Source organism: Cupressus sempervirens, chromosome 10 (assembly GCF_028749045.1).
Source record: "Cupressus sempervirens isolate cs-2001-9-10 chromosome 10, ASM2874904v1, whole genome shotgun sequence".
NCBI classification, from domain to species: domain Eukaryota; kingdom Viridiplantae; phylum Streptophyta; class Pinopsida; order Cupressales; family Cupressaceae; genus Cupressus; species Cupressus sempervirens.
This window is the reverse complement of record NC_143127.1, coordinates 174,553,490-174,625,578: the sequence shown is the minus strand read 5'-3', so window position 1 is coordinate 174,625,578 and position 72,089 is coordinate 174,553,490. Positions and strand designations below refer to the sequence as shown.

General features: G+C 34.3%; 1 protein-coding gene across 2 annotated transcripts; it reads left to right on the top strand.

Annotated features, from left to right (window-relative positions):
* The first annotated feature begins 23,279 nt into the window (after positions 1-23,279).
* LOC149533199 (copper-transporting ATPase HMA4-like) lies at positions 23,280-62,370 on the top strand. Of its 2 annotated transcripts, XM_089805147.1 has the most exons (8): positions 23,280-23,450; positions 23,636-23,819; positions 23,920-24,220; positions 24,773-26,158; positions 26,265-26,519; positions 28,686-28,808; positions 29,053-29,538; positions 61,532-62,370. In XM_089805147.1, exons 3-8 carry the CDS (start codon positions 23,945-23,947, stop codon positions 61,958-61,960), a joined length of 2,955 nt encoding a protein of 984 aa, XP_089661273.1. In that variant the 5' UTR covers positions 23,280-23,450; positions 23,636-23,819; positions 23,920-23,944; the 3' UTR covers positions 61,961-62,370. The 2 variants fall into 2 exon arrangements, with proteins under 2 accessions (XP_089661273.1, XP_089661275.1); XM_089805149.1 differs by lacking the exons at positions 23,280-23,450; positions 23,636-23,819 and having other exon boundaries at positions 23,887-24,220.
* Positions 62,371-72,089: the final 9,719 nt, after the last annotated feature.

Here is a 72,089-nt window from a genome sequence, read left to right as displayed (position 1 = left end):
TTCACATAATCTTACTAACTAAATTTCTTGTTCTCTTTTCAATTTCCTAACTTCTTCTTGAAGTGAACCATTCTTTTCTAATAGTTCTTTGATTGCTTCATTAGCTTTATCTAAATTTCTTTATGAATGAATGTCTTCAATTCTTTCTTCAATGTAGAGTTGATCATTCATCTGTACTACAAGATCTTTTCTTATTTTTAAGGATTGAAAGAGTTGCTCCTTTGCTTTCTTGAGTTGTCCAATACCCAATTTCAAATCTAGCTTTTCATTGTCAATAGCCTTGTTAATTCTAAAAACCTCCATAGCCTCTGATCTTTTCTTAAGCTGTTAAACTTTTCTCTGAGAACCATAAAGCTCTAATACCAATTGTTGGAAATATATATGATAGGATAAGTTATTGAGAGATGAGGAGTGAATCAGTAATCAATAAAACTTAATCCTTTATTACCAATTAATCGTTCATGTGTATTCAAATTTAATTGCATGCATGAAAAATTGAAAACATTAAAACATTCATAACACTTTGACACACAATATGCTGACCCAAAAACCTTCCAAGTAGAAAGTAAAATTGGGGTGGGGATGATACCCACAAGTTTTAGTATTGAAGTATAAAGTTGGTCTATCAAGGCTTACAATGATCACTTTTGATGATATTCCATGTTAGGCAAAAAGATTTACAAATATACAATAAGTATGCACTCAGTAAATAGATTTATAAAAGACTGTTAAGTCTACCTTATGAAAGGATTTAATTGATCCACCTGTTAGGATGAAATAGAGGCTGATCTCTGATCTACAACTTGGTTTGTTGAATGAGATTCCTTTGAGTGTAATGATCACCTTACTGTGATAGATAAATCTTTACTATAATGAAAAATGAATCAAAAGACAAACATCTACCCCTAGAACCCCTCCACAAAATGGAATTGCTAAAAGAAGGAACAAATCTATAATGGACTATGTTGGAAAACTAATGATGGAGAAAAACATTGCTTTGAAATACTAGAGAGAAGCTATAAGTATAGCTGTTTATACTTTGAATCATGTACAAGTCAAGAAAGGTATCATTCAACACCTTTTGAATTATGGTATGGATACTCACCCAATGTAAAATACTTTAAGGTATTTGGAAGCAAATGTTACATTCTTAAAGACCTTAGGAATGGTAAACTAGATGCAAAAAGTGAAGAAGGTATATTCTTAAGATATTCCATAAGAAGTAAAGCTTATAAGTGTTTAAATACTAACACTAACAAAGTTGTGGAAAGTGCAAATGTGAATTTTGATGAATATACAGAAGTATATGAGGCTGAACCTATAAAAAAATAGAAGAATACAAATCATTTGTATACTCTTATGAAGGTATTCTTATTGAAGAAGATGCTACAAGTCAAGCTACAAACTAGTAGCAAGTTTCAGTGACTGTCGAGTCACGGACTATGAATGTCGAGTTGCATTCAAGAATTGAGTTACTCTCAAATGCTGAGTTACAAAATGAAGTTGAAGCACATTCTGATTTTGAGAATTGTAGAGATGCTGAGTTACCTAACAAAGATGTACAAAATGATTCTGAAAGTGAAAGATCAAATGAAGAAACAATAGTTGAACCAAGATTGTCCAAATATGTCAAAAGGCATCATCCTACTACACAAATTATTAGAGATAAAGAGGTTAGATCAGTGACAAGAAACAAATTGAGAAATGATACATGTTTGCTAAGTATAAAAGAACCTAAATCAGTGAGAGATGCATTAGAAGATGTGGATTGGAGTAAAACCATGGAAGAAGAGATTGAACAAATTGAGAAAAAAAAAACATGGACTGTAGTTCCTAGACTAGAAGACAAAAATGTGATTGGCACCAAGTGGGTATTTAGAAAAAAAGCTAGATGAAAATGGTGAAGTCACAAGGAACAAGGCAAGATTAGTTGCCCCTATTGCTAGATTGGAAGGAGTAAGTACATTACTCACTTATTCTGCATACAAAGATTTGAAAGTTTATAAAATGAATGTTAAATCTACATTTTTGAATGGCATATTAGAGGAAGAAGTTTACATATAACAACCAGAAGGTTTTGTTAATGTTAACAATAAGAACATGGTATGTAGATTACACAAAGCTCTATTTGGTTTGAAACAAGCACCAAAAGCATGGTATGAGAGACTTTCTAAGTATCTTGTGAAGATTGGATTTGAAAGGACTGATGATAACAACAATCTATACATAAAGACAAAAAAAGGCAAGGGTGTTTTGTTATCTGAAATTTTTGTTGATGATATCATATTTAGAGGACAAGATGCTTTATGTAAGGCTTTTGCAAATGAAATGAAGAAAGAATTTGAAATGTCTATGTTTGGAGAAATCAAATTCTTTGTGGGTTTACACGTATATCAGATGAAATATGGTATATACATCACTCAGTCAAAATATGTCAAAGAAATACTGAAAACTTTTCAATTGGAGGATTCCAAACTAGTAATTACACCTATGGTGACATGACACAAGTTGTCAAAGAATGATGATTTAGTCGAGGTGAATCAAACATTGTACAGGTCTATGAATTGGTAAATTACAATATGTAGTACATAGCAAACCTGGCATTGCATTATCTGTAGGGATAGTTAAAAGATTCTTTGATAATCCTAGGGAGAATCATTTGATGCCTGTAAATAGAATAATGAGATATCTGAAAGGAACAAAGGAGTATGGTCTATACTATAAGAAAAAATAAAAAATTGAATTAAGAGCTTACACTTATGCTAATTGGGATGGAAACATTGATGATAGAAAGAGCACCAGTGGAGGAGCATTTTTCTTAGGCAAGAGGCTGGTAACATGGACTAGTAAGAAACAAAACTGCACTTCACAATCTACTACTAAAGCTAAATATGTTGTTGTTGCTGTAAATTATACATTGTATGGATCAAACATCTACTCAAAGGAATGAAGGAAGAGATCACGGAACCAATAACACTTTATTGTGATAATACAAGTGCTATTAATATATAAAAGAATCCTGTGATGCACACAAAGACTAAGCACATTGCAATCAGCTATCATTACTTCAGAGAATTAGTTCAAGATAAAGAGGTGAAGATGGAATATGTTAATACAAAGGAACAAATTGCTGATATCTTCACAAAAGCATTACCTAAGGATGCTCATGAGTATCTAAGAGGTAAACTAGGGGTGATACCCCTATCAAAGACTATCTAAGTAACAAAAGGAGTGTCGTTACTTTTCAATACTACAAATTGATGTAGAGGATCTTACTTTAGGAGCTTCCTAAAGTAAGAAAAGAGCTGAAACATCAAAATCAATCACAAGTAAGGTGACAAAGGGAGAAAATGAAGAACTTCATATCTACATGTTAAGATGACAAGTCTTTGGCATTATTGTCAAAGAGGGAGATAATTACTGATCAAGGGAAATACAAGAAAGAGGGAGATGGTTACTAATCAAGGGGATGATCAAGGAAGTAATTGCTAAAAGAGATAGTTATTGATCAGGAGAAAAAAAAAGGAGAAATCCTAATATCTTCTTAGTAAGAGGGAGATATAGTAAGAGGGAGATATGGCAAGAAGAAATTCAGAGGGAGTTATAATGAAGAATTTTGTAACCTACTCAGAAGATGGAAGTTGTTGATAAAGGGAGATATTTCAATACAAGGAATTATTGTCTTTTTGGTATTGTCTTATTGCTTTAACCTAGTCAGTTTGGTTGATCAGTTTGGTTTTCCATCAATGCCAAAGAGGGACATTGTTGAAAATAGATTGAAGAAGATTTTTAAAGAGGGAGATTGTTGAGAATAGATTGATACAAGTATGAGCAATATGCTTGAATCATTTTTTTTCCATTGATGTCAAACCTGCTATTTTTTGGTAAGACAATTGGCTATATTATTTAAGTACTATCACTTATTTGATTGATGAAGATGATTTAATCAAAAGATGTAACAATAGCACCTAGAGGAAAGGTTGAGTTATGATTTTGTAAAGGAGTACAAGAATCAGTTAAGACAGTGATAACATGATGCATTGATAATCTACTTAAGGTTACAAAGGATGGTTACACTAATTAAGTTTAAAAGAACAAGTTACAAAAAGTTTTTCTACCAAGCTTGAATGAGTGGATAGTAGGTGCTAAGCAAAGTCAATGCAAGCCGAGAAAAAAATTAGTTGGAGACGAGTAAAAGTTTATTCTAGTGTATGCCAAACAAAATAGTGGATGTTGAGTAAAGTTTAGTTGATGTCGAGCACCAATAAACTTTATTTTGTGCCAACTAATTTTATAGAGGATGCCAAGCAACATAGTATGTGTCGAGCATCAGAAGCTAGATAATTCCAAGTGGCTAAATTATTTTAAAGATCATGAATTTGATGGATCTGAGTCAAAAAGTTTGTTTTCTTGGAATGTGTGAACCAGGTGGAAGATGAGGTAGATGAGCTGGTGGCACATAATTCAAGGTAAACCATTTTTAGGCAAATTAAAAGAGGATTCAAGGAGAAGTTTCTAGAAGATATTGTTGGAAATATTCAGGACTAGCTAGGTTACTAAGAGGGGAGGGGTGAATTAGTAACCTCAAAACTTTTAAACAAATTCAGAACTTAATTGCATTAATATTAATAAATATGATCTATTGCATGCATGAGAAATTGATAAACATAAGACACCATGAACACAATATTTGGTGACCCAGAAACCTTCCAAATAGAAAATAAAATTGGGGTGGGGATGATACCCACAAAACTTCAATAATGTAGCATAAAGTTGGCCAGTTAAGGCTTACATTGATCACTTCTGATGATCTGACCTATTAGGAGCAATTACAACTACTAGGTCCACCTTGTTAGAGGTTTTATAAACATACAATGAAGTATGCACTCAGTAAAGAGATTCAAGAAAAGATTGTTAAGTCTACCTTGCGAAAGGATTTGAAGTTGATTCACTTGTTAGAATGAAACAATAGATCTCTGACTTACAACTGAATTGCTGATTGAGGTCCTTTGAAGTACTGATCACCTCTACATGATAGATATAACTCTGTTGCTCCTAATATGGCCTTAAATACACTTACTCTGCTATTGATTCACATTCGTGTGCTTACATTCCATTCACATTATTTCATATATGTCATCTAAGGAAATGATATTATATATATATATATATATCCAATTACAAAGTCGACCATTACACAAGTTAACACCAATATTACAAAGTCAGTCCAAATGTAGATACTCGGGTTCTAAGAATTGACTTGGTGAAGTTCTGATACATGGTGTCCACTATCATTACTTGGCATCGTCATGCACTCGGTAGAAGTAGAAGCTCAGTCCATAGTAATCACTTCAACGTAGTTTCAAACTCGGTATTCACTAGTGACTCAGTAGATACTATGTAACTCAGTATAAACTACATTCCTTGTTTACCATGACTGTACTCAGTAGACACTATTCTCCATTCAACTAAATTAATGCTAGCTTCACTTGACTTAAGTTGTTAACTCGGTAGAAACTATAAAGCTTGGCAAACACTGAACTGCTTGGATTGAACTGTAGTGCTTGGAAAACATTGTATACAGAATCTGAATAAGTGTCATCACTAATAAAAAACTTGATTGAATGTCAACAATCTCCCCCTTTGGCATTAGTGACAAAAACACTTATCAACCAAAACTTATGTACAACATAGTGTGATACTTAGCTTGGTATGGCATGCTAATTTTTGAGATTTTTCAAAATTTGTCTTTGTAATTCTGATATATATACTTTTTCTTTGCATGATTCTCCCCCATACGATGTACATATCATGTTAGGCATATTGACATACTAAGTGTATCTCCTAGTATGGTATCTTTCTCTCTTGGTATTTACAAATATCTCTCCCCCTTAATTATATATAAATATCTCTCCCCCTTTTTTGACAATAATGCCAAAGATTTATACACAATCTATTTACATGGAGACACCAAAATGTGAGAGAAAATTAGATGTGCCTTAAGAATGAGAGTTAAGGTCTTATCCTAGTTGTCTTGCAAAACTTTGCATATTTGTAGAGAAACTTGCACTTCTGCAGAGAGTTTGATCATGTGATCTGCAATTGAGAAATTATTGTCATAGATCAATGTTTTGGAATAGGCAATGTGCTTTTGCATTGTATCCATGACGGGAAGGATCATATTCAAAATATCTATGAGTGTAGACAAGATCCTTGCTTCCTCTCTCAATAATTCTACCTGCATATTTGATAAGAATATGATCTTCATATGATGAGCAGAGCTTGAACTGGGATCAAGTTGCACCTACTTTGCACTAGCCATCAGATCTTCATCAATTTTATTCAATTTTCTCTTTATTTCCTTATTATATTCGGTAATATCACATAACTTTGCAAAAAGTGATGTTGCATTTGTGCAAGAGGTTTCAAGACTTGTCAAAATTGAAGAAATCTCTACCTGTTGGATAGCTATTTGCTGAGCAATGTGCTCAAGCACTTTGTTATCAAATTTATTTTCTGCTTTCTCAACCAATTTATCTTGACCACTGGAATCTTCATTGAATTTACTGACTGCCTCTTCTAATTGTAACAAAATGTGTTGAGAAGTATCAACTTCAATACCTATAGCTTTAGTCAAAATGTTCTTTGCATCCTTAATAATCTTATATTCTCTATCTCTCTCTTCTTTGAGTTTCGTTTGCTTTGCCTTCTTTTGGAGAAGATGACCAGCTATATGCATTTGATCCACAGTGATATTAACAAAGTCCCATTTGGGAATTTCAATTTCCTCATCCAGATCTATATCTTCATCTATTTCCTTTCCACTAATCAAAAGTCTTGGTTGAATCTTTCGGTCAATTGTCTTTGAAGTTAATGCTTTAGAATCTGTAATAGAAATAATAGTGGAAATAGTAGGACTAGTAGTGAAAATTTGTATAGTGCCTACTGGTGGAATACTAACTGGAATACTTACAAAATCCAAAACTGATGTTTTTACTAAACTTTCCAAAATTGAAATATTTGCAAGTGAAGTACTGACATAAGTATTTACAGCTGAAGCACTTACAGGAGTATGTACAACTGAGGTACTTATAGGAGCATGAACAACTAAGATTTCCAAAACTATAGAATCCAAAACTGTACTTACTACTAAGGAGCTTAAAATTGTAGAACATTATGTATCCATTGTTGATGTTGACTTAGTAACTGAAGGATGTTGCAGTTGAGTAGATGAAGTGGTAGACACTTCTATCAGTGATGTGCTGAGCTAAGAGGTAGTAGGGAGTGATTGGACATTTGATGTATCAATGGTTGTTACAATCAAATCTATTGAAGCTGTCTCCGAGCTTGATGATGTTGCAAGTTTTGCTGGAGAGTGAGGAAGTGAGGTCATGATAGCCACAACTATCTTGACTAGGTCAATCTCTTCTTCTTCTTCTTGCTTGGATTCTTTTGTAGCTTCTTCCTCTTTTTCTTCTTCATCATCCTTCATTAGCTCTTCATATTCATCTGTATCAATTGTGAAAAATTGAGTAGAGTCTTCATCATTGTCTTCATCCTTGTCATTGTCATCACCATCATCTTTGATTTCAATAGGATATTCACTCAGTTTGTGAAGATGGAATAAATTTCTCCATAGGATTGTAGCATTCTCCACAACATACTCTATATCTTTCATCAAAACGTTGAACTTTAAAGTCATTTTATTCTCATTGTCTTTTAATGCCTTATTTACCTCTGCATTAGTCAAGTTGGGTACCAACTGTTTTAATGTTTTTGCAAAAATTTCTTTGACAGTCTACTTGGTGTTCTCCCATCTAACCTTGATCTTATCTAACAAAACTATAGGGACCTGTGATGCTAGCTAGTCTGGAGAGAATTTCCATCTACCCATCTTGTCTATGACCAGATCTTCAACTTCTTTCTGCTCTGCTGGAGTCCTTGTCTCATACTTGAGTGCTTTAAAATTGTGCACTCTAGCACCTTCTCTTATTATCTTTAGCCTCTCTTGAAATGTAAGAGGAGGTGAATTGAAGATTACATCACTGCCTTTTTTTCTTGCTTTCTTCCTGGATCTCCTTGTAAACACTATTGTGGATGGCTTTGGTGGCTTGGTGATGATCACCTTGCCTTTCTTCCTTATTGGCTCTTCTTCCTTTTTTGATTCCTCTTCATCCTCTGATTCTTCCACATCTTCTCCTTTACCTTTGGTTAACATAAGAGGGGTGCTTGTTGTTCTCAATTTTTTTATCCTCCTCTTGCCTTTGTTTACCACCTGTGGAAGCTTGATTTCAAGTTCAATTCTTGCTTTTGCCTCTTCATAAGTTTCAAAGTAAGGTGCCTTTCGATCTACATGCTCATTTACCAAGGCTTCAATGATGTCCTTAGCCTCATCAATGTTAACCTCATATAGAAATGTTAACCTCATATAGAAGAGGTTTTACCCACACAACTTTGGGCCTTACTACCTAGATGCAAATTCTGTCACTATCTACCATAAAGAAAACATCATCCTTATAGTCTTCAACTAACTTCTTTGGTATCCTGAATCTATTATTCATCTTTTCTTTGAAGGCTTCAAAATAGTTATCCATGATATTGACAAAATTTTCACCCATTTCAGTGATATATTCATTAATCTGATATAAAACTGGCACATCTTTTCCCCATAAAATCATGCCTTTAGAAGGGAAAAACTTTTGAACATAGAAAAGCAAACATGTCAACAATGAACCAAATTTGCATGGGTTATTCTTTGAAGTTCTAATGCTTTCCATGTTTTTTTTCAACTGCTTAAACAACAAATTTGCTAAGTCATATGATAGATTATTCTTCACGACCTTAAAAGCTAAGTCAATTGCTTCGCATGACACACTATTGAGTCAGCTCGAACTATAAATCTTGTGTGCTATCACATGGATGCCAAATTTTAGTTCTGTATCAGTTACATTACTGATTTTCATTCCTTTTTCATCCCATTTGGCTAGGGTTTTCTTTTGTAACTCATCTCGACCTAGGGTTTTAATGGTTTTAGCTTTGGTGAACATGGGGAGACTAGTAATGCGATGTATCATTTTCTTGGTGATCAAAACTAGTTGCTCTAACCACAATATTGACTGTTATGAACTCAACTTAGGATATATCCATTTGATTTGAAATCTCTGAGGTAGGTGAGGAATATGAGTTAAACCTTTCTCTTCCAAATGTTTGTGCTTAGGTTTGAGAATTTTGTTCACACAAAGTTCACTTAGGTCATTATCCATTTCAAGGGTTCCTATCTCCTGAACTGTACATTTAAAATGAGTTTGGATATCATTTATGAGAAGTACCTTAGGTGGGATTTGTGACTAGGCTCCATTCGGGTCGAGGGTTTTGGTGATCATTGGCACAAGTTTGAAGTTAGGGGCTTTCCATTCAACACCTCACAACAACATTTCAAAACCTGTCTTTGCCTTGCTACTGCTACTGGATGCCATAATAACTCGGTAAGTTGAGAATTTTTTTGAAAAAACTTTTTTGCAAATTCTATCAAAGTCACTTGGATGCACTACAAATTGCTCTATTCGCAATATTTGAATTCTCGATAAAAATGAAGTTGATTTCTTGCCTTTTTGATAAAACTTCCCATTAATGCTCGGTATGGTAGGAGCCATGATGACATCATGTGTGACAACCTATCATCCACTATTTGTACATATTTCTAGGTGAAAGCTTGTAACTTAGCAACCAAACATAACCATGTTACTCCTGACTTCACTCGGTAGAGTCTATGACCCAACCTTGCTCAATAGAGAAGTCAATTCGGTGATAACTATTACTGATCTTACTGACGATCCTTCTATATCTTGAATACCAATATGAATCTTTACTTCCTTTCAATTGGAACTATTTAAGATGTGACCTTGAAAATGCAGTTCTAGTTCTTCCTTAAGAACTTAATTAGAAATGGTGGAGTCACCCACTTCTTGAGTGACATGACTATCATCGCTTGAACTAGCTCACTCAGTAGATTTAGGAATCCATTACTGTCTCATCTACTTCCTGATGCTATCTACTTTTGCTTTCTTTTCATCTTCAATTCTACCTATATTCATGCAATTCTTAGCTATATGACCAAGTTCAGTACATGTGTAACATCTTATAGTGGTATTCTTTCTTCTCATGTGATGTTTAACACAATTTATGCTAATGTGTCCATATTCTCCACAATAATGACATCTACACCAAGTGTTGTAGTCTAAACCGAATATTGCCTTTACAAATTGTTCAGCTGGATTGAATGACTTAGATCTTCATTCAGATGCCTTATGACCTTGTATCTTGCATTTGTGACACTTTCCCTCAAACTTTGGTTATTCTTTACATTCATTAGCTTTATGACCATGCTGACTGCAATTGTAGCATTTTCCATTGAATTTTGCTTTTCCATTACTCCAACATTTGTTTGATGTATGACCTTTCTTATCACAGTGATTGTAGGTATGTTTTTGTTTCTTTTGTGCACCTTGTTTGGAGGACTCACCTTCTTACTTGTATCCAATTCCCGCCTTACCCTTTTGCCTATAGAGATTCTGCTCATTTTGCTAATTTAGTTGATCCATGTCTGCTTGGGATTTCATTATTCTTTCATTGCATTGCTTTTCAAAATTTTGATCAATTTTCATCCTTTCATAGATTTTCCTGTCAGAGTTTAAGTCATTCCTTAACCTTTCATTGATTTGTCTTATGGAGTTTAGATCATTCCTTGTTCTTTCATTTTCAGATCTCAGACATGATTTCTTCATTTGCATTGGAGAGTTGATCAATAAGGTTTTCTTGCTGAAGGGATTGATTTTGAATTTCATTGTTCCTTCCATCCAAGTCTTCTTTTTCCTTGTTTCTCTATTCTGAGATTTTACATAATCTTATTGATTAAATTTCTTGTTCTCTTTCCAATTTTCTTACTTCTTCTTGTAGGGAACCATTCTTTTCTAGGAGTTCTTTGATTGCATCATTTGCTTCATTTGAATTGCTTGAAGGAAGAAAATCTTTGATCTTTTCTTCAATATACTAATGGTCATTCATCTGATCTGCAAGTTCCTTCCTTCTTCTTAGAGATTGGGAAAGATGCTCTTTTTCTTTCTTGAGTTGACCTATCGCCATCTCTAGATCTAACTTTTCATTGTCAATAGCTTTGTCAAGTCTGAATATCTCCATTGTCCTTGATCTTTGCTCAAGCTGTCAAACTTTATCTTAAGAACCATAATGCTCTGATAGCAATTGCTGGAAATATTAAAGACTAGCTAGGCTAGTGAGAGGGGAGGGGTGAATCAATAACCTCAAATTTTTTTAACAAATTTAGAACTTAACTGCATTAATATTAATAAATCTTATCTACTGCATGCATGAGAAATTGAGAAACATAAGACACCATGAACACAATATTTGGTGACCCAAAAACCTTCCAAATAGAAAGTAAAACTAGGGTGGGGATGATACCCACAAAACTTCAATATTGTAGCATAAAGTTGGCCAGTTAAGGCTTACATTGATCACTTTTGATGATCTGCCTTGTTAGGAGCAATTACAACTGCTAGGTCCACCTTGTTAGAGCTTTTACAAACATACAATGAAGTATGCACTCGGTAAAAAGATTTAAGAAAAGACTGTTAAGTCTACCTTATGAAAGGATTTGAAGTTGATTCACCTGTTAGAATGAAATAGTAGATCTTTAACTTACAACTAAATTGTTGATTGAGATCCTTTGAAGTACTGATCACCTCTATGTGATAGATATAACTCTGTTGCTCCTGATATGACCTTACAATACACTTACTCTGTTGTTGATTCAAATTCGCGTGCTTACATTCCATTCACATTATTTCATATATGTCATCTAAGGAAATGATATATTATATATATTAATCTAGTTACAAAGTTGGCCATTACACAAGTTAACACCAATATTACAAAGTCGACCCAAATGTAGATACTTGGGTTCTGAAAACTAACTTGGTGAAGTTTTGATACATGACGTTCACTGTCATTATTCGACATCATCATGCACTTGGTAGAAGTAGAAGCTTAGTCCATACTAATCACTTCAATGTAGTTTCTAACTTGGTATTCATTGGTAACTCGGTAGATACTGTGTGACTCGGTATAAACTACATTCCTTGTTTACCATGATTGTACTTAGTAGACACTATTCTCCATTCAACTTGATTAATGCTACCTTTGCTTGACTTAAGCTGTTAACTTGGTAGAAACTATAAATCTTGGCAAACATTGAACTACTCGGGTTGAACTATAGTGCTTGACAAACATTGTATATAAAATCTGAATAAGTGTTATCACTAATAACAAACTTGACTGAATGTCAACAGATATATGAAATGAAGGGTAGATTTATTGTATCCTACCTAATCTTTCCTAACCCTAAATTGGATGATGGATAATGAGTGCCAAAAGATCTTAATTTCCTATTCATAAGAATGGCTAGTCAGAAGCAAAGTGTGTCATGTGCAAGAACCTAAGGAAAACAAGGAGTAAATGGTTTTGCTTCATCAAGTGACCTAAGAGAAGAGTTTGCATTAGCATGTTAAGCAAAAAGGCTTAAGGATATGAATGTTAAAAAAGTGAACAAGCTATTAGAGTTGAAATGTATGAAGACCAGCCAGAATGGAGGACTAAAATAGAGATTTATAATCTACAAATGGAGTTGTAAGTTATTATCAGATCAAGCCTTACTATTACTCTCTAATAATTCTATCAGTCTAGGGTAAATCCTTTGGATTAAGGTTGATCTAATAGTCATTTGTAAATCCTTTAACTAGGTGACATTCCAAGTGAATGGTTTAAAGTCCTCTAACAAGGCTCACTCCTAACAGGGTGATTAAAATCCTTTAACAGGGTCACATTTAACAGTGTGTATTCTAACCTTTAATAGGGTTGGCCTTTTACAGGGCATCACTTCATAAGAGTGAAAAAGAGTAGTATGTTACTGGTGGTTCTTCCCAAATTGAATTTCCACGTAAATCATTGTGTCAAGTGTGTTGATGAATCTGTTGTGTTTCATGTTTACATTTTTGCAAGTTTATTTGACATCAACCTACAAGTTTTAAGTGATTGCATAATCTTATGGATGCATGCATGAAAATAAATATTTATGGGTTCACTGAGCTATGAAAAGTTTTATTTATACATCTGGACCTTGAATAACTGATTCACCCCCACTCTTAATTATTCTAAAAGAATTCCGACAATTTCCCTATCTAAATAGAGCTAAGAAGTGATACAGTATTGCATCAAATTGTTATTATCATAATATCTTACACATTGATGCAGGAGGTCACATTTTCAGAGTTGCCAAAAGCTGTGAAAATATGGATAGAAGCATGAGAAGATGAGACTACAAAGAGTCAAGTCAAAAATGATAGAGGGAGTAATATTGCAAGATCAATCAAGCAGTGACAAGAGAAGAAGATGTGTATGTAATGGATGATGCCTTTAGAATTGTTGTCAAAGAGGGAGAATATATATGCAATTACCATTCAATATCTATAGATATAATAGGGGGAAATGTTAGAAAGTCACCATCCAGTGAAAGAGGGAGAAATTTAAATACAAGAAGAGATGTCAAAGAGGAGTCATTATAAGTGCTATTATAATTGGTGTTAGATTGGTGAATCTGCAACTGGTATCATAGAGGGAGAAATGAAATGGAGGCAAAGAGAAAGCATATTGGAGAGTTCATAGATGAGAATCGTAGTGAAACTAAGGGTATTAATGTAGTCTGTATCAAATCATAGAGGGAGATAATAATGATAAATCATGAGAAATTCTTTTGCATTTGCACGATAAATAGAGGTATTGCCATCAATGCCAAAGAGGGAATTTTTTTGGAAACTACAAATGGAACAATTGTTATGTTGTCATTAATGTCAAGCCTTACTAGTAAGACATTTTCTAATAGTGTAGAGCATCATATTAGTTGATTGATGGAGATGGTTTGAAAAGAGAGATAACTAGATGAAATAGTGAAGTTGTTGAGTAAAGAGGAGCTTGTATGTTGGAATTATATTGGACACTTGATCAGTTTTTCTTTGAAAAGATAATGTGTTTTTTAATCATTATATGAAGTGAAGAAGAAAATATATTTGATGTATAGAAGAGAAGACAAGATGTTGAATAAAGCACTAAGCTTGACCTAGTGACAGTTTTACTAGGTCAATGAAGGAGAAGGTTAAGGTATTTAAGATATATCTGAGAAAAAAAAAATCAGATGAGTGATAGTTATGACTGAGCAAGATGAAGAATAAAATATAGTAGTGATTGAGCGTAGTGAAGACTGAGCAAGTCAGTGAAAGCTAACTAAGATAGAACAATAGAGACCAAGCTACCCAGTATTGATTGAGCCAAAGAACACAATGATGATTGAGTGTTAGCAAAATAATAATTTGTGGAAAATATATAGGTATGAGACTTTACAAAATAATATACAAATATTGCATAACAAGAAAAAAATCATGAATATTACATATCTATACAACAAATCAAACAAATATCACTACTTACCCCATGTATTGTCCAAGATCCTATATGACTTGCTTCACATTATTATAAAAGTGGTTTGGGAGACATAGAGGTAGCACACACTGCAACAAGTATAAATTGATTATTTCATTTTTTTCTAACATAATAGAACAAAAACTACATATAGTTTAAATATATATAATATCTATACATAACAATGTGAATTACCTTGATGAAGATGCCAATCATGTGTTTTCAACCTTGGGCCAAATTAATTTTTCTTTGATAAGAGATTGCTTATGTTTGAACCAAATCATGTGGGCAATCAAATATTTTGTATGGCTTCTTTTGTAGCATTGCTCTATTGCTCTGCTAATAACCAATGAAGGGCACTTATATGGATCTAGTCTCTATGGGTATTTGATTGAATGAGATATTTCATTGCATGATTAGATTCATGAATGTTAGTACAAATTTTGACAAGTTTTTCTTTGTCACGTCTTCCATCCAATATTTTCCATTATGTCTTTGTTACATTCTTTCCAATATGCACAGTATCAAACAAATGCATAACTTGTAGATCTTCATAATAGGGAAACCTATAACATTTTTTGGGATAACTTCTTAGTCCCTTTGGAAGGTGGTCATTGATATCTTGATGACCTTCATCATCATCAATTATGTTATTAGTAAACAAAAACAATAAAAAAATGTAAATTCCAAACATAAACCATTAGGTGGAATGACGTTACCTTGACAACTAATTCTATTATATTAAAACTTCCATAGACGAGGTTTCATCCTTCATGGATTTGATGTGGCATCTTTTTTCCATTGAAAAGATGTTTTTTTAGTACTTTAATACTTATGATTCATGTGGACGAAGTGCCTACACTCATCAAACACCTACTTTCCTAAAGTTCTTGAATGAGGAGACTTCATCTGGACCACAAACTTGACATGCAAATTTTCCCTTTGTTTGAAGCCCCACAAGATAATGATATAATTGGATTAAATATGTTAATTTTCTTTATTATAAATATCATGTACAACTGGAACACTTTAACATACCACCAAAATATGTTATCCCTAGGGCATCATGTATCATCTATACAAACATCACATGGAATTGAAATTGTCTTTGTCCTACTGGTCTAGAGATGTCATAAAGTGACACCCTTCCATAACTCCAACAACTCGTCAATAAGAGGCTCAATACATACATTCATATCTTTAACTTGGTACTTGCCTGGTTGAATTCAAACAAAAACACTAAATAATTGTTGTGAACATTTTATTGCAAAATTTATAATTACATGTATATAACTATTAATTTTTTTTTAAAAAGTAGAAAAATCATTGCCAACTTGATGTGCTCCCTCTTCATTGACATAAATGGAGGAATGTTATTGTTGACAAATGGCTATGTTATCTTTGTGTTCAACCACTAAACTAGCTAATTCACTATTATGTTAACTAACCTTATTATTGATAGTTGAATGGATGTTTCTCTTTGATTCATAAAGTAAAACACAATTTAAACCAAATATTTATAGGAAAATTAAATGATAGATTGGAAAAAATTTATAATATTAACTCATAAATATTATCAAGAATGATGTTCAAGCAAAGAATAATACACATAATTAAACAAAGAACTATACACATGATTAATGTGTTTTTTGGTAAATTTTCTAAGGATTCTATCATAGATTGGCATGGACACCAACACTGACATGGTTACAAATTCTATGAGGGAGACAAAGGGTATTTCAAAGTGAAGGCCCATACTAATGGAGAGAGAGAGAGAGAGAGAGAGAGAGAGAGAGAGAGAGAGAGAGAGAGAGAGAGAGAGAGAGAGAGAGAGAGAGAGAGAGAGAGAGAGAGAGCGCAAAGCTATATCATTTTTTAATCAATGTTTCATCTATCATTCTAATAGTAGACCACAGTTAGTATGATTTGAAACTTTTATTAAAATATTAGGACATAATCTAATTTGGAAATAACATCAAATTTATTTATATAATGAATTAAGAAATATCATATCATTAACCTTAGATAAACTATGTTATAGAAAAAAAAATATAATCAAACAAACATATATGTGAATGACGTTATTATATTTCTAGAAACATAAGTAGCATCAAACAAATTGTTTGATGTGTTTAGGGTCATCATGTTGTTTGATGTGTTTTCCTCTTGACCCAATAAGTCGTGTGGACCAACAATTAAGTCCATGAGTCAACAATGGTCAAAGGCCTTAAGGGGAAGGCTACTCTTCAATAACTTCCATCAACAGTCAGGAAAACTCCTCTACAATAATCATCATTTAGCATTTCAACTTAATAGGTCCAAATGATTATTATTCTTAACATTGGAACTACTCCTTTACAATAAAATCATCATGCAGGAGCATCCTAGGCTTTCTTGATCCTACATGTTGGGGGTATTTGGCTTTAGAGTTGTGGACTCGGTCACCAAAGTAGTGGTGTTCAGTCATTGTTAAAAGTAGCATTATTTGAGGTACTCGGTCATTGAAGGGGCTTGGTCACTGAAGAGCTCGACAAATATTATTGCTCGACATGTGTTGACTGCTTGACATGTGTTGGCTGCTCAACATGTGTTGGTTACTCGGCAATGCTTGGGAGTTTGTTGGTGTTGACTAGAGTTCTTGGTGCATTTGGCATGTGATTGTGATGTGGATTGATCTGAGAGTTTGTGTGGACCTATCAGTGGTCTTGGTTATCTCTTCTATGTCCATTTAATATGTGTTGTAAACTTGGGGCTTGTCCTAAGTACTTTCGTGTGGTTATCGCTTGTTAACTTCAAGTTAATGTGAGGGTTAACATCTTGTGGCTTAAATATGCATTTAATGCAAGGGGTTTTATTTAATTTGTAATTGCTAGGCTGACTTGTGGCTTAGTTGGGTATAAGTAAGGAGTCTTGTGGAGTATTAGATATGATCATCTAGCTTGGAGAAGGAGATGAAGTGGAGGAACGAACATTGAAGAGCTAGTAGCCATGGCTTGGAAAACAAGGAGATTGCTTGGTGGGCTTGCAAGCACAAGTTGAGATCTTCCTTGGAGGTTTCTACTAGAGTGCATATTTGGACTAGTTGGGATTAGTGTTGTGAGTTGGATCTTGCAGAACTATTAAATTGTATTTGGCCCTAACTTGGAAGGCCTTACAACCAAGCTTATTGCATGTAATTAGTTATTTTATGATTAAAGAGTTGTGATTTGGTATCAAATCTTGCATTTGTGTTGCATTGTTATTGTGTTTCCGCTATATGGTTATTTGCTTAGGAATAGGACATTCACATTCACATCCACTTTTGCCCTTACTTTGCTTCTTCCTAACTTCATATACTTTCCTATATATTTATTGTTGCTATATACGTTAAAGTATCTTCCGTATTGTCTGCTTATATGTATATGTATTAAAAGTTCTCCCATTTTAAAAGCCACATCCTTTCATCATTGTTGTCTTTTGAAAAATTCACTTTTTTTTCCCTTCATATTCCTTTCCTCTTCTATTAATCCTTCTTTTACTCCTTTCTTTTCCTCTTCTTTGGTCTTTCAAATGAATTGTCCACCCTTATATTATTGTATTTGCCACAAGCTATACTATTGCAATCACCTATGCTTAATTAGTGACTTATATTTTTGATTTCAACCAATTAGATTCAAATATTTTTAGCTTTTATCGTTACTTTTCATTTTTAAAAAAAATTATACATGTGAGTTTTTAAAATTTTTTAAACCATTTAAATCATTTTATTGGCTAATACATTTGGGCCTTATAGGAGCAAAGTTCTAGGAAACACTACTCGTATAGTGAGCCAATATCAAGAAGATACATGTATATAAGATTTTCTTTTCTTCTAAAACTATATAGTTTTGCTTACATGAACTATGCATTAATATTAATATTGACACACTAACATTATATATTTTTAGATAGTGATGTTCTTTAACTAAATCTTTTAATATTTAATATGTAACTACATGTATTGCTCTACCACTTGATTTGTAATGTGGGTGGATATTTAAAGATTATATAACGTATGAAATATTTAATAAAGATACAACCTCTATAACCATCATCAAAAAGATATGTATGTATATGTATGCACATATACACAAACACACATGCACATGTATATCAACTTGTATCAAACTTTATCTTAATTTATATTTTTATATTCAAATATTTCATCCTATTTACACTTAAATATATTTTTTTTTTCCACACACTAATTCAAAATTTTCTAATAATTATATTTTATTTATCTATAAAAAGTACATAAATATTTTGAATACTATTATATACTACTTCTATATTAATTGTATCTATTTTTTAGTTTTTATATTACATAATCATTTATAATTAAACCGAGAGACTTTCTTCAATGACATCATCTTTCATTGTAAACTTTTGAGCATTTTCAAAAAAATTGATGTTGATGTGAATGTGTTAATGATCACTAACAAGTGCCACTTAGTGGCATGTACTCGCCTATAAGTTAATTAATGAATGTGTATTATATATGGTTAGAAAAGATAAAACTTAAAATTATTCAATTAGCCAAGTTCTAAATAAATAATTGAAACATTTAAGAAAAGAAAGTAAAGCAAATAGTTTAATGTAGTAAAGTGACTAAATATTAGAAAGATACAAATTATATGTGATAGTTTACTATTAATACTTGAATATTAAAAAATATATAGCTCTAAACTAATGATTAAAAGATACATTTTTCTAAATTCTTTATTTTTTATTTTTGAAAAATAAATAATATTAATATATTTAATGTTCATATTTTTAATTAAATCACATCTTTTAATTCATTATCCCAAATTATTAAAGAAAGCTCACTCTTTTTAACAAAAATATGAAAGAAGTGGAACTATATTAGCATTCAGTAATCAATGTCTAAATTTGATAATTGATCTAATTTCATATATTGAAATAGTAATTATAAAATAGATATAACTACGGGATGAATAACTTGGAAACAAATAACTATGTTGAAAGTAATTCTTGAAAAGTTTAATATTGTCTATGAATAATATGTAATTTTAAATGTTACACCTCATTGTTGGATGGTTTGTGTATTAAAAAATGAAATGGATTAATAAGTCAATACATGTGCATAATACAATTGAGCTTAGATAATCTCCAAAAATCTTATCGATTAAAATGCAATATGGATGGAGCTCCAAAAAAAGGGGTCCTATAGGACCAAACAAATTGAACCAATTATAATTGAAATAAGTCAATCTCTACAATATATTTAATTGATAATAATTATGTAAACCTTAGTTTTATTGAAATGATGTAAAATTACTTGAATACAATTAGTTGATCTATGCAAAATTAGTTCACTAATAGTACAAAGTGAATGCAATAGTACTAGCCTAGGACAAGTACAATAAAATGAATAGTCTGACCCATCAATAATTTATTGATAAAATGAATAGTCTGGCCTATCATCTACATACGTGGGCAATCATGAAACAACAATCACTAATATAAAAAATTTAATGTCTGTTAAATTGCAGTAATATATTTCATTCTATTTATTCCCGTCACCTCCTAAATGTCGTTTTATATCATTATGCGGCACTGATTTTTCAGAACTATAATAAAAAGATTCCACACATCTTCTTTAGTTTTCCATTTTTCATTATCACATCAAATCTTCTTTAGTTTTAAATTTTTCATTATCACATTTAATCTTTTCTATGGTCACATAGTATTAATATGGTGTTGTCAAGATTATTTCTTGAGCTCACATTTATATGCTATGGGAAAGTCTTTACAAGTTTTAGATAAGTTAGAAATATATTGGTCTTCTAATGTTGCAATATTTTCTTATTGCTGTCTGCCTTTCTTGTTCTAGTAGAACTTTTTATCCAGGACTCAAATTAATGTCTCCAATTGTAGCCCTTTGTAGTTTGTGTTGTTGTAGGAGAAATCTTTTGTGGGCTGCTTTTCTTCTGCTTATTTCTTTTGTTTTTTTCTATGAGGAAATGGGGTTTTCTTTCTAGTTCTTTCCCCATGGAGTTATCAAACTAGCTATTTTAATATATAGTTTGTGGCCTTGTCCACATTTGCCAATTTTTTTTTTTTTTTTTTCTTATTGCCAACATAAACACAATCAATAGAAATGGACACCGTAAAATTTGTATATACGGTAGACAAATGGATTGAACATGATGAAATTTAGAAAATTACAAAATGAAAACAAGAATAATGAATTTAATTTAATCCAAAAATCTCCAACTCTTGTGGTCAAATAGGAATATGTACCAATATTGAAATGGATTTATTCTCATTTTGTTTCAACGACCATTCAATGTGAAAGATATTGTGGCATAAATGTGAAGAAGGTGGATAGCCTTCAATGTGTACAATTGTAGAGAATATTCAGTTACAATAGTGGACAGAGTCATCTTCTATATATTTTTGAGTATGTAATGCACATCCTCTTAACTAAAGTGATAGCAAGTGATCCCATACATTTGTGTTTTTCTACAAGTAATCACCATCCTCTCTCTCTTATCGGATGTTTTAGTACTAGTTTTAAGCTATTTCATTTTTATCTTGATTGAACATAATTTCTTATCTTACATTCTATTTTATAGTACAGTTGATTGTGATCATGGTAGAAGCAAGATCCTATGAAGGTATGTTATATATTTTCACACAATTTTAACTTTAGTAGAAAACATGTTTTATAAAAATATTTCTTCTTATTTTCATGTTAATCTTACACAATTTTTATATGGAAAAGTCTTTAATTATCTCACCTATTTCTAGTTTATAATGTGTGCTATTTTATTCCATTCAGTTGTATTTAAATAATACAAATTAATTACAACACTTTTGGTAAGCTTGTTAATGAGGAGGGACTCTTAAAGAATATTTTAAAATTTTTGGGCTAGGTATGCATGGAAGGGGGTTTTCTAAATTCTCAGCATTACAGCATTACAGAGAAATTGGTGGGATTTTGAATGCCATATGGAAGATAATGGCTATTATCCATGACTTGTTCTTTTATGTCAAAATATTTCCAAATGTACAGATACTAGGATAGAAATCAGTGTTATATTCCCTGCAATGCCCAACAAATTGTTGCCGTTTTCCCAGCAAATCACTTCCTATTCATCTTCCCCTAATTAGTGTTGCCCATATTCCCAACACCCAACCCAAAAATGCTTCATATTTTAAAAGGGTTGGTTTATTTCTTAAGGCTATTCATTTTCATATTTTGTTAATTATGTATTTTCTAAGATTGTTTCTTTTTCATTTAATGTGACATTTCTTACCATTATTGAAAATATCATTAAAAAAATAGAGTCACCATATTATATAAAAATGGTGGATCTTATACATTTGATGTAAAAGTGATAATTTTTCTAATTAATTTTTTTATTTTTTTAGATATCTCTTGGTTTATTTTACACAAAAAAATATTTTTTTTTAGGTATAATAGTTACAAATTCACTCATTGTAATTTTTTTTTGATCGGTAAAGGGCGAGGCCATGGTTAGTTTTTAAAATTATTTGTTGTGATTAATTATTTCAGTTATTAGTTAATATTGAGTAGATTTGAACCCAAGACCTCCCAATTCACCATAGTGTGGAAGGCTCTTCATTTATTGTTATTTAATTATTTTAAATCTTATTAAGCCGAGAGACTTTCTATAGTGGCAGCAATCTTCAATGTAAACATTTTCCATTTTGAAAAAAAATTGATGTTCATAAATTATTTTAGAAATAGACTAAATATAATTATAATTAAAATATATGTTGTTATTTAAATTATAATAATAATATTTTAATATCGTTTCTCTTTTTTATATTTATATTTTAATATGTGATTTTACTATGATTATTTATTTAGACTAAGGGCCTTTCGACTCATCTATAACTTCTATAAAGGACATAACATTCTAAAAATCTCAAACACGTCACATTTTATACTTAAAATAAAAATTATAAAGTTATGATAGTTAGACATGTGCTTTTATATTCCAAAAATAATTGTAAGGAAAAAAATCTTAGTTAACTATTTATTAAAAAAATCTTCTACTTATTTATAGATTTTTACAATAAGATATTTATCATTTAGGATACACCTTACAAGTGCTTTTTTCCCCTTAATTTTTACATAATTTACAAATCTGCCCCAAAATGGGTAATAGGAAAATAATTTTAGAATTTATGAAAAAATAAATAATTATAGTTAGCTTTAGATATATATTTTTAAAATGAAATAAATAATTGTTGATATAAAGTCAATTTATTAATAACTATAAAACACCTATATATCTACTTATAATTTTTTTTTATCACTCAATATTTTAAAAGTAAAAAATAATCTTTAAAAGTTATTTAAAATGATTATTCTATTTTAAAAAAAAGTCTACGCAAGTATCATAACTTTAATATTTTCTTTTCTCATTAAAAGTATTTGAAATCATTTTAAAAATATCTAACTATAAAATAATTTTTTTAAATGAAAACAATTTTACATTTTTTCTTATAAAATATGGAACTTTTATTACAGGTACTAAAAATTCAAAGTTTAACGTATACGGCCTGATAAAATTTAAAGGTATAAAATAAAATTCAAAAATTCAAAAAACCAAAAGTCAATATATTATTATTTATTGTTATTTCCTTCCCGTTTCCCGGTTTTGTTTTTTTCACCTGTCCTATTTTCGAAATTGCATGGTAATTACACATTACGTGCTCATCAATTCTAAATTTTAAAATTTTCCTTCTTCAAATTTCAATGCCGTGCTGTGTCGCAGGGCATAGGCATGGGAAAGATGAATGACAGAGTTTTGTTTTGATGAGATCATTGCAAGCTTTATATTTTGTCTCTGCAGTTGTTTTTGTCTTTCAGCCTGGGTTGTAGAATGGTATCCGATGCAACTTTTGATCTATAATTTTTTATTTTTTCCTTGTCCTTATATGTGGTATTTTGTTATTGTACCCATTTGAAGTCTCTGAAAAATCTATCTAAGCAGTAGCATTAAATGCCAAAATACCCCTAAAATTCATTGCTATCCAAATTAAAACCCTTGACATGAACATATGTCTGTAGGAGGCGTCGGAGGAATATAAAATATAACGGTTGGATAGAGTTCTAGATCAATCTTAGGAGACTTGAAGGTGCAGGTTAAGAGAAGGTTTTCACGGTGTTTCCTGAGAGTCGTGGTACAAGCTTTATCTGAAAGTAAACTTCCTCAAAGGGTGCCTCCTTAGTTTTTTCCTCGTACACTTTATTGGTATATCTCAACTCTATCGCATGATGAAAAGTATCACCTTATGATTTTTGAATTTTTGAATTTTTGAATTTACTCTTGTATGCATATATGGGCTTTATAGGACATATAACAAACAAAACTCCAGAATGTTGAGTCGGGTAATAGATATCGCATTGCTGGAGAAGGAAAAGTTAAGAGTGGAATCAAAGGATGAGCTCAACACTCCTTTGTTATCATCTTCAGATTCTTGCATAGATACACCGGAGGTCAGGAAGGTAACATTCTTTGTGAATGGTATGGATTGTGCTTCTTGTGCAGGAGCAATAGAAGATGCCCTCAAAAAACTTCCAGGGATCAAAGACGTTACTGTGGCTCTTCTTCAAAACAAGGCCTTGGTACTCTACTGGCCGGCCTTTGTGGAGGTAAGATATATCTTTTATTTTGAACATGCTTGGCAAATCTTTTTCTGTTCAACTTTTATTTTTCTTTTCTATTCAAATTTTAAATAATAAGGCAATATCCATATTGACGGAATCCACGTTGTCATATTCATATCTATAAAATTTGCTTCTGGATTTAATTGTGTTTAATCCATCATCAGGATGAAGAGAGCTCTCTTCATCTTTTCCGAAACGTTGATGCAAAAAAATCAAACACAATAAAATCCGGAAGTAAATTTTACAAACATATGGATTGTGGAAATTTAATGTTTGTTATATTCATATCTAGTTTCGTAATAGTATAAAACTAAAGCCTCAAATGAAACTGCATCATACTAGAAACCAGCTCCGCTTGAACATGTGCTACTGGACACTGCTGTCAGTAAATCTTCATATTTCTTCTTGTATTGTCCTAAATTCAAGTTTTGAATGAGGGAACATGAAGACTGTTGCAATAGTTCTAAGGGTCAATTATACAAAACATAGGTCATTTTCCTATATGGTCTAACACATTTAGCGTGATTTCCTTTCCAGCACAACGCAATTAAAGAAGCCATAGAGGATGCAGGCTTTGAGGCAAAACTAATCAAGGATGTCAGTGAGGACATCTTGGCAGTTTGTCGATTGAGAATCAGGGGTATGACCTGCACAAGCTGTTCAGAGTCCATCTTACACACTCTGAAGAGAATAAGGGGAGTTAAGGAGGCAGTGGTTGCACTTGCACTAGATGAAGCAAAGGTACACTATGACCCCAAGCAATGCACAATTGCTCAGATAATGCAAGCAGTCACAGAAGCGGGTTTTGAGTCAGACTTAATCAATGCAGGAGATGAAATAAACAAAGTTCACCTCAGACTGGAAGGAGTAAACTCAAGTGAAGAAGCAAAGCTTATAGAGATTTCTCTACAGTCATTGCCTGGTGTGAATTTTGTAGAAATGGATTCAAATACAGAAACAGTGAGTGTCTCATATGATCCAGATCTAACAGGTCCACGATCTATAATACAATGCATTCAACAAGCAGGGCCAGAACCAAATTATTACAGAGCAAGCCTATACAGTCCTTCAGGAGGAAGAGACTATGAAAGGGACAAAGAAATAAAACACTATAAGAAATATTTCCTTTGGAGCTGTGTTTTTTCTGTTCCTGTTTTCTTACTATCAATGTTTTTCCCGATGGTATCTTCATGGGAAGACCTGAAATTGGTGAACATGGTGACTCTTGGTACAGTCCTCCGATGGGTGTTGTGTACTCCAATACAGTTCATTATAGGCCGCAAATTTTATGTAGGTGCATACCATGCATTGCGTAGAGGCTCAGCAAACATGGACGTACTGGTTGCATTGGGCACAAACGCTGCTTACTTCTATTCAGTGTACATTATTTTGAAGTCATTTGCTTCTGATTCTTTCAAGGGGCAGGATTTCTTTGAAACCAGTGCACTGTTAATCTCTTTCATACTATTGGGAAAATATTTGGAAGTTCTTGCAAAAGGGAAGACATCAGATGCAATTGCAAAACTGATGGACCTTGCGCCCGACACTGCAATATTGCTAACCATAGATGATAATGGAAATGTGACCTCAGAGATAGAGATAAGTAGCCAGCTTATCCAGCGTAATGATATCATAAGGGTTGTTCCTGGTGCTAAGGTTCCAATAGATGGGATTGTCGTAAGAGGTCAGAGTCATGTAAATGAGAGTATGATCACAGGTGAGGCTAGGCCTGTTGCAAAGAGGTCTGGGGATAAGGTCATTGGCGGAACCATGAATAAGAGTGGGGTTTTGATTGTCAAAGCAACTCATGTAGGATCAGAAACAGCATTATCTCAGATTGTTGAGCTTGTGGAGGCTGCTCAAATGTCTAGAGCACCCGTCCAAAAACTTGCTGACCGTATATCAAGGGTTTTTGTTCCTTCAGTAAGTATATATTATAATTATCATACAAAGGTTTCAGCTTATAGAAAGCAAAAAGAATATTAATTATTAATGTCATACTAAATTTGTGATGGTGACTGGTGTTCAGGTGGTTGTAGTGGCTTTCATAACTTGGTTTGGTTGGTTCATTCTGGGGAAAGCCAGGATCTTTCCCAAAACGTGGATTCCAGCATCGATGGATGGATTTGAGTTGGCACTGCAGTTTGGAATATCAGTCCTTGTGATTGCCTGTCCCTGTGCACTAGGTCTTGCAACTCCAACAGCAGTTATGGTTGCAACAGGTATAGGAGCTTCTCACGGTGTATTGATTAAGGGAGGAAATGCTTTGGAGAATGTTCATAAGGTATTTGTCTTTATTATCTTAAAGATGTTCACATGTGGATTGTACTTCTTATTGCTTTGAACTTTGGTGAGATTGTAATTCACAAGGGATTAGATTCAACCCTGTCTCTCAGGCTAGCCAGTTGCAGTTGACACGAAAATTTTGATTATTCTGTCCTTTGAAGAAAAGCTGCACAAGAATCTCAATTTGAAAAAGAAAGGCAGAAACTGAAAATGTTATGTTGTTGGTTGCTTGATTCTTGGGTTGAAGCAATTGAGTTGTTAATGCTGTTGAAGTGTACAAATCACATCAAATGAAAGGCTTTTTCACTTAGATAAATCAGAAATAACTAATAAGGATGCTTTTCATTTTAATTTTTATGTAGTAGAATACGGATAGAAGAAAGTTCTGACACTTCCACCTTATTTCATTTTCCATGTATTCCATCAATTATGTAACGGCTGCTCTCAAATAATGAAGCCAGATTTTAACTTGCAACTTAAAATCCCTTTAATAGACATTTCGAAAGTATTTCTGCCCAACTCCTTGATCCATGAAAAGAAACGGTATCCATCTAGTGCTTAGCGTAAGCTCTTCAAACAACAAAAAACTACACTTGTTATGGCTGGTAAACAATCTTTTGGAAGCTAAAGCCTAGCCAGAACTTTATTTCAGCAAGTAGCAATATTTTCTTAATTTAAAAAATGTCTCCTACAGAAACCTTATTTATCATTCAGCAAGAACTAATATGCTACATCATGAAAAGGGAAAAGGCAGTAAACTTATTATAATAAATGCTTTTGATTAGAGGTAAAACAGATTTTGGAGGGGCCCAAAACCTTTCATAAGAGACCACAGCAGGTCCAGATTAAAGAAGAAAACATTAAAACATTAATAAACAGCAATGAAACAGCTATTCATCAGGGAAGGTCCACCATTAAGAACCAAAGGCCTTAAAAGATCAGGAAGAATACAAAAGCCCACCTCAAAACAATGGTCAAACTTCCATCTGCCAAAAGATGCTAAACCTTTTAATAACTAGAATGATTAGTCTTGAATTGGTCCCCAAAACCTTAATCTTGCCTAAAACAATATCTCTGTTTGTGAAAATCCTAGAATCCTTGCGGCACTATCTAGAACAAAACAGAGCCGAGCCATGTGAGCACACCTAGGAGAGGAGTACAGACAAAAAGAGGACCGACCTTTAAAGGTGACCTCCTCTATGTAAAGTTGTAAACCACCTCAGGATTGTCCAAACCCTCCTATATGTCAGCCAGCAAAGAGTCCTTACAGTCGCAAGCATTGCCGACCGGTGATATCATTAACAGCACAGCCCCCAGTCTGCAACAGAGCCTCCCCAACAATGACACACTCAAGTGGAGAACAGAAAGCAATCTGGGCAAACATCTGAAGCCAAAGGGATAAGCAGTGGTAAAAGTAAGGCCAAATGTTAGGAATACAATATCCTCTATACCTTTTTCCTCAAAATTTGCATAGGCAACTGCCTCTGTGTCATCCACAGGAGAACCCTCCCTTACACCAGCAAACATCCAAGCACCACAGTCCAGAGAAAAACAGACCCAGCAAGGAAGTGAATCTGGGCACTAACAATACACACAACTCATACTCAAGGCTCGCTGTAGCAGAGCCGCCCAAGAAATCTACCTTTGAAGCACTGGCTGCCACACGATGGGCAGAGTCTCCAACACTAAACAACACCCACAACCAGGCAAACAACAACAAAAAATGATAGGGCCCTCCATATCACATACCTCCCTGCAAACCTCAATAGGGTCTCCAACACCACTGCCAACCAGAAAACCTTATGGCAGAGGAGGATCCAAGAGCAACTGGTGCACAGCCAACAACATCCTCAGTATCAACCATCGTGACTGCATCTTTCCTGTAAACCTTTGCTCTTCCTTGCGTGCAATCTGTATCATGCATCATCTTCCTCTGCAGGTTCAACATCTCTGAAACCCCTACTCCTCGGCCTCCTCTGCTCTCCTTCCATTTCCATTGATAAGATATTTTTATAACAAATGTTACAACATTGTATGACTTTCAATTCATCGTTTTGACAACTACCAAAATTATGATTAAATTGGATGACAGTAACATCAAAATGATTGATAGACTTAATCAGCTAGTTAAAATAAAGTAACATTTGGAATCCATGAATTGCAGGTAAAATGTGTTGTTTTTGACAAGACTGGCACCCTTACTATTGGAAGACCAGTGGTTGTAGGGACCAAGCTCTTTGTGAACGTAAATCTGAGAGAATTCTGTGAAATGGCAGCTGCTACTGAGGTAACACTTTACTCTCTTGCATCGCATCTCTGTATTAAAGCTTGCTTATATTTACCCACAACATTCATTAGGGTTCTTGCAAAATTTCTTAATGTTAATGAGAAACGTTGAGAACTTGAGATCTTAAATCTGGGGGAGATTATATTCACATGATCCTTGAAATGAGAGAGAAATATTAGTGAGGACATAGTTTAAGGCTCCAGATCTCTAGCCTCAATTTTTTTACTGATTTAATGTTATGCAGGTCAACAGTGAGCATCCTCTGGCAAATGCAGTAGTAGAGCATACACGGAAATTTCGAACCAAACATGGGCTTGCCCAAGGCTTTCTTTTTGAAGCACATAATTTTCAAGCTCTTCCAGGGAAAGGTGTGCAGGCTACCATTCTTGATAAAGAAATACTGATTGGAAACAGAAAACTAATGTCTGATTCAAATATCAAGCTCTCTCCTGAGGTCGAAGAGCACTTATTGGAGACTGAGCAGCTTGCAAAAACATGTGTTTTAGTGGCGATAGATAAACAAATTGTAGGTGCATTTGCAGTGGCAGATCCAGTGAAACCGGAAGCTGAAACTGTGGTCTCCATTTTGAAGTCCATGGGAATTACTAGCATAATGGTCACAGGAGATAACTGGGGTGTAGCAAATTCAATTGCAAGAGAGGTTGGAATTGAGACGGTTTTTGCTGAAACTGAACCTTTAGGCAAAGCTGACAGAGTCAAAGAGCTACAAGTATTCATTTTACTCCCTTGTCACTATTTGTATTACAAATCTTTATATAAGTTTAGTTTCTTACAATCATATTTTGTTATTGTGGCTAAGATTAGTCTGAACATTTTCTGACAAATATTGAAACACTTGTGAGCAGTAGTTCTCTGTAAATTAAAAACCTCACAAAATGAATGCAAATATCATAGAGCATTTACGTGGGCATTTATTTGCATTTTCTTTTCAAGCATATGAGAGCACATCTTCTGTGATTAGCTTCCTGATTTTGATCTAGCAATTACCTGCCAGTAAGATAACGGGCAAATGTTTTTGGCTATCGAAATCGGATAATATTTAGGAGTACAATGGAAGACAATCAAATTCTATTTGTTCATATGTTCTGGTAAATACCAGAAAATTTTTAGCCTGTTACCTATATTAGAAACATCTTCCCAGACACTTTCCCCTATCAGAATACATTTATAAAATAATTACAATCTTGAGATTTCCACAGTCCATATTGATTGTTAGCCAATGCTTAACAATTAAAATCATGAAATTCCAGTCCCTTTGATTGTTAGCCAATGTTTTCTGATACAACCATGTAGGTTCTCGTTACCACATCTATATTTCCAAATCCAATAAAACATTGGTTAACAATTACAAACATTCATCTATAGTTGGTAAAAAGTAAAGCCTAATGTTACATGTGATGTGTCCTATGCAACCCATCCATTCCCACCTTTTGGATGTTTTGAGGATGCAGAGTGTATTGTTTCCAACACTAGCCACACCTCACTTATGGCACAAGTCCACTGTCAGGCACCTCCATGAGGTTGGCCAAGACAGAGAGGTTCGTATGGTGTCCATATGGGGACTGAGTTCACCTGTAGGGTTGCTATCCCCCACTCATATTGTAGCTTCATCCCACTCGTATGATGCTTTTGTCTCCTATACAGTGAAAATGTTATATCTGTATGGTCCAATTATTGCCATTGACCAATCACTCCTTCGTGCATATAGAATCCATATAGGTACTATCTATTAATGTTGCCTAATGGGAAATCAATGTTATTCGAATATCTCAATGTCACTAATATTAGTATTGCCAGAATGTAAGAAAGATCAATACTGCAACTACAGAGACAGTAGTTTGATAATTGGATAGATGAGTATTAGACAATTTGGACAAGAGGCAGACTAGGTTGAGGAGTTACTCCCACTAAGAGTATAAATATATAATAGGGAGCATATTCCACCTCCAAAACTGCAACAATGCTGAACTCCAATTGGAATTTGCAAATACAAAAAAAAATATAAAATTTGCCATGCCGACTATAATGCCAAACTCAACCTTATAAAAGGGTTTGGAGAAGTTTCCCAAAGGGTTACAATTAGGCCAACATACTTTGTTTATTATTCAAAAATTTATTACTTTGGCCCCCCTTTATTAGTTAATCAAAGGCCTTTTATAATATTATTTGAATTTTGGGACCACTTAATTAAATAAATTTATTAAGTCACTTTACTAAAAGTTTGGAGACATTACAAATCCTCGTGGCCTAAAGATTACTTGCCCTCAAACAATCTGTCATCAAACAGTTTGCCCGCTGTGAAGCTTCAATCTCTCAAACCAAGTGCAGACACGGATAGCCACATCCATTGAAATTTCCATGTCGCAACATGGCCATGTGCATGCACCTGGAAGTAAGTTAGAAGAGTAAATCTGCATCAAGCCTCTGCTGCTCTGCTCTAACATAAATGTTGCCATGTCTATATTCGTCCAGATCCCACTGAAGCCAATCATCAAATACATCCATGCTACCATGCCGATCAATCTATTGCAAAAAATGATGGTCTGACATCTCAATGTTCAGATGCAACTGGTTCTTCCGATGAGGAAGCTACTTACATGAAGAGATGGCAATCATGGATGCCTCATGCCCAGCGAAAGTATAAACTCCATATTCGACCAACCGTACAAATTGCTCTTGCAAGGGATGAATGGTAGAGTCTACATCTTCATGAAGCTGATCAACCATTGGTAGAGCCCGCTTATTCAAAGGATCACTAATATAGACTGAACTTCCAACCTTCTACTTTAACCCATTGTCAACCTCCTGCTTCAGATTATTGTTGCAGAATCTATCATCCTTTGAGGATGAATACTTCATTCGTAGTTTTATAGAGTCTTTGAGAGATATGTATGCCTACCATCCACTATTAACCCAATCCTGCTTGATTTTCTTTATTAACTCATCCAAAATAAATGTTTGCATTTCCTGCTGCTCTACCCTTGGAGGAAGGTTGACATCATCAACCTTGTATTGGTTCAAGGTGTGCGTGACATGTCGCCCTTCATTCTTCCATTTGCCATGCACTTGGGTGTCTCACCAATCTGCTTTTGTCCTCTTCCTAGCTTTTGGCAGAGCTTCTACCAACTTCTTCTTAGCTCCCTCAACACATATTCAAATCCGTAACTCCGTACCATGATTCTCCCAATAGGTAGGCAAAATCACTAGCTTTGATACCACTATTATGTTTCCAATGACAACCACACCTTGCATACGACACAAGTCTATCACTCGCACAAGGTTGGCCAAGATAGAGAGATTTGTACGATGCCTAACTGTCCACCCGTACGGTAGCTCTTCCTCACCTGCATTGTAGATATATTCCACCCGTATTGTAGCTTCGTCCCACTTGTATGATGCTTTTGTCCCCTGTACGATGAATATGTCATGTTTGTACGGTCCAATTTCAATCGTTGACCAATTACACCTCAATGTGTACAAAAACCTTACGTGTATAATCTACTAATGTTGCCTTATGGGAAATTGATTTTGTTTGGATATTTCAATGTTGCTAATATTACTATTGCCAAAATACACAAATCAATACCACAACCACAAAGACAACATGTTGATAATTGGATAGATAAGTATTAAACAATTTTGGACAATACGAAGACTAGGGTGAGGAGTTACTCCCACCAAAATTGGAGGATATTGCACCTCCAAAACTACAACAATGCTAAACTCCAACTGGAATTCGCAAATACAGAGAAGTTATTAGATTCACTATGCCTACTACAATGCCAAACTTGGCCTTATAAAGGGCTCCATGAAGTTTCTTGAAGGGTTACAAATTGGCTGACATACTTTATTTATTATTTTATTACTTAGGCCCCCATTTATTAATAAATTAATTAAAGGTAGTTTTTAACATTATTTAAATTTTGAGACCACTTAATTAATCAATTTAATTAAGTCGCTTTACTAAAAATTGTTGGCAAGTGAGTAATAGGTGAATGATTAGGTGTTGTCATTGATGGCAACATAATTAGTGTTAAGAAAATTAACCAAGATAAACCTACAGGTCTGACAGTATAGACCGTACTTCCTCTTAATGGTAATATATCTCTAATATTGACATTTAATGATATATATATCTCTCATATAGGTGCCGGCGATTTCTAATGATGCAACTGTTAATGCTTGACCAAACTAACTCTTAGTTAGTTAGTCTTTACTAACTTGTGTCTCCCAGATCGCCGACTTAGGAAGAATATAATTAGTGCCAAGTTAGGAAGGGTTATGTCCCTTTAGGGACATACCCTTTAGAAAGGATATATAAGTAGGTTGTAAATGCAGATTATAGGACACACAGTTACAGCAGTTTGCTCCTATAAGCATTTTATATCCTGTGCTTTATATCTGAGATTCTTCATAACAATAAAAGGTTAAATAATCAGTATTGTATTTGCATTATAATAAGCTCTAATTTCATCAATATTCATACTACTTAGAAGATCATTCTCAGCATATAAGACTGGATTAAAAGTCTGATTAAGAGATAAGGATTTAGTAGAAACTTTACATGGTATTAGAGCTTTGGTAATCGAACCTAGGCTCTACTAAATTTCAGTAATCAGACTTTGTACACATCAAGCAACAATCTTCTATCTTCCATGGCTTACACAATCAGACCCGAGGACAGGTTTGATGGGAAAGAGCACTTTGAAGCCTAGAAGTTTAGAATCTAATGATTCTTGAAGAGAACAATGTAAAACAATTCATTGATGGAGCATCCAAACAACCCCCAATTGAACCTCACAAATCTATCCAGAGCAGAGGAAATAGAAAAGCTATTCAAATCATCTTGGATGGAGTTAAAAATGATATTGTACCTATGCTTACAAAACATCAAACTGCCTTTGATATGATGAATGCATTACGAAATGCCTATGAAGTAAACAATGCAACCAGGGTTCTTCCACTAAAAAGGCAATTGAATCACATTCAGGAAAGAAAGGAGAATCGATAAGTTCTTACTTTTTAAGAGTTGTCGGCATTAGAGATGAACTATCAACCATAGGAACCATCATTAGTGACACAGAATTAACACTTATGGCTATAGATGGATTGCCAGATTCATGAAAGACATTTGCACAAGGAATAAGTGCCAGAGATCAGCTCCCGGATTTTAATAGACACAAGAATGATTGTCTTCAAGAGGAATCCAGAAAACTAAAGAAAGGAGGGAAACCAAAAGTAGAAGATAAAGAACTTCACGTTCTTAATACAAACTCCTATAAAGGCAAGAAGAAGCATTTCAAGAAGAAAAAGGGAAATCAAAAGAATGGAAAGCCCAAGAAAGATCTATTTAAAATAAAGTGTTTCAAATGTGAAAAATTTGGACACTATAGATCTAATTGTCCTGAAAATTCTAAACAACAGGCAAATTGTACAAATCTCATTAGAGAAGAAGATACTTATGATCCTGAGAACCGTGTTTTGTATTCCTCTCTATCAAATGAAATTTCAAATAAAGCATGGGTAATTGATAGTGGATCTTCTAGACATGTAACGAGATACAAAGAAACTCTAGATTCTTTATCAGAGAAGGTTAATGGTGAAGTTACCATTGGTGATAACTCAGCACACTCCGTTGAAGGAATTGGAAATTGTACTTTGAAACTAAAATCAAGAAATATTCTTCTTCTTAAAGGTGTACTCTATGTACCAAGGATTAAAAGAAACCTAATCTCAATTACAGGACTTGAAGATGATGGACACAATTTTGTAGTCGTGGATGGCAAAGTATTAACTTGGGCTAAGAACTCTTCCATCAAGAAAGAAAAGTTAATTGGTCAAAAAAAGAGATATTTGTATGAATTGAATACAGAATCTAGTCGATCCATTCAAGCCCTAGTCCACGAAGCTGAAGATTCAAATGAAATCTGGCACAGAAGATTAGGGCATCTAAATTTTAAAACTTTATGAACTATGGAAAAGATGGTTACTGGATTACCCAAATTAAATAAAGACTACCCTAGTATTTGCAAAGGGTGTGCTCTGGGTAAAAGCATCAGAAGTTCCTTTCATGATAGTACTAGGAAAACAAATAATGTACTAGAATTAATTCATTCAGATTTATGTGGACCTATGTCTGTTCCTTCTCTTGGAGGATTTTGGTATTATATCTTGTTCATAGATGACTTCTCTAGAAAAACATGGATTTACTTTTTAAAATGGAAGGAATAAGAAGAAATCCTACAAAGATTTAAAGAATTCAAAGCATTAACTGAAAATTTTTTAGGACACAAAATTAAAGCCCTTAGAACCGATAACGGAGGAGAATATACCTCAGACTTGTTTAAAAAGTTTTGTAAAGAATCAGGGATTAAGAGGGACTAAATTGTTCCTTATAACCCAGAGCAAAACGGGGTAGCAAAAAGAAAGAATAGGACAATTATAGAAGCTGCTAGGGCTATGATTTTTGACCAAAACCTAGAATATTATCTTTGGGCAAAAGCCTCTTGTACTGCTGTATATATTCAAAACAGAAGTCCTCACTCCTATCTTAAAGATCAAACCCTTGAAGAGGTATTTACTAAAGTAAAACCCAATATAAGTCATCTTAGAATTTTTGGATGTCCTGTATATATCCATGTTCCAAAAGAATAGAGAACCAAGTTAGAACCCTTTGGGAGGAAAGGTATTTTCGTAGGGTATAGTGAAACTCCTAAAGCATATAGGATTTTCATACTTGGACAAAAAACTATTGAACTTAGCAGAGATATAATCTTTGAAGAAGATCTTGCATTTAAAAGAGCCATAAGTTCTGATGAACCTTCTCCTTTATCTAGTTCTGAAAGAAATAATGAATCTGGGTCCCAAAGGGAGAGCTTAGAAGAAATCGAAGATGAAATTCAAAATATGAACCTTGAAAAAAATTCAAAGAAAAGACCACTTTGGGCCATTAAAAAAATTGAAACAACTCAAGACTTTGCTGCACCTTCCGGAACAGTCAGAGAAAGCAAAAGACCTAAAAGATTCTCTGGTTATACAACTAACATAAGTGATTTATCCAAAACAGAGCCAACCAATTCCTCTGATGCTATTAAACATACAACTTGGAAAGAAGCTATGATAGAAGAATACCAATCTATCATGAAAAATGATGTTTGGGAAATTGTTCCAAGATCTAAAGGAAAATTTGTTGTTTCTTCCAAGTGGATATTTCAAATAAAGCATGCGTTGACTGTAGTATTGAGAAGTATAAAGCCACATTTGTAGCTAGAAAATTTTCTCAGAAAGAAGGGATTGATTATGAAGAAACCTTTGCTCCTGTTGCCAGATATACCTCTGTAAGAGCAGTCTTCGCAATTGCCGCATCAAAAGGATGGAAGGTACATTAGATGGATGTGAAAACAACATTCCTAAATGGAAAGATTTCAGAAGAAGTGTATCTGGAGCAACCTGAAGGATTTGAAACTCATGATCCTAACGCTTTTGTTTGCAGGCTCAAGAAAGCTCTCTATGGGCTTAAACAGACTCCTAGGGCCTGGTACGACAAAGTTGATAAGTATCTCACTAGCTTAGGATTCTCCAAGAATGAAGCTGATCCAAATTAATTTTATAAAAGAGATAAAGATGATATGGTAATTCTGATACTGTATGTTGATGATCTACTAATAACAAGTGATGATCATCTCATAGATCAGTGCAAGAAAGATCTAACTAGAGAATTTGAGATGAAAGATTTGAGACTCCTTCATTACTTCCTAGGACTAGAAGTATGGCAGAATTCTGACAGTATCATACTAAATCAAAGGAAGTATAAATCAGATATTTTAAAAAAATTTGGAATGTGGAATTGCAAACCTATGTCTTCTCCAATGGAGACTAATCTACATAAACTTAAGGAAGCAACTGCAGAATCACCATCCATAGATTCTATTGTCTACAGACAGATGATTGGGTCTCTTATGTACTTAGTAAATACAAGACCAGATATTTGCTAAGGAGTTAATGCCTTAAGTTAGTTTATGTGTGAACCGAAGGAGATTCACCTAGTCGCAGTTAAACACATTATGAGATACTTACTAGGCACTCTTAATCTCGGACTCAAATATGAGAAAGTTGCTTTAGACTTACATGGATTCACTGATTCAGATTGGGGTGGAAGTGTTAAAGACATGAAAAGTACTTCAGGATGTTGTTTTAGTTTGGGATCAGCAATGATATTTTGGACATGTATAAAGCAGTCTTCAGTAGCACAGAGTTCCACAGAAGCCGAATACATTGCAACAATGATGGCCTTCCAAGAAGTAGTATGGCTGAAGAAGTTACTTGTGGGATTATTTGGGCAAGCTATGAATCCCATGATTATTCATTGTGATAATCAGAGTTGCATCAAGCTCTTAGTGAATCCAGTTTTCCATGATAGGTCCAAGCATATTGAAATTCCTTACCATTATGGAAGAGATATGGTAGACAGGAATTCTGTAAAATTGGAATACATTTGCACTGCAGATCAGACAACAGACATACTCACCAAACCTCTATCTAGAGTGAAGATAGAACACTTCAGGAGGAGATTTGGTATGGTTGAGTTGTAATCCATTTGTACTCTCTTGATTATTAATAAAATAATTTTATTTTGTCAGGCTATTGACTATTATGGGCTCCACCATTTGTATTCATTATTTTAAGAAGTGACGATCTCTGAAAGCAATGAACACTTGTATAAAACATTATGAGAGGTGACAATCTCTTAGATAATGTGCTAAACAGTAGAGTTCTACTGTAAGATCTCGATGAGTTCAAGATCATATTGTGATGTTGACATTGCTATGTTCATGGGTCACAAATTGGATAAAGGAAGAATCTTAATATTCTCCGGGTTTATCCTGTATTCGGGTAGATCTTAAAACTCAGGATCATGTTGTGATATGAAAATACTAGTTTCTATGAAATCATAACTTGGATAAATGAAGAAATTACTCTTCAGATTTATCCTGTATAATATCACTAGTGGCAGTGATTTGTCATATCATAGGTTTAGTAATATGACTTTGTATCATGTGTTCTATGATACTACATACTAAGAAGAGATAGACAAATATAGAGTATTAATTCTTGCTTATTCATCTGTATTGGTGTTGCTAGATATAATATCTCTCTGTAGGATTATCAGGTTAAGAGGGAGTGTTAAGAAAATTAACCAAGATAAACCTACAGATCTGACAGTACAAACCGTACCTCTTAATGGTAATATATCTCTAACATTGGCATTTAATGATATATATATCTCTCATATAGGTGCCAGCGATTTCTAATGATGCAACTATTAATGCTTGACCAAACTAACTCTTAGTTAGTCTTTACTAACTTGTGTCTCCCAGATCGCCGACTTAGGAAGAATATAATTAGTGCCAAGTTAGGAAGGGTTATGTCCCTTGAGGGACATACCCTTTAAAAAGGATATATAAGTAGGTTGTAAATGCAGATTATAGGACACACAGTTACAGCAATCTGCTCCTATAAGCATTTTATATCTTGCACTTTATATCTGAGATTCTCCATCACAATAAAAGGTTAAATATTCAGTATTGTATCTGCATTATAATAAGCACTAATTTCATCAATATTCATACTACTTAGAAGATCATTCTCAGCATATAAGATTGGATTAAAAGTCTGATTAAGAGATAAGGATTTAGCATAAACTTTACACTTAGTGGCACGATCACTTGTGATAACAATCAGTTTTGTCATGGTATGATTGAGAAAAATGCCTAAGTCTAGGAAGATAATGCAAGATATAGTCGGACAGATTGGGTCAGCGATGACAAAAAACTTATCATACGAGGCTACAATTTTGGGAATATGATATATAAAGTGTGTATGAGCTACTAGTATGGTCGCTTGTGTTAATATGAAGTCTAGCATGCGTGAAGTAGGACAAGACCACTAAGACAAAGTTCTAGAAAAGTTTTATGAGATTGGGTATTTTGGCTTAGCAAATTGAATTGCCTTATCAATTCAATTGCTTAGCAATAGAGGGATGACATCGAAGGACTTAACTCTTGGATAGCATGGTTTAATTTGGAATTTGGAAATGAATGCACACGCTTTGTGAAAGGTCAATAGAGCTGACTAAATTAATGAATTATAAGGGTATAAAGGAAAGCTCTTTGATGTGAGAGCATGTGTGGATATAGTGTGGTGATAGATTGATGTGATATGTGAGCCTTGATGCTAAATTACAGATCAAGAGAAGATATGAGCTTTACTGGAACCAATTAGTCATGTTCATTTCGATGTAATACTCTTTTCATATTTGGATAGTGAGTTTAGAAGGTGGCTATAACCTCCATTCTTGAGTAGTGTGCTCTCTTTTTGTTCTCAACTCCTAACAAGGTTGCAAACCTCTAACAAGATCTGGTTTCCTATCAGGGACTCATATACTAAATTCTATATAACGTCTCCTAATGGGGTTAGATCTCCTAACAAAGATATTTTCAAGTTAGTGCATAATTTTGTGGTTTCAATCCGCATCAAGGTTTTTCCCTTGGCTAGGGTTTCCTCGAGAACAAATCATGGTCTTCTGAGTACTTTGATGTATGCTTTATTTTTATGCATTATATTTTATGGTTGCATATAGTTACATAGTAAATTGTTGAATTGGATTAAAAGTTTTGCAACATTGATTTAAAACCCACGCTCAGTGTTGCTTGATCCTTAAAATTTGTATTAGAGCTTGGTGCCTCAGAAGAAGTCTTACAGCTTAAGGAGGATCTTGATGGACGCAAACGACTTATAGAGGAATTTTGAAGCAGCACTTGAGGACTTGGATAGAGCCAACGAAAAAAAGGGGAGATTAAAATTTAAGCTTAAAAGTGCAGAAGATTACATCAGAAAACTCAAAGAATGGATTGACATTTCAAGAGTTAAGAGGAAGAAACTAGCTGAACAGATGAATGTGCTCAAGATAGTTGAGATTGAACCTTCACCAGATCCGATTGAGAAACTTCAAAAGGAAAAAGAATCACTTCAACATGAATTTGAAATTACCACTCTTCAGATGGCCGAAGAGATTGAAGATGGGAAAGAGAAAAAAGATAAACTTGAAGCATATCTAAAGACGAAAACGAATGAATGTCATGATTTGAATACTTAGCTTGGACAAGTAAGATTGAAAATTGAAGATTCAAGATCTAACTATGAAGAGATTGAAAAGTACACTAACATTGTCAAGGGTGAACTTGTTGAAGCAAAGTTACATCTGGAGAAACTCTACTCAAGCAACGATGAACTTGATGAACAATTGCAACAACAAAAACCTAAGTTACATCTTGAGAAACTCTACTCAAGCAATGCTGAACTTGATGAACAATTGCAACAATAGAAACCTAAGGGCGATATGACTAGACTTAGCTATTATAATGCTGCAAGTTCTAAGGCAGCCAAGGAAAGACCAATGCAAGATCCTATTCAGAGTGATGAACCTAGAGAGCAGATCAAGAAGATTAAAGGAAGATGCTATGCATGCAACAAGTAGGGTCACATGAAACAAGATTGCAAAGGTAATTTTGATACTAAGCCTTTTATTGGTTATTGTTTCAATTGTTGGCTTTATGGGCACAAGTCACATAAATGCAAAGCTAAATCAAATCAAAGGACAAACGAGAAATCTAATCCTAGGTCTAGTGCTAGAAGACCTATTGGAGTAATGATGTTATGTTTTCTGGAGTTGCATGTTATAAATGCAACAACTTTGGACATATTGCAAGAGATTGCAGGTTGTGGGTAAATCAAGGTGGACTAAGTTATGGAAATTCTGTTGTTACGTGTTACAAATGCAATACTCTAGGACCTACAGCTAGATACTGAAAATTTAATAGTTTTATCAATACTAGAAGACCACTTAATGTTATCAATGGAAGGAAAAATGGATCTAATCAGACAAATTATAAGAAAACCAATCATACATTTGTGAAAGAAAGCAAGAATGGGAAAGATTAAGTATGGAAAGAGAATAGTCAGAATGATTCATCAGGCAAGGAGGAATCTTTCAGTTTGATCCTTCTAGTACCAAATAGTGAACCTTCTAAATTAGCTTGAACTGGCCAAGTATGGCCTTAGGGGGAGCAATTGTGTAGCAAAATATCTTGCCCCTGAATTTGTAGAGTTAGGACATGCGTGCTTGTATTAAGTAGTATCAAGGTTGGGAGACACGATATCTTTGATCACATGCCTTTTGATGAGTCTATTTGAGACATCACTGTGGATTTTCATGGCTATCTTTGTGACAACTTTTTTCAGAATGCAACCTAATGCATTAACTGAACAAATTGGGATGATTTAATGGTTGTTTTTGATTCAATTCTCACCTTTTGAGATTCCAAAGTTTGAGTAGAGAGCAAAGTGAGTGATTTAAGTGTTTGAACAGGGAGATTTCCAAAGATTTTAAGCAAACCCTTGTTTGACTGAGAAAGGTCTTTAGTTTAATCTTGCGAGCTTTGCTTGTGGTCATTTTTAGTTGGTTAAGCATCGATACACCATAGTTTTACGATATTAAGGAATGAAATAGGTACCTTTTCAAGAAACACTCCTTCAAATGCATGGATGATGATCTCGAGGGTGTGTTCGCCCAAACCCCTGATGGAGTGTTACGTGTTGAGGATTTAAGGGCTTATATCCGCTCCGAATATGAGACAATTGGCAATGCTGTTATTTGAAGTGACCCTAAAGATGTGCTAAATGAGGATAGGACCTTCAAGATTGAATTCAATCATTTGGAAACCCTAAAGATAGTGAAAATTATGGACTTCCAAGAATTTGATGAGTTGGAATGGGTAAAGATTGTCCTTAGAAGAATCCATGATCAATATTTCTGGTTGGGAGATCAACCTGTTAAGATAACCAAGGAGCTTATTCACCTAGTGACTGGATTTGATAATGTAGGCATAATACCCACAGTGAGGAAGTCTATCAAGAAGGAAGTGGAGAAAAATACTAGTTCCAAGTGGGATAAGCGATCCATAACCCTCGCAAATATTAGAAGGATGTGAGACTGATTTCCTAATGGGCTACTAGATCCATTACACTAGCAGACTTAACTGAATTTTGACTGGAATCATCCATACAACTTACAAGACGGTCATTGAGCATGAACACTTTGATATCTGTTAGATCATTAGGCAACAACTAGTTGAAAATATCAGAAGATTCAAGCATGACAAATGGCAAGTGTTCATGTTTGGATCTGTAATTCTACACATGTTCTTCCATATCACTAATAGGTTTCCAAACATTCATCCTAATACATGGAGAAGTAATGTACCCACTGCAGTTCAGATCACAAAACATTACAAAATGCAAGATAGAAATCAGATATACAGTGATCTATTTGGATAGTAGCGAAATATGTTGAGATCATGTGCTTTGTGGTTGAAACTGATAACACATTCATGGAAGCATTAGAACCTAGTATGCAATGGAGCCCACCTATGGGATATGAGGTAGACCCCTTTATTGTTGTGCAACATGTTGAGGTCATCCTTGCTTCAGAAAAAAGCCCAAATGTTGAGCGATGGGGAACATATGAGAAGTATAGTAAAGTGAGGGAAGAACTCAATAGAGGTTTAAGGAAAAGAAAGATAAAGAAACTGATTGATAAAGTAGCTTAAAAGGAAGGGATATCAAAATAACAAAAGACAACAATAAGGAAGGAAAGCGAAGTAGTAAAACAAGCCAAGGTTGAGGCCTCCACACTTGTAAGGAAAGTAGAGGAAGAAAGAGTTGAAGAGAAACAACTGGAGGTGTTAGATTAACCACTGGGAGTGGTTGCTATGCCTAGGGATACTTTTGCATCTCAGAAAGCCACTAGAAGATGTGCAAGAAAAAACTCCACTAGCTAAGGCAGACAAAGTAAAGGCAGAGGCAGCTCCTATTGCTGCAATATCAAGAAGGCCTTTTAGGACTCTCAAACCCAAGTTTAAGGCCAAGGGACCTAGTTCTAAGAAGTCAAAGGTGACTGAGTCTACACCTAAGAAGCAAAAAGAGATAAAATCACAAACATAAGAGAAGAAAGATGAGAGGAAGAGTAAGTGGAAGTCCGACATGAAAAATATCACTTAGAGAATAGAGAAAGAGGGGCTAATAAGTCAGCTGAACAAATAGTATGACACGTATGAGCCCGATGATCAAAAAATATTAGAAGATTGAGTTATTGTTTATTTGTTAACTTCAAAAGGAATTTCATTGAGACTCAGGGCAGTATACTTGATGATCTATTTGAGAAACTTAACATAAGGAGATAGAGGGCATTAGAAGAAGATAAGAGGATAAGGGAGAAGAGGTTACATGATCTATGTGCTTTGATCACAAAGCACATTGGATATTGAATAAGGCCAAGGATAAGATGAGATCTAAAATGAGAATCATAAAATATTGAATAAGGGTAAGACAAGTATGAAGACATTTGAAAAGAAATTGAGAGAGTGATCTCTCAACTATTGATGGATATTGATTACAAGGGTGTACTTGCACCTACACCACAACCAAAAGGAATTACAATCAAAGAGCAGACAATGACTCTTATAGAGCAAAGCAAAGATGATACCAAAGAACCAAAATTGGAATCGGATCGGAATCGGCAAGGCCTACTCAAATCATGAATCGCCTTTGAATTGGCAAGGTGAAAAAAGCCTTGAAATTCAAAGATTTTAAAATTGGTGATTTTTCACCAATCTGCCAATTTTGGCTATTTTTGACAAGAATCACCAATTCAGGCGATTTTTGGCACAAAAAATGGTGAGCTGATTCACCCACTCATCATGAATCGCATGTCTTAAGTCATATCGTGAAATTGTGTGAATTGCCTGAATCGCGGCGTTTCACGTTACTTTGGATGATACTGACGATGTAAATTAGTTCTTTAGTAATGTACACCAACCAAACTTCTTTGTTTTAGGTGTACTTATTATTACCTTAGAACCCTCTAAGGAAGAGCAAGACTAGAATGCCTTTTTGAAAATTTTCATTTCTAATAAAGTAGTCAAAGAAATAATGCTTGAAGCATAGGATATGGTTGAAAAAGAAGAGAAAGACCAAGATGATGAACAAGAAAAGAAAAAAGAAAAAGAAAAAGAAGACATTATGACTGAAGTTGAAATAGGAGAGGTGATCAATGAAGGGAAGCCTTCAATGATCATACTTGATGAGGTAGATATGGATAATGTACAGTTGGAGCCTCTATATCCAAAAAGTAATGAGCCTAGCAATGACCCTATTGAAAAGGTTAAGGAATTTGAGAAGTCACAGAAGGTAACAGTGAAAGTGGAAAGTCTCTTGGAGACTCTCATTGCTTCTGATATGACATCAATGCTAGCAAGTGATATGAGCAAGGCACTTATGAGTATTGAGAAGGAAGGAGATCTGGAACCATATGATGAAGACTAGTTGATGAGGAACTCAATGAGTGCCTTTGCTAAGGTTAAAAGAAAGATTTGAGAAGAGATCAGAGAAGAAGACAAGAGTGCTAATTATTGGATAAATAAACTGTAGCGAAGTTGTTGACAAATTGGATAGGGTGCTAGATGAGCATGATACTCATTTCTAGTCGCTAGAACAAGCAAAAAAAGCTAGAGCAAGTAATGAATACAAAGTAGAAAAATTTAATAAGGTACGTGCTTCCATCGCTAGTGACACCAAACTAGTTGATGAAGACATTAAGGATGTTGAAGCTTGTATTTTTAAGGGTAAGAAGATATACGTTCATTGTGTGAGATTAGCTAAGTACATGATAGACATTGAAAAACTAATTAAGGAGGAAGAGGAGAGCTTGGATAAGCTAGCTAGAATGTATGAATCATCTAACCAAGTAGTTACAGAGGAAGTAAGCAAGCTAATGGATACATTAATACATTATATCATGAGAAAGATATAGTTCAAAAGAGGTTTGTAGAGCTAAGGAGTCTCCCCACTCCTAAGCTTGATATAATGCAACATGAATTGGAATTGCTGGAAACAACACAAAAGTCACGTGCAATTTTTATGCCTATAGATCTTGAGGCAATAGAGGTAACTTCTTATGCATTATGAGAAGAAATACAAGTGGCAAAGAGTTTGAAGAAGACATGAGATACCGACTTTCAAGCATTGAAAATTAATTTTGTAGATATTTTGGGATTTGTGTAAAGTGAGTTTGCCTAGATGCAAAATCTTGGTTTGTTGTACATAGTAAATTTTGGCATCTCACCTTTGTCATTGATGTCAAAGGGGGAGAGTTAGAGTGAAAAGTGATATATATGTACAATTTATATTGTAAGGGGGAGTATTGATAGATCAAGCTACTAAGAGCTTTTTGAGTTTAGCATTGGACAAGTGTTGCCATCAACGCCAAAGGAGATTGTTGGCGAGTAATAGGTGATTGATTAGGTGTTGTCATTGATGGAAACATTGTTAGCATGAATGCTGATGGTATTTCGGTGGGGGAGTATCCTAACAGTGTTGGAGACATAATTCAATGGTTATGTGTTGCATTCATGATGGAGTTTGTCATTGATGTCAACATACTTGTTATTCTATGAAGACTGACATAACAACATAGAGATATTGGCTTTGTGTGGTTCAAGGATTGAAGATCAGCTTCTGCACACTTAAGGAGATGTTCTACAGTATGTCTAGATGATATAGTTAAGAGCGCATACGAAAATATGAAGACTGGATAGAGTTATGAGGGATTTTAGTGAAGGTAGCTTTTAGACAGTTATTCCTGGAAAGCGGGTATTGTTGTTTGGATTTTATCTCCTAATGGAAATGGAATCTGGTTGAGTGAGTTGAGACAGAGGTTGAAGACATGTTAGAGATGCCTTGGTAAAGTTAGCATAATCAGATGTTCATCGCATGAAAAGTTACGAAGACTTTGAGCCGACAAATTGATTGTAATCTTGAAAAGTTGTAATATTGTAAAGTAACATGTATTGTAATATCTTAAGGATGTCCTATATTATGATTGTAAATTGAGAAAGCCTCAAAGCTGACTCAATGATTTGTTTTAGGACTTATATTAAAGAAAGGTCATCTCATTGTGGATAGGTATCCAATGTAGATGTTTTTGAAATCAGCGAGATCATTTGTGTGATATGTGATCATATCTATGTGATGTATATTGTGCAAGCTTGAATGCAAATATCTTTTGGATCAAAGAAGAGTTTGGTGTAGTTGAGGCACAATGAGCTTACGAGGAACTGTATTTGGCAAGATAAGTTGCTGTTGGACAGTTGTTGATTCACACTTGTATTATTCAATGAGGATAGTACGAAAGCTATTTGGACAGTGGGTCCAACTGACTTCCCTTTGACTCCTAACAAGGTTGGAATCTCCTAACAGGGACTTATAGATATTGATTGTATTTCGTTGACTCCTAACAGGGTCTATTCTCTAACAAGGAACTTTTATATTAGTACATCATTTTGTGGGTACCATCCCCACTGGAGATTTCCCTTTGATCAAGGGTTTCCCTAGTTAACAAATCTGGTGTTATTGTGCATGGCTATCTTTTTATGGTTGTTGCATTTACTGTTTACATGTTTTAAAATTAATAAAGATAATGAGAGTTGTTTTAAATGCTTAACTGATTCACCCCCTCTTAGTTATCTTGGTGGACTTTAATTTCTAACAATTGGTATTAGAGCATCAGGTCCTTGAAGGAAAAACTTAACAGCTTAAGGAGATCAATGGCGAGTCATTTTGGGAAAGAGGGCCCGAAGTTTGGAGTTAACTATGATAGTTGGAAAGAAAAAATGAAGACACACCTACAGTGCATGGGTCCAAACTATTGGTTGGTGACTAACAACATTAAAGATGTGATTAAAGAAGACAAGCTTGAGGGTTGTGAGGAAACTCAGAAAGATACATTCATGTATAACATGCTTTCTAGAGAAGCACTATTATCAGCTCTTTGAGAAACTGAATATGGTTAGAATAAATCTTTGAGACATGCTCATAGAATTTGGAATGCTTTACAAAGTACAATTGAAGGTAATAAACATGCTCAAAAGGCTAGATTGCAGAGTTGGATATTTCAAGATGCTAAGATGTTGGAAGATGAATCTATAAGAAGTTATTTTGGTAGAATACTAGAGATTGTTACAGGAATCAAGACTTGTGGAGGAGAAAAATCAGAAGATGAAGTTGTGTGAAAAATATTGAAGACTTTGACACATGCTTACAAACAGATAGTGTAGATGATCGAACAAGTTATACCTTGTACATCTAATTTTACAAGAGTGACTCTTCTTGGGAGATTACAAACAATTGAAATGTGGATGAAACAAAGTGGAGAACTACCTAGAGTAGAAATTGCTTTCTGCACACAAAGAGACAAACCTATGTTGACAAGAAGTGCAAGTACAAGTGGAGATTATGCCAGTACCAACCGAACAAGAGAAGAAGACAAGAAGATTGAGGAAGGACTTGGCCTGCTTATGAAAAGAGAATCTAAAGGTAACAAAATTCTTATGTGTTGGATATGTAAAGAACTTGGTCATTATTCTCCTAAATGTCCTAAGAGAGGAAAAAAGTTTAAGAAAAAACCCTACAAATCAAGAGTAGCTAAGGATTTCTTTTATGTTAATGAGGATGGTGAACTTGATTTCAAAATGGTAGACTTTTTGACTGAAAGTGATGATGAGGATGATGAAATACGATTTGTTGCTATTAAGGAAGAAAGCCTTGAAAAAGAAGTTAGAGAAGAAAAAGCATTAATATCACAAGTTGAAAAGAAGGAATCTGATTGGATTATAGATAGTGGTTGTTCCCATCACATGATTGGAGATATGAGTAAATTTGTTGAATTTAATAGCTATGATGGAGGAGTAGTTAGAGTTGGAAATAATGCAGCCTGCCATACAAAAGGAAAATGATCAATTACATTTGATGAAAAGATCAACACTGATGATGTTTACTTTGTGGATGGTTTGAAACATTATCTTTTGAGTGTTGGACAACTAGTTGACAAAGGATATTAGTTGCAGTTCATATAGAAGACTTGCATTATTAAGGATAAAGATGGTAGGCTGATTGGTACTAGTACAAGAAAAAGAGGTAATTTATTTTTGTTGAATCCTACTAAAATGACATGTTTAGTTGCAAAAGTGGATGACAATTGGTTATGGCACAAGAGAGTTTGTCATAAAAGCTTTGGTAACATTGTGAAGGTCAGTACTACATTTGCAGTTAGAGATTTTTCTAAGATTGTGAAACCTACTAACATGATGTATAAAGAATGTGTAATGGAAAAATAAAACAAAAGTTCATTTCGAAGCAAGAAATTTACCACTTTAGCAAAATTGGAGATTGTGCATATAGATTTGAGTGGTCCTACTAAGATGAGAGCATTCTACGGCGAAAGGTATTTCATGCTTCTTATTGATGATGTAGTGCCTCTCGTGTTTGCAGTTGTACCTTGTTATATTTTGATCCGAGAGATACTTGTACTCATGTTATTTTTACATTTGAAATGACTTAAGAGTCGGATGTTGTACCTTGATTTCAGTATCATAGATGTTAGATTACTATGCTATTCAGTTGATCGTATTTGCATGATGATGCCATTTTGAGATGACAGTATGTTTTATGATGATATCTGGTTATCTAGTATTTGGACATATCTCTAATTATGTTCATGTGTTGGATTTAAAGCTATGGTAATTTACTTCATTCTTGCTTTGTTATGCTTTATGCAAACGTGAGAGGTATAAATGGATTATTTAGGTATTATTAAATAAATGATTAAATTAGGTTACTTAATGCATTTATTGCTTTGGCTATGATATTATATGCAATTGCACTTAATCACGTGTTTTAGTGTGTAGAATTTATATCCCTGGCAGTGGCACATGGAGTTGGTGATTCAGCTATTCATATGTTACCAATGTTGTCCTTGCATGGTTGACGTATCTTAATTAATTGTTTAAATTAAACCTTTCGGTGATTTGATAAATCCAAACTCATTTGCATTATGTGATTAGACCTGTGAATGTGTCTGTGCATTTAGAGATTTGCATTTGTTGCGAAAGTTGTTAAGGAATTTTTGTGATTTCAGGTTTAGTTTTTAATTAATTTTAATGCCTGGCAGCTTTATCATAGATGAATTCCAATTACTTGGAATAGCTTGTTTTCGTTTGGGTGGATTCGAGCTTTAACTAGGTTACTTGGCTATTTACCCTAATCAATTATTCAATCAAAAAGTGAATAAGTATCCAAAGAGAAAATTAATTCCAAACTTCTCACTTTTGCAAATTACAAATTTGAGAGCTTTTTCCAAATCCTCTTCTAGAGGATTGTGTTTCTATTTGTTGTGAGAGCTACAGGCGTGGGATCTTCACGAGACCGGTCTCGTTGGATCCAGCTCGGGGAGACCTTGCTTTGTTGCGACTTTCGGTAGCTTCCATGAGATATTTATTTTATCTAGCTAATTCCCGTATTAGCCCTTTTGGTTGTTGGGTGGGGCTCTCCCGTTTTCATGTTTCAGCTCCGTTTCAGCTTTCGTTTCTAGTAGTTGTATGTTACAAGGCTGAGAACTAGTGTTCCCCTCTATTTCTGATTGCTACTTTTGCCCGGTTGATTGGGTATGAGCATTTTCCTGATTTTCGGGATGAGGGTTTGGGGTTTTGCACCATTATGCTGATGTTTTTGCATACGATGTCTGAAACTGAATTTTATTGGATTTTCGTGGCTTTTTAGCCCAAAGACCAAATGGGTTTTAATTTCAAAGTTTTGAAGTTTTTACTTTGATTTGTGTACCACCCAGTTTTCTTGGGTTTTCTTGGCATGATGTTGGTCGTGGACTTGGATTATCCGTAGTATGTCAATTAAATTATCGTTGCACTTTTATGTTGCATTAGGATGTGTGCCACATTTGCCCTCTTGATCTTGTACTTGGTTGAGTGTTATTTTTGCTTGTGTTCTCATCCAACCCTTGTGCTATGACTTGCGAGGCCCGATCTTCTGTGGTATTTCCAGGAGTTATGTTCATTTGGGGTTGGGTTGGGTTGGGTTGGGAATATGCATGCCTACAGACACTCATCGTTGGATGAGCATGGGTAGGGTAGGGTAGCACCATGGAGGGGGCTTCTATCTCACAACATGGTGATCATCGTGCCCAGAGGGTTGGTAGAGGAAGTTTTAATCAAGTGATAACTAAATAAAATACTGGGTGGTAATAAAACTAAGATAATAAAAGGACACAGTGTGAGAACCTTCCATTGGGAAGTTAAACCGCATGATATCTAGCTTGGGCTTTCCAATGCTAAGCGACTCTCCATGTAGTGAGTCCCTACATAGTTACCCATTGAGTGTCTGACCAGGACGTGTAGTACTTGCATTGTCTCATGATCTTAGTTTTAGTCATCTGATTGTCTAGGGTGAGTGTTAGCCATGGACGTTTTCTTTATGTGTGTTTGTGGTTAGATCATTATTTCCATCAGCACGGCGGGAGTGGACCTATGGGTTCCATGTGTTTGGGAGGCGTAACTACCTATACCACTGTTGGGAATCGGTGTACAGAGATGGTCTACTATTCTAGTGTGACTGCTGCTTGATGTTTCACTTGGTATATTTGGGATTCCGGAGTATGCTTCCTTGTGATTTATGCTTTCATTGGAATGTATGGATATCATGTTTAGATGATGTGTTTTGATTAGCTAGAATATCTATTGCTTTACTTGTTAGCATGTCAGATTTCCTTGTTCTTATGATGTTATTATGCTTTAGAAGTGACACCTTCATAAGACAACTCTGACTATCTAGTTGGAAATTTGGGATGTTACTCATGGGGGATGGCTAGGACCTTCGAGGTCTCATGATGCTATTATGGTTGGGAAGGACCGCACATGAGTTTTGTTATGTTCGTTCATTGCGATGTTGCTTTTAGTACATTTCCTTTACTGCTATGTTTTAGATGGTTAGATGAACTTTCCGTCTTGCAGTTATTGTGTTCGAGTGTCTAAGCCTTGATTGTGGATCTAGTACTCCCTGGTGTGGAGGATTATCTTTCCTACCTTTTTATCTTATGTTTTTCTTGCTTCTTCTTGTGAATTCTTGAGTGAGATTGCACTCTCTCACGCGAGAGTTTGAATTTTTGCATAGGGCCTTGCATTTCTTTGCGTGGCTCTTTGTACTTCCTTGCGCAAACCTCGCCATTAGTGCAGTGGTTTTGGTTGGTGGGCCAAGTAGTTCTTCGCGCGAGAGGGTAGTTTCTTGCGTGGCATGTTGTACTTCCTCGTGCGAAGGGGTATTTTCTCGCGCAAAACTGTTTGTTGTGATTTTCTCGTGTGGAAAACAAGGGGCATCTCCGTTGTTTTTCGGGGAACGCAATTTGGTGATTTGAGTACCCTTTTTAGTAGTTAGTATTTCCATGCTTCGACAAATCATAAATTTTATGTTTTGTTGTCGTCTTTGGATTTTTTCTTCAATTTGATCGCGTTAGTTTGGTAGTGGTGTTTGGATGTTTGTTTAGTCTTCCATTGCGATCTTTGTGATCCTTGTATGTTGATTGTTGTGTGCATCCATACTTGTTTTAAGAAAAAGATCTTGGCTTTTATTTATCTTTGTTTCAAGGATCTCCGGGCGAGGCATTACAGATGATTTCACTATAATGATGTGGGTTGCATTTCTTGGAGAAAAATCTAAAGCTTTTGAGAAATTCAAGATATTTAAGAGTAGAGTTGAGGATAAATTTGGTTTAAAGATTAAATGTTTGAGATTTGATAGAGGAGAATTTATTTCAAATGAGTGTAACAATTTTTCTGAAGATAATGGTATAAAGAGACAACTTTCAGCCCCTAAGACATCATAGCAAAATGGAGTAGCAGAGAGAAGAAACAAACCAGTGATAGAAGCAGCAAGAGCAATGATGCTTGAAAACAAAGCATCACGTATCTTTTGGAGAGAAGCAATAAATACAACAGTATACACTATGAACAGAGTGCAGATCAGACAAGGCACTGGTAAGACCCCCTATGAACTGTGGTTTGGACATAAACCTTCTATAAAGTATTTTAGAATCTTTGGAAGTAAATGCTACATTACAAGAGATGATGATATTGGAAAGTTTGATTCAAAGGGTGATGAGGGAATGTTTCTTGGATATTCACTAAAAAAAAATCATATAGATGTTATAATCAAAGATCAAAGACTATTGTTCAAAGTGCTAATGTAGGAGTTGATGAAAAGTTAAGAATTCAAGAAAGGGTACTTGATTATAATTCTGATGAAGAGACTAATCCAAGAGGTAATAGGCAGATTGTTAAGTGGGAATTGTTTTATGAAACTGACAGTGATTTGCAACATGAAATACAAAGAGAAGAACAAAGAAAAGAACCTAGATTTGAATCAAGAGCAAAAATCAAAATTGAACAAGTGGCACCTAACAGGAATGTGGCAAAGAATCATCCTGTTGAACAGATTATTGGGAGCAAAGACAAAGGAGTTATGACAATGAACAAGGTACATGAAGAATTGTGTTTAATTTAAGAATGCTGATGAAGCTTGTAAAGATGATTATTGGATAAAAGATGAAAGAAGAATTAAATCAGATTGAAAAGAACAAGACTTGGAAGTTGGTTCCTAGACCTAAAGAGAAGAACGTTAGTGAAACTTAATGGGTATTCAGAAACAAGATGAATGAACAAGGTGAAATTGTAAGAAACAAAGCAAGATTGGTATGTAAAGGATATTTACAGCAAGAAGGAATTGATTTTGAAGAAACCTTTGCACCTGTTGCCAGATTAGAAGTAGTAAGAATGTTTTTGGCATATGCAACTAACAAGAACTTTAAAGTTTATCAGATAGATGTCAAATCAGCTTTTATAATGGACAACTTGAAGAAGTGGTATACATTGAACAACTTGATGGTTTTCCTTTGATAGATAATGAGGATATGGTTTGTAGATTGAAAAAGGCATTGTATGAATTGAAACAAGCACCTAGAGGTTGGTATGCAAGATTGGATAAATAGTTGACAGATTTGGGATTTGTGAAAGGTAATGTTGATAGTAACTTGTATGTGAGAAAGAATGATAAAGGATTACCGCTTGTTGTAGTAATTGTGGATGACATTATTTTTGGAGGTAACGATGAAGCGAGGCATTTTTAGAAGAAATGAAGAAATAATTTCAGATTAGTATGATTGGAGAAATTAAATATTTTTTGGGATTGCAGATTGTATAGAACAATGATGGCATTTTTATATCACAAACAATCTTAAAGATTTGCTGAAAAGATTTGGATTTAAAAGTTGTAAACTAGTTGGAACACGTATGGTAACTAGATATAAGTTATTTAGCAAAGATGAATCACCTACTGTTGAACATAAAAAGTACAAATCTATGATTAGCAGATTGCAATATTTGACACACACTAGACCGGATATAGCTAATGCAGTTAGAATCATGACAAGATTTTAGGCAGATCCTAAAGAGACATTATGCAATAGTAAAACGAATATTCAGATATTTGAAAGACACTTGATTATGGATTATGGTATGACAAATCACATGATTTCACTTTATATGCATTCACTGATGCTGATTGGGTAGGAAATGTACATGATAGAAAGAGCACTAGTGGTGGAGCATTCTTCTTGGGAGGAAGATTGGTTTCTTTGCTGAGCAAGAAACAAGATTGCATTTAACAAAGTACGATAGAAGCAAAGTATGTGGCAGTGGCCAACAATTGTTATCAAATTATTTGGATAAAGCAAATGTTGAAAGACATTGGGATAGAATTTAGTAAACTTGTTATCATACATTGTGATAACACAAGTACTGTAAATATGTCAAAGAATCTAGTATTACATTCAAAGACAAAGCATATATCTATTAAGTATTACTTTTTGACAGAGAAAGTTGCAGAAAAAGAGATCATATTGGAATATGTTAGCACAAAGGAGCAGATAGCAGATATATTCACAAAGCCTTTGGCTAAGGACACATTTGAGTATTTGAGAGGTATGCTTGGGGTTATGCCCTAACCTATTTTTGAGTAGTTGATGCAGAGATTGCATCAATTCAGCTGATAACAAGGCACTATTTCTTTATCTGGATTGGATGCTTGATGCTTCCTCTATGGGGGAGTATTTGTGTTTGAGTTGAGTCATGAAGGACTCTTGTTATAGGTATTTAAAAGTGTCTTTGGACACTTGAGCTTATTGCAGATTGTCTCGAAGCTGATTGAACTTAGTAAATCAACATAATGATGAGTTTGTCATTGATGTCAATGCGAGAGAGAGTAGTATCATGAAAAACATCATTTGGAGAGAATAACACATGAAAAACGTTATATGAGAAAGATTATCCTTTGGAGGAGAGATGCATACTTTTTTGAGAGATGTATATTGATTGATAAAGAGGATTTAAGAAAGATGCTGATGTATGGTTACATTTATGGGCACCTTGAATGGGGGAGTAAAGGCAGATGAGGAAGAGATATATTTGGTATTCATGGAACTTAGATTTTTTTGTCTATATTGCCATCAATGCCAAAAGGGGAGATTGTTAGCATGAATGCTAATGGTATTCCTGTGGGGGAGTATCCTAGCAATGTTGGAGATATAATTTAGTGGATGTGTTGCAATCATGATAAAGTTTGTAATTGATGTCAACATACTTGTTATTCAGTGAAGACTGACAGAGCAACAGAGAGAGATTGGCTTCTTGTGGTTTGAGGATTGAAGATCGACTTATGGGCAATTAAGGAGATGTTCTACGGTATGTCTAAATGATATAGTTAACAACGCGTACAAAAGTATGAAGATTGGACAGAGTTATGAGAATTTTGGTGAAGAAAGCTTTCAAAAAACATTTCTGGAGAGCGGGTACTGTTGTTTGGATTTTATCTCCTAACAAAGATGGAATTTGGTTGAGCGATCTGAGACAGAGGTTGAAGACATGTTAGAGATGCCTTGGTTAAGTTAGCACAATCAAATATTCATCGCATGAAAAGTTATGAAGATTGTGAGTTGACAGATTGATTGTAATTTTGAAAAGTTGTAATATTGTAATCTAATGTGTATTGCAATATCTTAAGAATGTCCTATATTATAATTGTAAATTGGGAAATCTCAAGGCCAACTCAATAATTTGTTTTAGGACTTGGTATAAAGGAAAGATCATTTCCCTGTGGATAGGTATCTAGTGTGGATGTTTTTGTAATTAGTGAGATCATTTGTGTGATATGTGATCATATCTATGTGATGTATATTGTGCGAACTTGAATGTGAATATCTTTCGGATCAGAGCAGAGTTTGGTGCAGTTGAGGCACAATGAGCATATAAGGAACTGTCTTTGGCAAGATAAGATGCTGTTGGATAGTTGTTGATTCACACTTATATTATTCAGTGTGGATAGTACAAAAGCTGTTTGGATAGTGGGTCCAACTGACTTCCCTTCAACTCCTAACAGGGTTGGCACAACTCTTACTAGAGATTCAAAATTTCCTAACAGGCACTCATATGTACTGATTGTATTTCATTGACTTCTAATAAGGTCTATTCTCTAACAAGGACCTTTTATATTAGTACATCATTTTGTGGGTACCATCTGCACTAGGGTTTTTCTTTTAATCAAGGGTTTCCCTAGTTGACAAATGTGGTGCTATTGTGCATAGTTATCTTTCTATGGTTGTTGCATCTACTGTTTACGTGTTTTAGAATTAATAAAGATTTTGAGAGTTGTTTTAATTGCATAACTGATTCACCCTCCATCCTCTCAATTATCTTGGTGGACTTTACTTTCTAACAAACATAACTTAGTGGCATGATCGCTTGTGATAACAATAAGTTTTTTCATGGTATCAATGAGAAAAATGCCCAAGTCCAGGAAGATAATGTAGGATACAATCAGATAGCTTGCTCAAGGATGACAACAAACTTATCCAATGAGACTCAATTTTGGGAATATGATATATATAGTGTGTATGAGCTGCTGGTATGGTCGCTTGTGTTAATATGAAGTCTAGCATGTGTTTTGGTATGCGAAGAACATGTCCAATAAGATAGAGTTTTAAGACGATTTTATGAGATTAGGTATTTTGGCTTAGGAAATTGGATTGGCTTGTCCATTCAATTCTTGAGCAATAGAGGAATAACATCCAAGGACTTAACTCTTGGATAGCTTGGTTCAATTTCTTATTTTGGAAATGAATGTACATGTTTTGCGAAACATTAGTTGAGCCGACTGAATTAATGAATTAAGGGTATATGAAAGAACTTTTGATATGTTAGCATGTGTGAACAGTGTGATGACAGATTGATGTGATGTGTGAGCCTTGATGTTGAATTACATATCAAGAGTAGATGCAAGCTTCCGTGGAACTAATCACGCATTGTGATGTTACGTAATAGTTCATTTTGTTAAAATTAGAGGATCGTTGCAAATGAAATAATATTGCTTGTGATTTCTATATTATTCCAAATGCAACAGTCTCTTTCCATTTATATTGAGAATAAGCCTATGAAGAGGCATGTCCCTTTAAGGGACATGTCTATTCATTAATTATATAATTAATATAATTATATATATATATATATATATATATATATTAAACACATTATATTTGATATATAATTATTCATAGGTTTAGCTAACTAAAGCTATAAAACATTAAGACTCCCTCTTAGCTTGGAAGGATAAACATATGATACATATTACACCATTGATAATATTAGGAAATCACATCAAGAAAATCTTTGATCAAAAGACTTCTATTATATAAAATCATATGGGTATTGGCCTATCATAATATCAACACATGATATTCACCAAATACTCTTTTGATATCATATTAGGTAACATGCGTATTGGCCTATCGAAACATGAATCAAATAATATTCACCAAATACTTTGAGTAATGGCCTATCAGAACATCAGCTAAATGAAATTTACCAAGTACTCAATGCGGTAATGGCCTATCTGAATATCAAGGCAAGATATTCACAAAATACCTATCATACATCTATACAAACAACTTTTTAAGACAGTCAATTTAATGACAACTAATACATAGTTGTTGATTTACAAGATAAAGCCTTTCTTGATCTATTTCAACATTTACTCAAAATGTATATCATGATATAGGTTATTGTAAGGTCGTCACCTTCCAATAACTTCTACAAGTACAAGTGATAATCATTTGGAAGTCGTCACTTCCTCATGATGTACATAGGAGGTTTCCCATACACATGAAGTCACTACGGTTACTATCATGTGGTGTTGTTATGATATCCACCATGGATCATATTAGAGAATAAGGTTTTCACCTCAAACTTATGTCTCATAGACAAGAATGTATTACAAAGGATTGTGCTTGGGAATTCTTCTTCACGAAGAAACACTAACCTTTTGACCTCCTTGTTAATGTTACTAATAAAGTGCCAAAACTCCCTCTGAGTCTCATAACAACTTTTCTGACCTCTTAGTTCAAGGTTGTCTCCGATGTAGTATTTGACTCAATCTGAATCTATTATCATCCTTCTAGCCTCATGCCATAAGTCATATCATGCTTTCCTAGTTCAATAGGTATCTTGATAGCATAAGGCCTTCCAATCTACATACATGAAACTTTATCCCATGAATCATAGTCCTTTATCTGCTATAATTTGTGATCACTGGAGAATCCATCTCGACAAGATCTATTCCCTCTGAATCAATGCAACCAAAATCATCAAAAGTTTGACTGAATCATATATTCTATATGCTCCCTCTCATTATCCAAGGTCGCCTATAATGGATTGTTAGACTCCTCTTCAAGAAAACTCGAGCTATCAACTTAGCCTCATAGCAGTGATTATCAAATTCTTCCTTCCTTGAATGCTTCTCAGTCCATCCTCTTGTAGTGAAATGATAACTCCTCTAGGCAGTATATGAACCCCCTGAGCAGAAGAGTCTTTAATTGAAATTGGGCTAGTTCTCTCAAAGATTAGAGAGTAGAGAATCTTCCTTGACAATTTCGGCTTTGACCAAGAAATTCTTGAGTATCATCTTCACCAACCCAAGTTCCCTCCATGCATGCCCTGACTCCTTTATGGCTTATTGATACGAAGATTGCACTAGTCTCTTGCTTACCGTAATTGAGTTGTGAATGAACTATACAACCTCATTGACATTGAGGTATTTGCAACTTGGTGATCTGCACCTTGCCAAAATTTGATCATAGTTGTTCCAAATACTTCAGTTATAAAGCCAATATGAGGGAACTAAGGCAAATGATATGAAATTTGCTAGCGATTGTTGCACATTTGTTCCTGTAAATTCACAACATTCATTATGAAATTGAATCAATGAACACACTCTTCTACATGTGCATGTATAACGATGCCTATTTATCTTCTTTGTGATTGTCTCTTATTTACATAGACGACGCCGTAGACATTAATCTTTTTCTTTTCATCGTATTTGAATACCATTCTTTTTAGTATCTTCCATCCTTCGATCCCTCTTTACATAGTTTTTTTTTCTTTATATATGACTCCTCTTATGCTCAACTTCTTCTATGTGAGATTAAGATTTGATGACTTGGCATTATAGACTCGTTGTGCATCACATATCCTCAGCTATGAAGTGAGTCTGTGAGTTTGGTAACGACTGTCTTATTGCAATCCACGAGAAGACAATGCAATCTTGGCGAGGTTTTCTTTGGCATCAATGTGTCTGCTCGATGAGCTCGATGAGCACTTGTAGGGTTTTGAAGAAAACAAAATATATGATCTTATGTTTAGATCTGTGCATGAGCTGGGTTGAATCACTATTAGAACAGTGGGAGCATAAGGAAGATACCTTTAGCGGTGATCGGGCTGAAGGATCTCAATGCCAGTGTGGCAGATCTCAAACTTGGGGCTTGATGTGGAGGCTTTGTAATCTGTGTGCGCCAGATGTCGAGCTCAAGTCAGAATCTGTCATTGCTGCTCATGGACCAGGTCAAATGATCTAATGTGAATTGTGCAGTGCCAAGGAGGTCACTGATAGTGTAATGCTCAACCACCTTTGGATTGGGCAGTGTTGGATTAACGACCTTGTCCCTCGGTGTGTTGCATAGTTGAATTGTCTATTAGCTTGAGCTGGGGTGGGCAATGAGAATGGTAATCGGGGGCTGATGAGGGTGTACTCAACTTGTTGGTGTAGGAGATGCCGAGTTGGAGGTGGGGGCGAGCTCGGAATGACTTGTGGATCAAGATCACAATCTCCATCAGATCTTTCTTGATGGGAAAAGGTGACTTGCGTGGAAGCTATGAGACATAGCATCCCACATTGTCTTGCCTCTGCAATGTCAAAGCTGATTTGCTCCAAACAAAGTGCACATTACCTATTTCCAAGTCGTAGACATTTGTCAAGTCTTTGGAACAACATGCAGATCCTTGGCATCTAGATAATGAGAGGATCCCAAGCAGTTCATGTTTCCTTCAGATCATCGATCATTCATTTCTTTGGTTCGCCCAATTCACATGGAAATTCTCTTATCGCAGACATTGATCGGATTTGATGTTTGATTTTAGATATGATAATGATTGGAATTTTGTTATATCTCCTTATTCTTTCTCGTCTTACATTTGCAGCCTAGCTATGATACCATGTTAAAATTAGAGGATTGTTGCAAATGAAGTAATATTGCTTGTGATTTCTATATTATTCCAAATACAACAATCTCTTTCCATTTATATTGAGAATAAGCCTATGAAGAGGCATGTCCCTTCAAAGGACATGTCTGTTCATTAATTATATAATTAATATAATATATATATATATATATATATATATATATATTAAACACATTATATCTCATATATAATTATTCATAGGTTTAGCCAACTAAAGCTATAAAACATTAACACATTTTGATGTAATATTGTTATTGTATTTGGACATTGGGCCCCAAAGGTGGCTATAACCTTCATTCTAAAGCAGTGTGCTCTCTTTTTGTTCTCAATTCCTTACAAGGTTGCAAACCTCTAACAAGGTGTTGTCTCCAATCAGGGACTCATTTACTAAATGTTATGTAATGGCTCCTAACAGGGGGTCAAATCTTTTAACGGAGATATTTTCAAATTAGTGCATAATCTTGTGGGTTCAATCCCTATCAGGGTTTTCCCTTGGTCAGAATTTCCTCAAGTACAAATCATGGTGTTATGAGTACTTTGATGTATGCTTTACTTTTATGCATTGAACTTTATGGTTGTATATGAATGGTGAAGTAGTAAATTGTTGAAATGGTTTAAAAGTGCTGAACAACCCCCCATCCCCCCTCTCAGTGCTGCTTGATCCTAACAAAAATTTGGGGACATTAGCCTAAAAGTTAGGAGGAGATGGTTAGCCCTTCCCTATGACTTGACATGTAAAACAACAATAGTGAAAAAAAAGACAAGTGAAGAAAGAATGGGTTGGCAGAAAAGGTTCCCATACCCCTTTACACAACCCTAAACCTTAAATAAAGACTTTTTCATGTTAAACATAAAATTCCTTCAATTTGCCTTTTTGCATTTTGTGAAAAGACAAAGAGAGGGAACAAAACTGAGAAGAGGAGAAATTTGAAATTACATCATTTGAGGTAAGTTAGCACCCATTGTTCATTTTCAAGGACTGAGAATTTCCTGTTGTTGCACAGGAGATCCTACTAGCTGCACAATAAATCCTACTTTCTGCACAAGATATGCATGTTACCATTCAATTATCATACAATAGTTTCTAGTTGTTGTGCAAGAGTTTCGTAGTTGCAGTCAGAGACATTCCAGTTTCTGTGCAAGAGATCTAGTTCCCGCACAAGGATTTTAGCAGCTACATAAGAGATTGCTTTGCCTTGAAAGGTAATATCTTTGCCATGCAAGTTTATATCTTGACACATAAGGTATTTCTTTTACTGCACAATCGATATACTTGTTAGACCTGGGACCCTTTGCAATCTCTTTCTTTTTGCCTTGCAAGGAAAACGTTCCTTGTGATACTATTTGGAAAATCACAAGTGTGTTGAAACTTGAGAGTTAAAAAAGAATCCCCATTATGGTTTTGATAGATTTAACAGGGTTTTTTGATTGCATTCATTTGTTCTTTACTGTTTTCTAATAATCGCTATTACATCTATTTTATTTTTTGATACTCAGCTCTAGGAAATATTTGTGTGCTTGAATACACTTTGCGAGATACCCAGTATAAACCAGTGTTTTTGGATAAAAATAATTGTTGCATAAACAATAAATTAATATTATGCATGCACATTGACAATGAAAGCAATGAACTTTTGTTAATTGTTTGCAGTATCTCATGTGAGTTCTCAATTTAGCTCTAAGGTTATGTAAAATGATATGATTCTATAACATATCTAATGGATGCCATATATATGAAAAAATGAAATTTCAGAATTTCTACATTTTAGAAGTTTTCCCTAGTTATTAGATTGCTGTCCTTACTATCCAGAGCTGCACCTCACCATTTCTTGTCATTTTCATACTGGAAATTCCATGTAACATAGAAAAAAAAAACCGACTTTCAGAGGCAACGGTTATCTTAAAAATCTTTTGTAGAATAAGTTTGAAGATTTCAATAACCTTCAAAATGCTATTTTTGAATTCATTTCCCTATTGGAAACAAAGCAATTTCATATTACTACAAAAAATATAGTGAATAAATGTAAATCTGTTTACATTTTGTTTTTGATGCTTTTGTTACAGATGAAAGGAATGACAGTAGCGATGGTTGGTGATGGCATAAATGACTCTCCAGCTTTGGTGGCAGCAAATGTTGGAATGGCCATAGGTGCAGGAACAGATGTTGCAATTGAGGCTGCAGACATTGTTTTGATGAAAAGCAACCTGGAAGATGTGATCACTGCAATAGACTTAGCAAAGAAAACAATCTCCCGCATCCATCTCAACTATGTCTGGGCTTTAGGGTACAATCTTATGGGAATTCCTATTGCTGCAGGTGTGCTGTTTCCTTTCACCGGCATCCGTCTTCCTCCTTGGCTTGCAGGTGCATGTATGGCTGCATCTTCAGTCAGTGTTGTATGCTCTTCACTTCTTCTTCAATCCTACAAAAAGCCTAAGGAGATCAGGTCTCTACAAAAAGAAATAACACCCCACAATTACTATTTACAGTGAAAAGTTTATAATAATAGATGAATGGAATCCTGGAAAACTTCAAAACCCAGAATAACTATGCGAGTTTGAACAGCATCGTCCTATACTATAATGCTCTCTCTATATGGTCACTGATTTTAAATCACCAAGCAGAATTTAAATCAGTAGCACAGCAGCTTTTTAATATTTTAAATGCAAAGAAAAGCCATTGCAACAGCATATTGAATGTTACTCAAAATAACATTTTGGATTGCTATAGAACCAATACAGTTAGTAGTGAAAAATATGGGGGCCAGTAGTACATGTTTATGAATATCAATTTTCCAGACCCCTAGAATCGTATTAGTAGTCAAAATGAGGACAGTGATCTAATTATTTTATAATGTAACAGGTTGCTTATCAAATTTAGTAAGAGACTTTTAAAATTGCCACTGCTTCTGAGTTCTAGTTGTTTCACAGGAGTAATCAGTATATTTTTAGGAATTTCTGTTTCTTCTATTCCAATGATATTAGTGATGGATTTGTCTTGTGTCATTAGGTAAATGACTGTAAATAATATTTATACTTCTCTAATGGTCATCTTTATTATCCATGGTAGGAAATCTAACAACTTTCACCAGAAAATCTAATAATTTTGAAGATTTTATCCAAAGGGCTGTTTTGTTAGCTTCATTTACATGCATTCAAATTTGCTTCTATTAACCAGATTATACCATGCTTTCTTCAGGTAAGTTTATATTAATCCATGCTGATTAACACATTTTGAAATTATGAAATAACATTAAATATATTTATAATATGCTATTAAGATAACAGTTCTGAATATGAAACTCTTGACTTCTTTGGTGCTGCAGCCACATTAGACTTCAATATATTTAACAGGATAAACATTGAAAGAAAAGAAGCAAAAATCTACAAAAAAATGCAATTATACTTGATTAATCTTGAATCTCTGCTGAAATTTTCTTTGCAAAAATCCTGATTTGTTAAAAAATTGTTGACCTAATCTTCAATGCCGTTTAAATTTAAAATGCAATGGTATCATGTTGAAATTTTAATAAATGGAAAAGAAATGTAAAAAAAAGTTCCAAAAATCTGTTAAACCCTAAATAAATTCACAAATTTGCTGAATCACTCAGAAATAGGGTTGATTCCAAGACAAAATCGAAGTCAGTGCAGAATTAGCATGGAAACAATTTGTTATTTTGTCTCTTAGTTTTGTTTCCTACCTTTGGAAAACCCTAAATAGAGGAGCAGGAGGAGCAGTGGTGGTCATCAACTGAATTTGAAAGGGCCTCAATCATCCTAAATTGCCAATATCAGTGGCTTGCTAACTTTACTTCAACTAAACAAAATGTCTTCTGTTGAATTCTACCCCATATGGAGGTCTTACCAATTGTCATTAAGGAATATAAAGCATTGCAATTGTAGAATAAGATTTGACGAGCTTTCTCAAATGTTTAACCACCCCTACAAAACTCCTTGTGTCAATTACAATAAAAGTTTTGGATCACTTCAAAATGGCTTCCACTTCTACTAAATGCTTAACTGTAGCTAGATTGCTGTTTGATAAATTTTGATATCAGTTATAGACATAACTAATATTTAATCTCAGACTTAGACAACCATTTGGTGACTGCCCTCTTAAAAAGTCTGATAAATTTTGATCTCAGTTACTTCATAGACTTAGCTAATATTTGATCTCAGACTTAGACAACAATTTCGAATTTGGCGACTGCCCCCTTAAAAAGTGAACTAAATATTTGTCCATGTAATCAGCAATATAAATATAAACAATAAAAATTGTTTTCTACAATTCATTTTGATCTCAGTTAAGTTCTGAACATTTGCCTTTGTAATCAGCAGTATGAATAAAAATGGAAAAGTCTATTTTCTAAAATTCAAGGGTTAAACTCTATATTATCTTCTCTCTATATCTCTATGCTATAGAAATGCAATAAAATTTTAAAAAAGTATCTTGTCTCTTTTTCTACAATATTTTATGTTTTCATGAAAATCCAAGTTTTTCCACATTTTTCAAAATATCTTTTATACTTTTGGTTTACCAATTGTTTCCACAATCAACTTTTTCTGCTATGATTAAAAGTAACAGAGGAAAAAGATTTCGTGGAATGATAATGTTCATTCATGTCCTTGCTCTCATCTTTTAAAATTTTTTCATTTTCTTCTAGCAGTATCACCTTAGATTTTGCTTTAAGTTGTAGGTACCAGGTTAGAAAATTCAGTTCAGTTTGGAAGGAAAAAATAAATTGGAAATCCAGAATTTTCAAAAGAGAAGTAAAACTTCTGTAGGAATTAAAACCTGTACGAAATCAGATGAATCTGTCCACATTTTATATGGATCCGGCCAGATTAGGATGAATCTGGTAACAATGCTGTACATTTTGAAAATAGCCCTTGTTCCAATCAACTGAGTGAATGAATAGGACAGGAGAGAAAAAAATAACAGCAATAAAAAGCAGTGATAAATGAAACTGTTTACTGTCCTAACAATAATTCTCAACAGACATGAATAAGTAGACTATTTAATGATTTTTTTTCTTGATAATTGCTTTTATCTGGAGCTATGAACCTGTGGGGTCACATTGGGGGACCCCATCACTTTGGTGAGTACATTTTTGTGGGACACATTAACGCCTTGCTACATTTGTCTCATGCAGTGTGTCAATCTCCTTATATCTCCCTAATCTACCACCACATGGTGGTATAACGCCACCTTATATCTCCCTGCGCGACAACACCCATGTCAGCATCCCTCCTTATCTTTCCATGCGTAAACAACACCCTGATGCCCCCCTTGGTAGTAAACCAGCCAACTACCACTTAAAATCCTTGCAACTCCCGATTGGCTGGCACAAGACCCTTATGACTCTCGTGAATCCTGCCGTCAAACCTTCTTATCCCTTTGCTGACGCCAGAAACAACACCACCTTATATCTCCCAAGCACACTGCACGCCACGCTGCCCAAGAAACTCTGTGGATGCTGCCATTCGTCCGCAAGCAGTCCAAACGTCCTCGGGCTTTGGGCTGGTACTCTGAGGTTTTTAACCAAAGACCTGTCTTAACACAGGCTTGCAAATTTCATGACTTTTATCAAGACATGAATGTCATCTTTATATATGAACTGTATCTCTGATACACGGACTTTTTATTGCACCTTATAGCAAAGATACAGAGGTATAATTAATAATGTCTGTAGCCTCTTCAAAAACAGATTGTATGTTCTAAAAATGGCTAAGCATGCATTACATGCATTCTTTGCTTGTATGAAAAACAAAACTTGACAGTTAACTGAAGCTAAACAAAAAGAAAACTAATCATGTAATGATTAATCTGTATCTGAAAGCTAACAATCAAAAAATGAACTGCATATTTTAAGGCATATGCAGCACAATGATGAATTCTATAATCAACATGCAGTGCATGATGGATGACATGATAGATACAGCATCAGTTATTCATCAGCATACTTCCCGTCGATGCTGAGATGTCTCAATCTCATCTTGAAGTGTAAAAAATAGAACTCTTCCAAGTGTCTCGATGAAGATATTTGCTAGCTGTTCTCGTGTGCTGTTGTATTTCAATTGTATATTTTTTCTTTAGGACAAAATTTCAAAAGAAATGATACTTCAAATCAAAATGTTGTCATTCTATGATGGACTGCGTTTTTGGCAGATTTGATGGCACTTATGTTGTCCCCAAATCATTGCAGCTTTCCATTTTCTTCTAGAACTTTTTGAAGCAATAGAGCTTGTGTACTTGCTAAGGTGACTGCACCGAATTTTTCTTTTGTGAATAAAAGGGCAACTATATTTTTCTTGTTTGAGCTTTAGTAATCAAACCAGAACCAAAAGAAAAACATTTGCTAGATGCAACTTATGGTCATCCAAAATACCACCTGTTGTGTGTAAACACAGCCCATTACAAATGGGAATCCCCTCTTTTTTTGGCTTAGTAGCTTAATGTTTTGCTTAGTGTCCTTAGGTTTGCAACAATTTTGGGTTTCTTAGACTCGTTGGGTGGGTCAAATAAAAAATTTCGACGTTGCAGTTTGAAATGAAGAATTCTCTAAGGATTGAGTCTTGGATGCAAAATCCAGATTTGAGGAGGATTTTCTATAGGAAATCTGCCTCTATGTCAAGTTTTCTGTCTAATCTTGTCATAAGTTGAAGTGATGGTCAAAAATTGAAAATCAATGATTCGTCATAATCCTTAATGAAGTAAGGAATAAAAATTTGTCATTAAGGGGATAGGGAATTGCAAGATGAAAACATGACAAATGATAAATCCTTAATTAGAGTAAGGAGCTTCTGAGTTGAAATGAGAAAATTTAAGGCTAAAGGAGAAGTTGTCCTTGTCTAATATGAATTTCTTCTCTAGAGAGTTGTCCTCGTCAAGTAAAGAATCTTGCCTTGAACCCCTTTTATGAAAGACGAATTCCAAAATTAGAGAATCCTTACAAGCATGGAAATTCTGCTCAAAATCCTTAAGGAATATTGCACCCACTTTCCCAGTGAGCAATTAAAATCCAATGTCGAAAGTGGAAATCTTTAATGAGGATTAGCAATTTCGAGTTTGAGATAAAGTAAGCGAAAAATCCTCAACCAAAATGGTAATTCCAAAAGATCAAGTGAAAATCTTTAAACATTGGTGTTTCCAAGTTTGAGATACATAAAAACTTGCAAAGTTGACGAATTTGCTCATGCTTGGAAGCAAAAGCCTTAATAGATATGAAATTCCCCCCTGCCAAGTTGAGGTATATCCTCAAACATGCGAACAATCCTGTCCAACAAGTGAAAGATCCTTAGGTATGTCTCAAATACGCGAGCAATGATGTAAAATCCTCAAACATATGGAAAATCCACCCAGCAATAATGAAAATTCCTCAGACATAGCAAATTAGCTCTCAGCTTTTTAAGTAAAATCCTTACAAGTTAGGAATTATGCCCATGATTAGATTGATTTCAAACAATGCTAGTGAGATCAGCTAAAATTGAAGTCCTCGCGACTTTTTAAAAAGGGAAAGATTAATTGCAGTAAGCTAGGTTGGCCCTCTATACCAAGGGGTGCAACTCTAAATTTGGAGGCTATAGATAAGGAGTTCCCAACTTCCTTTTAAACACAATTCATATGCAAGTCAAATTCAAAATTAAGAGCAGATCCAACAGATAGAGGTAAAGTTCAAAACCAAGGGTGACTTGTCTAAGCATTCAAAGGAGAAATTTGATCAATTTAAGGGCAAGTGACATAATATAAAGAGCAAACAGACTTAAATTGGAGCAGGCCCCAGCGAAATAACCTGTTTCCCAGAAGAGATTTGCAAATTTGAGCTGTCCAAGGCAAATTTCAATAAGAAAATGTAGAAATTTCCATGATAAAGGTCGAATTCAATAATACAAGGGCAAATTCAAAGAAAAACAAAAGTGAAGCAGAAAATGAATTTCTATCAAGCAAATCAAAATTTGAGGGCAATTCCAAATAGCCGATGTGAACCCCAAAATTGCCTAGGTGTTGAGGAGGAAAGAAATTAGATTGAAGGTAAACTACTAGTGGTAGTGATTTTAGTCAATCAAGTGCAGAGATAGGCATGTTTTAGAGAAGTCATATCAAGTAAAAGAAGTTCCTTTTTGAAATGTTGTGATGAGCTTGAGGTTTCAAACCTATATTTATATCTTTCAAGCAAGGAAAAATTCAAGTTTCGTTCTTGTGAATTTTTATCTTTTCTTGCATTTCTTGCACCCAAATCTAATTAATATGTCCACATTCAAAACATGATGGCTCAAAAATAGTCTGGGTAAGTAAATTAAATTATTGAGACCTCACCTTTTGGATTTTCTTGGCGTGCTTGATTTGTAGTCCTCCAATAAATGACAATCTTCTTACCTTGCAAAACTTGGTCTTAAAGATAGACTTGCACTTGGAGTTGAAGAATTAGAGGAGGGGCTCCTTGGTGGATTTGTAACACTTAAAAATGAAATATTTGTGGGTTGCTCATGATCAATATCATCAATAATACCACGGTCCACCATTGAAAATATATTTTGACATTGCAACATGGTTTTTTTGAAGACCATAAACTCCCCCTTCATAAAAAATCACATCTCTTGGCAAAATAAGCTTGTTAGTGAGAGGATTATACAATCTACTCTCTCACTATATCCCCAAAAATGCATTGTCTCAATTTTTGGATCTAACTCGTCTCTGTTAATGTGCTATATAAATGTAGGCTAAACAATGCAAAACTTTGAAATGATTAATATTAGACTTTTTATTTTTATTTTCATACCATGTTTCTAAGGAGTCATCATGCCATTGTTGTAGTTGTAGCAATTACATCAGCCCATAGTGAATTGCTTAGCTCCACAGATTTATAATGTACTAAAATGTGATGACTTGCCCATGCTCTACGTTTTCATAATATCACAACTATGGGCTGATGTATGTATATATACAGAGAGATCTTGTAGATTGTGGAAATCAGTGGAGATCTAGGATTTTGTTGCTGTGACCTTGTAATTGCTACATTTCGTTGCCGTGCCCTTGTGATCTCTGCATCTCATTGCTATGCCCTTGTGATCTTTTCATCTCGTTCGTTTTATTGTACCTAATTTGATGATAGTTCTACAGGAATTCATAATCAACACAACTAATCAACAACTAGACCCATTAATTGGGTTATGTCTTGTTTCTTTTTAAAAATATCTGCTATGATATATTTTTGTAAAATTTCTTGTGAACTCTGCCCATTTTCCTTGTTTGCATTATTTGTTTGCAAGATCTTGAAGTAAGTCACTTAGCACCTTAAAAATGATCTCTCTGTATATCTGCATACATACATACATGTATGCATGTATGTATATATGTATATATGTATGTATATATATATCTCTCTGTATGTATATATGTATGTGCCCTTATGATTGTTGCATTTCATTGTTGTACCCTTGTGCCGTGCCCTTGTGATCTCTGTATATGTATGTATGTATGTATAAACATATATATAAATATGCATGTGTGTGTGTGTGTGTAAGCACAAAGTTGTGTCACCTTTTAGGCTAACTTATTAGAATGATTGAATTTGAATATTTCTTTCCAAAAATAATTTTTTCTCAAACATATGATCTAGATAAATTCATTCCAGTTAAGTTATATATGGTCTCACACTATTCCAATTTGAAATCTCTATTGAATGCATGTTTTAAACTAGTTTGCATCCAATTACTAAAGAAACAAAATTATTTTAGAAAACTGATGTTTCAATAACTCTTACTCTTTTTTATGATATATTTTTAGTAACATATAAACACTATTTTATAGAGCTGAAAGTCAAGAATATTCTCATATAGAATTTATAGTGTTTTAATTAGATATAATATATTGTAATTAAAAAATTCTACAAGCACATATTTTAACACTCGAAAATATGTCGATTTTGAGAAAGAAAAAATATTAAATCATTTCAATTTTTTTAAAAAATTATATGATGTTGTAGAGGAGAGAGTCCTCTTTCAGAATGCATAATTTTTCTTTTGGTTAAAATATATTTGTTTTGAAAAATGTGGTGGGAGATGAAACCTATCGATTTCATGTGAGTTGAAATTTGAACCATTATAAAAGAGTAAGTATAGATCTAAAGTCTTTTTTTTCTTTATTGTTGTAGCTATATATGTTATCTATAACATAGTCTAAGTTCAAATAAAAATAAGTTTATTTTCATATAATTTTGTGGTGGGAACTAAACCCTAATTTTCAGCAACTAAAAAATTATTTATAAAAAATAGAAAACTATATCAATTCTTATTCCAAATAATTTTAAAAAACCATTATCCTAAACTTCATCCGTTTCTACACATTTCATTAGTTTATTTCATTTTCAAATTCTAAATGATAATATCAGTTTTATGTCCTTGACGATGAACAATTATACTTTTGTTAGCCTTTTCCTTTACAAAAGGGTGACATAGGTTTGTACTTTTACCCATGTATATGTATATATATGTGTGAGTGTGTCTATGTATGTATGTGTATATGTATATAAATAGAGAGATCTTGGCACAACAAAACAACAATAAAACTCAACATGTAGCATGGCCATAAATGCGATGACAACGCCTATTGGTAAGTAGATTCCTTCTTTTCTCTCACATTTTTCATGTGTTTATTTCACTTGAACTATTATTTTTTAAGGGGCATTTTGTAATATTGGATTCATTTTATGTAGGACATGATGAGGACATTCCTGGATGTACCTGTGTTAGATGTACATGAACCACTAAAGAATTGTGATAAATTGCTTGTGAGCAATGAAGATGGACTTCCCTTGAGAGTAGTAGGAGGCAATGAGGACATTCCAGGTACTTTAAAGATTGATCATTTCTTAAAGATTTATATGTTAGCGGGGAATTTAGATGTTGGGGGGGGGGGTGGGGGGGGGCGGGGGGGTGCGCAAATGAGCTTCCACCTTCGCGTGGTTGGCCCTGATTAATAGAGAATATTAAACTATTCTCAAAACCAAGTGAAGCTCAACATTAACATATGATTGCATGAAAGTGTGAATCTATTGTTATTCATTAGACTCGTATTGCTTCCTGAATTATCAAAGTAAACATAAGACATATTTTAGAGCTCATTATAACTAGAGAAGCTGGGTGCCCTATCCATGATTATTAAAGCCATAAAAAGAAGGCATTGACTTCACTTGTTCCAACGAATAGTTCCAACAGATAGCTATCACTCCCACAACACCATTGTCACACAACCATCGCAATTGGGACGACAGAGTGAAGGCCTAAGGCGTCATCTTTGTGACAATTAACTGTCGCAATTGTGATGGCATGAAGATGAACTCTTTCCATTGCCTTCTTCCAAGTTATGATAGCTTTATCTGTCGCAATTGCGACAAATGCCCTTGTCGTTGCAATTTGTGACAACAAAAGTCCGAGGACCGTTTGACAAGAGCCAAGTCGTGGTACCGTTGCTTAGGCGATGGGTGGTCGTTTCAATTTGGGCCCAAATGTAGTATTGTGATAATGAACCCTCCATGTGTTTCTTTTTGAAATTTTTTCCTTGCACTTTTTCTTTCAGCTTATCTTTAACAAAAACTAGAAACTAACGCTTTTGATGTTAGAAACTTCACATTGTGAAATCCAAATGCACATAGTTGAGTTGGGCCATGATCATTTTTATCCTCAGATACCATTTTGAGAAAGGTACTGACATGTTTACCAAAATTTAGTAAGAACATGTTATTCATTGATATAAGCACAAATCCAACCACTCTATTGCCTTGATTCTTATCGTAAATGATATATACAGATTTTCAAGTGTTACTTTATGATACTTCTCAGACAATTGTCCAACATCCATAAAATTGTCTTAGTTGTAAAATGTAATACATGTCGTTAACACTTTTCATGCCTTCTTTTGTATGGACATCTATGGCTCCTTTTGTAGCAACCTTCATTGTTTTGTCATCACCAAGATTGATCTTGGTTTTAAAATTTCCATCCATTATAGAAAACTTTTATTTTCTGACTTGCAATTATAACATCCATAATCTAAATAGTAAACATCTTGAGTACCATTTTTAGTTGTCATGAGATAAAAATAAATAATTCGGAGAAGTTTCATCACCCTTTCAAGCATAATGAACCCCTTTAAATTCTTTTAATTTTTGATGCCTTCCATAATGACCATACCTTTTACAATGATATCATTGGATATTTCTCTTATTAAATTTGCCTTTGCCTCTTCCTCTTGAACCACCTTTTTCTCTATTTCCTCTTGATAATTATGATTTTGACTTCTTCCCTAGCTTCAAGGTTGCTTTTGGTGATAGTGTTGACATCCTCATTTCTTGTAACTTCAGGAATTTTTTTTTTATCACTTTTTTCAAATGAATTTTAAGTTTTTTTCTTCATGAAACAATAGCGATCCAACCAGGTGATCAAACTAATTGATTGACATATCCTTGCACTTTTTTCAAAATCATAGAAACATTTGTCCATCTTTGTGTTAAAGATCTCAACACTCTTTTTTGATTAAAACCTCATTGTTCAAAGTTTCCCCAAGAGTAATCATCTTATTGACCACATCTTTTATTCTCACAAAATAGTCAATCATATTTTT

What these genes read in the sequence shown, in the direction of transcription:
- LOC149533199 (XM_089805147.1), top strand. Translation starts at nt 23,945, where the DNA reads ATGTTGAGTCGGGTAATAGATATCGCATTGCTGGAGAAGGAAAAGTTA. An exon ending in ACTGGCCGGCCTTTGTGGAG is followed by an intron (nt 24,221 to 24,772) that starts GTAAGATATATC and finishes TTTCCTTTCCAG; the next exon opens with CACAACGCAATTAAAGAAGC. An exon ending in AAATGGCAGCTGCTACTGAG is followed by an intron (nt 28,809 to 29,052) that starts GTAACACTTTAC and finishes AATGTTATGCAG; the next exon opens with GTCAACAGTGAGCATCCTCT.